The sequence below is a fragment of the Erigeron canadensis genome, chromosome 8 (assembly GCF_010389155.1).
Source record: "Erigeron canadensis isolate Cc75 chromosome 8, C_canadensis_v1, whole genome shotgun sequence".
Taxonomy (NCBI): Eukaryota; Viridiplantae; Streptophyta; class Magnoliopsida; order Asterales; family Asteraceae; genus Erigeron; species Erigeron canadensis.
In genome coordinates, this window is record NC_057768.1 from 46,430,054 (window position 1) to 46,501,631 (window position 71,578).

At 33.4% G+C, this 71,578-nt stretch overlaps 8 protein-coding genes and 1 long non-coding RNA gene across 13 annotated transcripts in view; 8 read left to right on the forward strand and 1 right to left on the reverse strand.

Annotated features, from left to right (window-relative positions):
• Window positions 1-3,656: 3,656 nt before the first annotated feature.
• Window positions 3,657-7,239, forward strand: LOC122578976 (protein AE7-like). Its single transcript, XM_043751049.1, has 6 exons — window positions 3,657-3,738; window positions 3,878-4,086; window positions 4,211-4,316; window positions 4,387-4,486; window positions 5,630-5,675; window positions 6,369-7,239. Exons 2-6 carry the CDS (start codon window positions 3,957-3,959, stop codon window positions 6,467-6,469), a joined length of 483 nt encoding a protein of 160 aa, XP_043606984.1. The 5' UTR covers window positions 3,657-3,738; window positions 3,878-3,956; the 3' UTR covers window positions 6,470-7,239.
• Window positions 7,240-12,466: 5,227 nt separating this feature from the next.
• Window positions 12,467-18,408, forward strand: LOC122579514 (protein AE7-like). Its single transcript, XM_043751697.1, has 6 exons — window positions 12,467-12,632; window positions 12,772-12,923; window positions 13,069-13,174; window positions 13,268-13,367; window positions 14,482-14,527; window positions 18,007-18,408. Exons 2-6 carry the CDS (start codon window positions 12,794-12,796, stop codon window positions 18,105-18,107), a joined length of 483 nt encoding a protein of 160 aa, XP_043607632.1. The 5' UTR covers window positions 12,467-12,632; window positions 12,772-12,793; the 3' UTR covers window positions 18,108-18,408.
• A 2,577-nt stretch (window positions 18,409-20,985) lies between these two features.
• Window positions 20,986-26,327, forward strand: LOC122609944 (protein NLP6-like). The gene is made up of 5 exons (XM_043782906.1): window positions 20,986-22,027; window positions 23,815-24,320; window positions 24,497-24,544; window positions 24,658-25,396; window positions 25,470-26,327. Exons 1-5 carry the CDS (start codon window positions 21,844-21,846, stop codon window positions 26,189-26,191), a joined length of 2,199 nt encoding a protein of 732 aa, XP_043638841.1. The 5' UTR covers window positions 20,986-21,843; the 3' UTR covers window positions 26,192-26,327.
• A 2,757-nt stretch (window positions 26,328-29,084) lies between these two features.
• On the reverse strand, window positions 29,085-29,674 carry LOC122610991. The gene is made up of 2 exons (XM_043783943.1): window positions 29,585-29,674; window positions 29,085-29,474 (listed from the first exon to the last, which is right to left on the reverse strand). Exons 1-2 carry the CDS (start codon window positions 29,672-29,674, stop codon window positions 29,085-29,087), a joined length of 480 nt encoding a protein of 159 aa, XP_043639878.1.
• Window positions 29,675-30,862: 1,188 nt separating this feature from the next.
• LOC122609946 lies at window positions 30,863-35,441 on the forward strand. Its single transcript, XM_043782907.1, has 3 exons — window positions 30,863-31,013; window positions 31,795-32,362; window positions 34,940-35,441. The coding sequence occupies exons 2-3, from the start codon at window positions 31,799-31,801 to the stop codon at window positions 35,240-35,242; spliced, it is 867 nt and encodes a 288-aa protein (XP_043638842.1). The 5' UTR covers window positions 30,863-31,013; window positions 31,795-31,798; the 3' UTR covers window positions 35,243-35,441.
• Window positions 35,442-42,504: 7,063 nt separating this feature from the next.
• LOC122609943 (protein NLP7-like) lies at window positions 42,505-48,690 on the forward strand. 5 transcript variants are annotated; one of them, XM_043782905.1, is made up of 5 exons: window positions 42,505-42,840; window positions 43,754-44,226; window positions 44,357-44,404; window positions 44,474-45,443; window positions 47,895-48,690. In XM_043782905.1, exons 1-5 carry the CDS (start codon window positions 42,648-42,650, stop codon window positions 48,494-48,496), a joined length of 2,286 nt encoding a protein of 761 aa, XP_043638840.1. In that variant the 5' UTR covers window positions 42,505-42,647; the 3' UTR covers window positions 48,497-48,690. The 5 variants fall into 5 exon arrangements, with proteins under 5 accessions (XP_043638840.1, XP_043638835.1, XP_043638837.1 ...); XM_043782900.1 differs by having other exon boundaries at window positions 42,506-42,840; window positions 44,474-45,479; XM_043782902.1 differs by having other exon boundaries at window positions 42,506-42,840; window positions 44,480-45,479.
• Window positions 48,691-53,430: 4,740 nt separating this feature from the next.
• LOC122579064 lies at window positions 53,431-56,284 on the forward strand. Its single transcript, XR_006320587.1, has 3 exons — window positions 53,431-53,954; window positions 55,445-55,565; window positions 55,707-56,284. It is a non-coding gene; the product is annotated as an uncharacterized LOC122579064 (long non-coding RNA).
• Window positions 56,285-61,175: 4,891 nt separating this feature from the next.
• On the forward strand, window positions 61,176-65,256 carry LOC122610992 (protein NLP7-like). Its single transcript, XM_043783944.1, has 6 exons — window positions 61,176-61,432; window positions 62,397-62,665; window positions 62,803-62,818; window positions 62,865-63,396; window positions 63,693-63,737; window positions 63,870-65,256. The coding sequence occupies exons 2-6, from the start codon at window positions 62,449-62,451 to the stop codon at window positions 64,965-64,967; spliced, it is 1,908 nt and encodes a 635-aa protein (XP_043639879.1). The 5' UTR covers window positions 61,176-61,432; window positions 62,397-62,448; the 3' UTR covers window positions 64,968-65,256.
• A 3,594-nt stretch (window positions 65,257-68,850) lies between these two features.
• LOC122578078 (protein NLP7-like) overlaps window positions 68,851-71,578 on the forward strand; it is a 3,966-nt gene continuing 1,238 nt past the window's right edge. The window contains exons 1-4 of the mRNA XM_043749947.1: window positions 68,851-69,200; window positions 69,424-69,899; window positions 70,751-70,798; window positions 70,918-71,578. The exon at window positions 70,918-71,578 is cut by the window's right edge and continues 276 nt beyond it. Of these exons, the coding sequence (XP_043605882.1) occupies window positions 68,981-69,200; window positions 69,424-69,899; window positions 70,751-70,798; window positions 70,918-71,578 (1,405 nt within the window). The 5' untranslated portion in view covers window positions 68,851-68,980. The remainder of the gene's footprint in view (window positions 69,201-69,423; window positions 69,900-70,750; window positions 70,799-70,917) is intronic.

Consider the following 71,578-nt stretch of genomic DNA (forward strand, 5'->3'; position numbering starts at 1 on the left):
GATTGCAATTTCAATTACTGATAAGTACTAAATTTATAAATTTCTTTGGTAGTTTATTTTTTTATTGAATATAATATATTTGTAGCTTTTCAAGTTGTCAAAGAGTACATATAGCACTTAAGTATATGTATCATTCATATCACAACCAATATATAAGCAACAAGCGTCACAATTAATATTTAACTATGACATGTTCACCTGTTGTTATGCACCAGTATCATGTTAGTAATATCATAATGCACAAATAAAAATGCTAAGAAATTTTTTAGTTTTTTTTTTTCTCTTTAATTAGATATTTGATATTATTAAAAAGAAGTTTTGAAGTTATTGTTATGACTAATGGATGTGAAGAGATTGCTGGTGCTGGATGGTGCTCACGTGGCATTTATGTGACACACCATCTCGTGATATGATTCGTGTGCAACTTTAAGGAACCACACTAGTAAGAATTCAAAGGGAAAATACAACCACAAGTAAGTGGTTCAAGAAAATGATGTTTGCGCCAAATGAACAAACATACATGTGGGCTAGTGAGATGATAGTACCATGAATTCGGTCAAATTTCCATTCGTCAATTTTTGTTTGCCGTAAAATTCAACAAAAATCGGTTAAGTTCGTAACGTGATGGCCATTTTTTTTTAATAGGAAATGATTAATCCCTATAACAAAATAACCTAATAATCTTTCTAACTATGAGATGATGACATATGGAAAAATCAGATGTCAAGATTAGGAAAGAGAATTAGTGGATACCACATGTCACCTTCTTAATGTATTAGGAGGATTATTAGGCTATTTGGTTAGGAGAATTTATCATTTCCTTTTTTAATTTATGAAAAATGATAAATCCTCCTAAAGATTAGCCTAAAAATCTCCCTAAAACTTTAAGAAGGTGACATGTGTTATCTACTAATTCTCTTTCTTAATCTAGCCTCCTAATTTTTCTACATGTCATCATCTAATAGTTAAAAGATTTTTAAGCTATTTTTTTTAAAAAGATTAATCATTTCTCTAAATGTATACAAGTGATCACCACTTAAAAAAAGTAACACCTACTCGAAATATACAATATCAATATCTTAAACTTGAACGAGGATAAAGGCTAGAAGCCTAGAATCTCCATCACCAAAGGTTGCTAATGATTAAGGGGTCACGCAACTACTGGAAAATTTAAACGTGCTACATTATTTTGCCATAAACAAAATGAAATAAGAGTAGCCAGACATATAGAAGATAAAAGATAAGGTGGGCATACATTAATATTTATGGTAAATGAAAAGGGCACGTCCAATTCTCCAAAGACAAACAAGTGGGTGCTCCAAATCGACGAGTATCATGACTATCCTGACCTATATAATAGACCAAGTTTTCCATATCATAGGTTTTTAAGCAAATGAGTGTTTTGTTTTTTTTTGTTTTTTTTTGTGCTCGGAGATGCACATGAGTACGCCAACGTTATCATGATCATTTTAAACTTTTTTTTGACAACCTCCAAGATTAGAATCGAAACCTCTTACAATAAAGGTTCTAAGATTGTATCATCCTGGCCTATGTATGTTATATATAACCCTTCATATAAACTTGTTATATCATATATTCATATCAGATATGAATAACTTTATATTGGTTTATTCTAAATATATCGAAGAGCAAATTTTTGTTTTGTAGGTGGCACAGTTTACATTGGCTAAATTATTGTCAAATTAAGAAAATACAGTTAGTTATTATTGGTTTTGAGGACAATTTACAAAAATTGCTATGCTACAAAGTAAATTTATTCAACTAACTAAATTAGCCTAAAGGTAACATTAACATTATTTTATCACTACCACATTATAAAACATATTATAAAGCATTTAAGGATTGCTTCAATATTGAAATTTAAGAATTACGTTATTATTGTTCTATTTTACTAGCTAATACATATAACTATGGTCAATTATTTTCATCTTTACATATTGAAGTAATAAATAAAAAACACAATTTAAATATCAGAATTATGTTATTATTGTTCTATTTTACTAGCTAACTAGAAAATTTTGGACCCGCATTGCAGGGTCTCAATTCCTTTGTTGAAACGGTTCGTTATTTTAGTATATATGCTGTGAATTTTCGACAGCTTAATTAGAAATAATTTTGTCATTAATATGTTTGTTTAAAAGTATGCAAGAAACCAAAACGTAACCCGTAGTAGAAACCTGAACGGGATGTGATATGACAAAAATATTAATAAATTAATTCAGATATCAAGTGGATGCGATATAGCAAAATGCAAGTAGTGGTACGGGGTGTATCACAATAAGGTTGAAAGACAAATAAAAAGTGTGAAAAAAACAAAAGAAGTAACCCGTAATAAAAAATCCGAAAAGGAAAAACAAAACTAAAAAAGGAAAAAGACGTGACAAAATCCGAACAGGATGCAATATGGCAAAATCCAAACTATAAGAAACGTGCGATGTGTCACTTTATAACCGATGCGACGTGTCAAGTTTTAATAAGCATGGTTACTATTGATAAACATGCAAAAAAAAAACGAAAGAAAAAACTCAAAATGGGATCCGTAATGTCAGAATCTAAATAGTGATGCGGGGTATATGATGAACCAATAAAAGAGATCATATAATCAAAAAAAAATATCAAAAAACCAAGAAAAAAGTAACCTTAACGAAAATAGAAATAACAAAGGAAAATTAAAATATTGTGTAAAAGTTTCCAATATATTAATTCAGAATACAAAAGCCAAAAAACTATGATGAACACCAAGAAAAAATCCCAAACGAAATCCAAAATGGCAAAATCTAAATATTGATGGGGGGTATACGATGTACCAATAGAAAGAAAACACAAAAGCAAAAAAACTATGTAATAAACCAACAAAAACCGAAAGAAAAATAACCTTAACGGGATCCGATATAGCAAAATCCAAAAAAACGCAGGGTATAGGTGGACCAATAGAAAGAAAACACAAAAATAAAAAAAATTATGTAGGAAACCAAGAAAAACCGAACAAAAAATAACTTTAACAGAATCCAATATGGTAAAATTTGAGAAAAAAACGCGTAATACAGGTGGACCAATAGAACAGCGCCACGTGGCACGTGACACTGTTCATTGGCCTTGTTTTTAATGAGATTATCACAATACAACACATATAACTATGGTCAATTATTTTTATTTCTACATATTGAAGTAATAAATAAAAAACACAATTTAAATATCAAAAAGTGATAATCGTACTATATCTTTTGATATATTTACCACACTGTATTTTTTTTTATAACCAACTATATTAGTATTTAATATATAACAGTGATAAAATTATTTATTTGTTATACGAATATGAGTTCCCTGTAAATATAATTTGTGTTGGAAAACTAAAACCAATAGTGAAGTTGGTTGCCGCCTGTAGTCATGTACTATAGAAGATTTTTATATATTGATTTTTTTTTTTTTTTAATTCACACCTTTCAAATACTTTAATTAATCTACTTTGGGCTGTTTTTTTTGGTGCTGTATTAGTTTAAGCTAATTGGGCTAATAAATCCAAAGAACCCAAACTAAGCTTGAAAAAGCAAAAAAGAAAAGAAAAATAGAAGCCGGGCCGATATGTTAAAATTAGACGCTCCTAAAAATCTAATTTCACTATTAATTAAAAAGAAAAAAGGAAAGGAGGAGCCGAGGAGGATTTTCAATTTAAAGTTTTACGAACACACGACATCAAATTTTTTATCCAATCAGGTTTCTCTCTATTAACCTAATTTTTATATCTTGATTTCGTTATTGTTGTTGTCGTTAATAAAACCCTAATTAAAAACATTTATTGCTTCCCTGTTGTTAAAACTTCTGATTTTGACTGTATCTATTCGATTATTTACAGATACAAGGATTTGTATAACCTTGCAGTTACGTATATATAATTATAATAATAATAATAATAGCAGTAAGCATATATAGGAATGGCACCAGCCTTAATCAATGCAAACCCGGTTGTATACCAAAAGAAAGAACGCCCGGCTCGAACTAAACCCGGTGATAGCGGTTTCGATGAATATGCAGCTGAACTCATTGACCAACTTGAAATATTTGATATCCTTTTAAATCATGTTTACATTTCTTCTTTCATCATATATTTATATATACACACCATACATGCAATGCTGTTTATCAGCTACGATACGATACAGAATGTGACTCCTTAGCGTATTGTCACATCATATTAGAGATATAAAAGATCCAGAACATCCTTATTCTTTAGAGGAGTTGAAAGTTATTACAAAGGATGCTATTGAAGTAGATGATAAGCGTAACTATGTTCGGTAATTTTTAATTTTTTTTACCTGCTGATTTTGCTTTACGGAATTTTTAAAGTAAGTTACTTCTGTTCAGGGTCACGTTTACACCGACGCTTGAGCATTGCAGTTTGGCAATTGTTATTGGGCTTTGTTTGTGGGCTAAACTTATGCGCAGCCTGCCTTCTCGTTTTAAGGTATTGCTTCATGCAGTAATGATATCTGATTCTTAGCTCAGGAACTTTGCAAGTTGACTTACTTAGATGACTCTAGTTACAGTTTCTCGTTAAGTAACAAGTTTTTGGTTTGTAAAGTTTTTGAGACTGCATTTACTTGATTTGTAATTGTTTTGATAAATATACAAGGTACTGCTGAATACTTTGGGTTTGATATTTGGATTTGACTTGATGCAGTAGTAGAATTCTAATCTTATGTAAACCTCTTTACTAAGCATATAGAGTTTGAAAGTTATAATGTATATTAATATGTAAGCAAACGTAGAACCAACAAGGGTTAGTGGATGTAAATAGTAAGAAGAGGTGTCAATGATTGGATTTAAGAAAGTTAAATGTAGGTAAATGGGTTTGTTTATTTTCTTTGTGCAAATTTTGACATAAGCGAGATAAAGTAAAAATGAAATTGAGTGAGTTCTCTTGCAAGAGATGCATTGTGTATTGTTGCTATTATACGTTCAAGTGTGGTCATCGTTCAAGAGGGTATGTTTAACTATCAACCAAATATCTTAAGGAGGTAAGACCCTTTAGAATTGACAAATGAGAACATTGTGGTCTGAATTCGGTAACTTGGTATTATCATTTTGCTCAAAACAATGGCAATTTATTCGTGGGCAAGCTATTTGGATCGAATTGATAAAAGACAAAACATTATAGAGGATATGCCAAATAAGAATTGTTGCCGTTCACAATGAACATGAATAGACAGGAAATATAAGTCAGACCATATTTTCCTGATGTTTAAATGTTTCATGTAGTTTAACCTCACCCTCAAGCCCTGGAAAAAAAAGGTTTATGGGAGTTGAGCTACATAAAAAGTTGAAACGTGGACCTGAACCTGAACCTATTAATCATATTTATAACTTTGTTAAAAGTTTGGTGGAACTGAGTTACTGTATATATAAAAGTATTTAGGTTGTACCTTCCCTGAACCTATTATTCGTCTTTTGGAGACTTAATTTACTTTTGTAATTTCTTCTATTAAGCTTTCATTGTTTCTTATATTCCAAGCCAGATTTGTTGATGATTTTCTTATTGAACTTTTAGTCTTTCTATATATGCATGTGATGCTAAATACTAACGTTAAGAAAATATCCTTTTCTTTAGGTTGACATCAAGGTGGCTCCCGGGTCTCATGCAACTGAAGATGCAGGTCTCTTTATCCCCCCCCCCCCCCCCCCCCCCCTTCTCTGTCTCTCTCTCTCACACATACTCCACACACACGACACACAAAGGCTCTTCCATTCAAATATGTAAATAGGAAAGGGTGGTGAAATATAGTGTTCTACTTAATTTTCGATAAAAATGTTTCTACAACTAATAAACATGGTTTCAAGTTAGTAAAATGTAATAAGATAGACAATTATATAAGCATTTGAAAATTTGAATATACTTCTGGTATCATCCGGCCATTTGAATTATAGCAAATTTAAAGCATTTTCCAATTTTTGACCCAATTTCACTGATGTTTCACGTGAACTGACTTGTTTCCATGCGATTTGATTATATTAAGTTTTAGAAGTAACTTACTAGTGCGAAGCTTTTGATGCCTTAGAGACTAGAGTGGACTTTAGACCCAGCTGCTTATAGCAGAAAAAATGTTTCTTCTAGATGACTTTTGAAGCTACTGTATTTTAAAATCTTCTCCGAAAATTATGACCATTGAAACTGAATTTCTTAATACTTCTTCCAGAATAAGTTGAAAGCCTATATGCGTAAAATTTTTACCTTTCATATTTTATTTATTTATTTTTTTTTTTTTTGCGTTTGAGGTCTTAAGTTGCATCACTATGTATTGTTTTTTGGTTATATTATATGTTTATTCTAACTCCCTTTTGGTATACAGTGAACAAGCGATTGAATGATAAGGAACGGGTTGCTGCGGCTCTGGAAAATCCTAATCTCGTCGATGTTGTTGATAAATGCTTGTCTCCATCTTTTGAATAAATGTCACACCCAATACATAGCCAATCACCTTAGACATGCCGAGGGCGTATAACCATGGTGAATGCTATCAGGACACATTTTAAGTACCTAGGATAGAAAAAGTGAGTGAGCTTATTAGTTTTTATAGAATGAGTAGTTGCCAAATATCCCTTACAGGATCTCATGAGGATGAAATAGGAGGATATAGTACTATTGTTTCATAACTATACACCTTCAGTTTATAGGGTTAGTAAATTATGATCATTTGAAAAATAAAATTTGTGTGAAAACCATAAAATTGGCCAAATAAAATGTTGTGATTTTAAACTTAACACAATGTGTTTATTATTGCTGGAAATTGTGATACGGTATGATCGAAGTCCTTAATACAACAGCTGCGTCGTTCAGGGGGCTTAGCCCTTCTCGGTCACCGACCTCGAGACATTTATAATGGGGTTGGAAGTTGGACACACATGAATATGGTGTGGATTTGATTGACGACGATCCATAAATAGTGTGGTGGTTTGATACGGTACTGGCGCTGCCCTTACTGTCATGGCGTTGCCGAAGGAACAGAGAGGAGAGAGATCAACTGTGTCTGGAGATGATGGAGGTGGTGGTGGTCGGCAGCTTTAAACACATTGTGTTAAATTTCAAATCATTACGGTGTGTTTGGTTAGTTTTTTGGTTCACACAAATTTTTATATTCTGGAAACCGTTGATGTGGATCTTTATAATTTTTTTTTTTATATTGCTGATTACTTAGGTGATGTACAACATATTTTGAGCTTTTTTTTTTTCTCGTTTGAAAGTTTTAGCTATTTTGCTTCTTTTTTTTTGTTTGTTGTTGATCTTCGCATATGAGATTTAAGTACTGGTATTTGTTTGTCCCAAAGACCCAAACCAGTCTCTTCAATTCACATATTAATGATTAATCAACAAGTATTTTCATGAAGGTTTGGATTTAAGGAAATTTAGATTAGGTAAATATGTTGTTGTGTATTTGGGCGGACTATTATAGAGTTTTTCTCCCATTAGATTTTAGGTGAGAGGCTTTTAAGCATAAACTCGATTAAAACAACATGATCTAGGCTATCTATTATGATATTCGGTATGCACTTTCAAAAATAAAAATAAAAATGACACATATTAACCTTATTTCATCACTCTTGTATTGAAAACATTTAAACACCTATTTTAATTTAGAAAAGTTTGAATACCAAATTTCTCGGATCGTCCCTGTGGTTTACCCTAAACACCATGTTTCATCCTTTAGTTTTTAAAATGACATTGGTAATCCTTTATAGGTGGATAAGGTTCTGATCTAGTCCTTTAGGTTAACATCCGTTTACTAGGCTCCGTTTTCTCCCTCACGTGCATCCCACATGAGGGTATTTACGTCTTTTTAACTGAAAAGGACTAAGCTTGAAGAGTTAAATAAATAAATAAATATCTGAAAAAGCTAATAGATTCAATTAGTCCAAGAGTCAACCAAACTCCAAAACCAAACACCACCACCACTTTGATGTTACACGTAAACACAAAAATGTGCATCCATCCAACATCCATCATCTTCTTGTTCTTTATTTTCTTTTTTTGGAAAACTTTCACCCACCAATAACAAATTTCATCTTTTTATATACATACACAAATCTATACATATGTGTTGATCGAACCTAATAACACAACATTTTTTGACTATGTATCATCATCATGACAAAGCTTAGCCACCACGACTTCCGACCAGATTCCGGCCAATACGATTGTTGGATCATTCTCAAATTCCGGGCAGTTGTTTGTCGGAAAAACCATTGTGGCAGCCCCCTCCCCCATCACCGGAAAAGCACAAATAGCGGCGCCCCACCATCACAGTGCTTCCACCTCTCTCTTATCATGCATTCTCAAAACGCGAAACATATCACTTTTACTTCACTAATTTCGGATCTAAACAAAACCCACCAACAAGAAACTTTCATTTTAGATCTATGCTTTTCAACATATATAAAATTTAGATATAGATTAGATATGGTTTTACGGCTGGTGGCAGTTGTGATTGTGACCCGAATTCACCTCCAACGTGACTGTTGGAATTTGCTTCTGCCGCTACAGCCGCCGGAGTCTGCTACTGTTACTGCTGCCGTCAGAGTCTGCTGCCTTAATTCGTTGCTGCTTCTGTTACTACTGCTGCCGCCAGAGTTTTTCTATTGTTATCAGATATTGTCGAAGATTTGATTTTGTTTTCTCTTGGAGTTGAGTTTGGATTTTTAAGGTGAATATGTCGAAGATCTGCTTCTCTGTGGTCTTTTGTTTGTTTCTATCCTCCTAATATATCTGCTTTTTATTATTGATGGAAAATGACAAGGGATTTTTGATTTTTTTATTTTATTTTACTGTGTGTTTGTATTACTTATACAAGAAGGTGGAAAGAAAAGGAAGAAAAAATTTCATAAAATTATCAAGTTTAGTCCTTTAAGGGTGTAAATGACGAAAATACCCTCACTTGGGATGCATGCAATGGAGAAAACGGACGTTAACTTAAAGGACTAGATCAGAACCTTATCCACCTATAAAAGGATTACCAGTGTAATTTTAAAAACTAAAGGACGAAACGTGATGTTTAGGGTAAACCACAGGGACGATCCAAGAAATTTTCTCTATATTCAAATAACAAATGAAAGACACAATTTAAATACGAGTAATACTCGTTATATATTTTGTGTTTGAAAAGTGACAGTCATCGAAGTATAACGTAACTCTTCAAAAGTTTTGTTTTATTTTTCTGGGTCGTTGTACTACTCAATTAATTTTGAAGTAGCAATTTCGTTCTAAAATCATTAATTAAATTTTAATAATCGTAATCGTTAATCATAGGTATTATTATTATTATAATATATATATTAAAAACAAAGTCTCGAAAAACGTGTGAAGAATAATATATTTTTTATTTTTTTTAATTTTTTTTTATTTTCACCACATAAGTTTCAATCTTTACACTTTTAGCACTAAGCTAAAATACTTTTTAGTAAATATTTTGTTCTATTTATTTTCACCACAAAACTTTCAATCTTTACACTTTTAGCACTAAACTATAATATTTTTTAGTAATAGTATACTTTTTTTTCTTTTTACTTTCACCACAGAATTTTCAATCTTTACACTTTTAGCACTAAACTATAATACTTTTTATTCTTTTTATTTTCAACACAAAACTTTCAATCTTTACACTTTTAACACTAAACTATAATATTTTTTAGTAAACTTTGTATTCTTTTTATTTTCACCAAAATATTTTAACTCTTTACACTTTTAGCACTAAACTTTCATAGTTTTTAATTTTCTTTTATTTTAAGGTACGAGAAAGCGTGTATAGAATAATATACTTTTTATTTTATTTTTTATTTTCACCACAATAATTTTACTCTTTACACTTTTAGAACAAAACTTTTATAATTTTTAGTAAACTTTTTAATGTTTTTATTTTCACCACAATATCTTAAGTCCTTACACTTTTAATACTAAATTTTTCTACTTTTTGATAATCTTTTATTTTAACTACAACATTTTAACTTTTTACACTTTAGCAACAAACTTTTTAACACATATATTAAAAAGAAATGTACATGAAAACTTGTAAAGAATAAAAACTTTCTATTCATTTTATTTTCACCACAACATTTTAACCTCTTATACTTTTAGCACTAAATTTTTAAATTTTTTGATTTTCTTTCATTTTCACCACAACATTTAAGTCTCTTACACTTTTAGCACTAAACTTTTACGCGAACGACTTTCACTTTCATACAAAACTTTTACAGTTCATTTTTTAATTGACAAATGTCAGTTTTTAATAATTTGAATAATACACGTTTTCTTCAAAAAGTTTATGGCACATTATCTCTTGAATAATACGTGTATTTTTTATTAAATCCTTAACAAATGTAATGTCTCCCCGGGGAATGCTCGGGTGACATATCTCGTTTTAGATTAAAAAATAATGACTTATTTATAAGAAACATTTTTAAAATTTTTTAATCATATTCTCAACGATGTTTTGGCTAGATTATGATTTAGGCTTATGCTTTGTAAAAGACTTTTTAACATGGACCTAGTTAAAATAACTCTTACAAACATTTTACCGGCGTAATACGACTGCAATGATGGTAGCGGCGTGTGGTATTGGCGGCGGTGGTTGGTAGTGGTGGTGGCGGTGTGGGTTATTATTGTAAAAATAATTAATGTAAAAGGGTAGTGTAGTTATATTGGAGTTGATGGGTCTATGTTGTAAATTATTTTATTATTGGTATTATAGGTATTTTAGGTTGAGATGTTTAAATTAATCAATACTAGCATTTTACCCGTACAATGCGGCAGTGATGGTAGTAGTGGTGGTGTGGTGTTGGCGACGGTGTGGTGACGGGGGATATGTTTAAATTAAGGGAAATGATATTCGTACCACTAATTTTAATATATTTATCACACTGTACAACATTCTGAACATACTGTATAAATTACTAAAGTATATATGTGGTAGATTAATCAAAACCCGTGGTATGAATATCACTCCCCTTAAATTAATGGATAAAAGAGAGAAAATTAATTCATTAAGGGTAAATTGGTCATTTTACATGGGAACATTTTTATGATAATTTTTATAAAGTAGTAAAAAAAGTGAGAGAATTAATTACTTCTTTTTAGGGATATTTTTATAAGAAAGAGTATTGAAAAATGCAAAAAGAGAAAGTGTGATCTATAATAATATAACTAGAAGAGGGGATTGAGGGTACACTTGGTACCCCTAATCTCTCTCTTTGAGCCTAATCCTCTATCCTTATTAATCCTCTACTTTTTTAATATTTATTTAATAAATAAACAAATGGTCAACCTTGTATTATTATTATCTTTATTTATCAATATACATACAACCTAAAAATACCCTCACATATTCCAAACCCAAACAAAAGCCAACGGCCATTAGAAAAAACCTACGACGAAAAGGTTTTTTATCATTATTATATCATGATTAGCTAACGAATTCTTATGTTATTGTTTTGTAATCCATTATAGGTTTCACCATGGCTTCTTCTTCAACAACAAAAAATAAGACCACATTAGTTCATCTTGAAAATCTTAAGCCAACACATGTAACCATCATCTACCAACCCAAAGAAAATCAAAACCTTCGATATGGTCTTTGTTGATAAATTTGATATGTATTTTTCAAATTATATATTTTTCTTTAGTTTTCATAATTATATTTTAAAATTTTTGTTTGTGTTTGTCGTAAGTTTAGATATAACAAACTAAATACTTTTTTTTTAACTAAAGTTGAAAAAAAAGGTTAACTAGATTCAATATTTATATGGAGTTAATTTTCATATGGTTCTTTTTTTTATTTTATCTTATTTTTAAAAAAAAAAACTAAAGTTGAAAAAAAGGGGTTAATTAGATTCAATATTTATATAAAGTTAATTTTCAAATGTTTTCTTCTTTAGTTTTCGTAATTACAGTCTAAAAGTGTTGTTTGTGTTTGTTTTAAGTTTAGATATAACAAAATTTGTGATGAAGATGGACACCCAACCAATTGTACTTAGTTTACAAAGAAGTCCTTTAAAACCTGTGACAATTTGAACATGTTTTCAAATAGTTATATTTTCGTTCTAATTATAAATATACTTCTTCAACTTTTTGCCTTATTTGATTCATTTTCTGTTTTATTTTAAGAAATTTTTATTTTTTATTCTCTATCTATTTAATATACTTGAATTCCAATTTTTTAACTTTGATTAATATATTTTGAGATTACTCATTCATTGGACGAACATGAACACTAATACTAGTAAAGATATGTGCCAAGAATTCACTAGTTAAAGATATGAATCTTCAAATCAAATACGGAGTAAGTTTTAAATAAAAAGAACAAAAAGATAATAAACCAATTAAGCTAATGGTTTTTTTTTTCTTTTCTTTATACTCTAATAATTAAGCTATTTGGGCTTATAATGGCTTTCGGAAGCAGACAAATATCTTCCTTTTAAAACAAAAAAAGAAACGAAGAACAGAAGGTGGGCCGATGTGTTAAAATTCGACGCTCATATCGCCGCCTTTCAATAAAAGAGAAAAAGAAAAAGGAGTTTCAAGAGCACACGAAGTCAAATTCATATTACGGTTTCTTGTATTCAACCAGGTTTTTCTCTATTAACCTAATTTTTATATCTTGATTTGATTTTGTATTTCTGCTGTTGTTGATAAAACCCTAATTAAAAACATTTATTGCTTTTCCGTTGATAAAACATCTAATTCTGAGTTTATTTATTCGATAACAGATATAAGGATTAATATATAGGAATGGCACCAGCCTTAATCAATGCAAACCCGGTTGTATACCAAAAGAAAGAACGCCCGGCTCGAACTAAACCCGGTGACAGCGGTTTTGATGAATATGCAGCTGAACTCATTGACCAACTTGAAATATTTGATATCCTTTTAAATCATGTTTACATTTCTTCTTTCATTATATATACACATATACTATATAATATATGTGCAATGGAATTTATCTATGTATTTATTAGCTACGATATAGAATACCGTCTTTATGCGACTTCTTAACGTATTGTTACATCATATTAGAGATATAAAAGATCCTGAACATCCTTATTCTTTAGAGGAGTTGAAAGTCATTACAGAGGATGCTATTGAAGTAGATGATAAGCGTAACTATGTTCGGTAACTGCAATTATATATATTTTTTTTTGCCTTTTTATACCTTCTGATTTTGCTTTACGGAATTTGTAACGAAGCTAAGTTACTTTTGTTCAGGGTCACATTTACACCGACGGTTGAGCATTGCAGTATGGCAACTGTTATTGGGCTTTGTTTGCGGGTTAAACTTATGCGCAGCCTACCTTCTCGTTTTAAGGTATTGCTTAATGTAGTAATGATATCTTATTCTTAGCTTAGGAACTTTGCAACTTGACTTACTTGATGAATCTAGTTACCGGTTTCTTGTCCGGTAACAAGTTTTCGTTTGTAAAGTTTTCGAGACTGCATTTACTTGATTTGCTATTGTTTTGATTAATATACAAGGTGCTGCTGAATACTTTGGGTTTGATTTTTGGATTTGACTTGATGCAGTAGAATCTTAATCCTTTGTTAACCTCTTTATAAAGCATATAGAGTTCGAAAGTTATAATTTGTAAGCAAACGTAGAACCAACAGAGGTTAGTGGATGTAATTAGTGGAAGAAGAGGTGTCATTTATTGGATTTAAGAAAGTTAAGCTTTGGTAATTGCGTATGTTTATTTTCTTTGTAAAAGTTGTGACATAAGCCAGATAAAGTAAAATGAAATAGAGGGAGTTCTCTTGCAAGAGAAGCATTTTGTTTTGTTGCTATTATACATTCGAGTGTGGCCATAGTTCAAGAGGCATGTTTAACTATCAACCAAACATCTTAAGGAGTTAAGACCCCTTAGAAATGGCAAATGAGAACATTTTTGTCTGAATTCGGTAACTTGGTATAATCATTTTGTTCATAACAATGACAATTTGTTCATGGGCAAAAATTTGGATCGAATTGATAAAAGGCAAAACATTATAGAAGATATGCCAAATAAGAATAGTTGCCATTCTTGATGAGTATGAATAGAAAGGTAATATAAATCAGAGCATATTCTCCTGATGTTTAAATGTTTCATGTAGTTTGACCTCACCCTCAAGCCCTGAAAAAAAGAAGGTTTCCGGGAGTTGAGTTACATAAAAAGTTGAAACGTGGACCTGTATATACTTTTATCACTTTGTTAAAGGTTTGGTGGGAATAAGTTACAGAATTTATAAAAGTATTTAGGTTGTACCTTCCCTGAACCTATTATTTGTGCATAGGGTCTTAAGTTGCTTTGTATTTCATCTATTAAGTTTTCATTTTAACTTATATTCCATGCCGGATTTGTTTTTGATGATTTTCTTATTGAACTTTTTGTCTTTATAGACGCTTGTGATGCTAAATACTAATGTTAAGGAATTATCCGTTTCTTTAGGTTGACATCAAGGTGGCTCCCGGGACTCATGCAACTGAAGATGCAGGTAAGGCTCTTCCATTAATATGTAAATGAGAAAGGGTGGTGGACTATAGTGCTCTACTTAATTTCGATAAAAATGTTTATACAACTAACAAACATGGTTTTAAGTTAGTAAAATGTAACAAGATAATACACTTCTGGTATCATCTGGCCATTTCAATCATAGCAAATTTAAATCATTTTCCCTGTTTGACCCAATTTAACTGATGTTTCACCTGAACTGACTTGTTTCCATGCGAATTGATTATAATCACCTCTAGTTATAACTTAGTGGTGCGAACCTTTTGATGCCTTAGAGACTAGAGTTGATATCAACCTTTGACCAAGTTGTATATAGCAGAAAAAATGTTGCTTCCAGATGACTTTTGAAACTGTTAGGAACAGCCTTAGCTTTAGCACAGCGGAAGCAATTAAACAAGAAGATAAATCAAGAAAATAGATAAACGACACATGAGATTTAACGTGGTTCGGCTCCACTGGGGGTCTAGTCCACCGGCTGCAACTAGGTTATTTATTAAGCTCTGAACCATTTAAATTACAATTACATATGAGGGGTATATATAGGAGGACAACTAGGGTTTCTTGCTTGTTGAACAAGGAAACCAATTTGGGCTTCCTAATCAATAAACACAACCGGCAGGCCCGTAGGTCTTCAGAAACCCAACAATCTCCCACTCGAAGGCCTTGCGATAAATTTCAGCTTGCCATTCAAGTAAACAATATCCCGATCAAACAATAACTTCAATAATCTTTAGATAATAAAAATCCTCCAAGCCTCCAGTGCCAAGAACAAACTAAAACTTTAACAATAAAACTTACTTAAGTCTTCTGTTCTCCATGAACAAGCTAAGATTTCAATAAAAACAGATAGGAACAAAAGTCCTCACAAGTCAGCTCCCAAGAACAAACCAAACTTCAATCCATGCATCCTAAGTGTACCTAGTTGCAGTGTCCCTTTTCATCAGTCACTTAAAAGACCCAATACAGTCAGACACAACTAACCCAGTCATGGCAAAGATCACCAATGACTCAACTTCAATTTCAATCGGCTCCTACTGATCTGAAATACCGGCTCCAGAGACTCCAGAGGAACAACACTCTCCACTAGCGGCATCACAGGAGAGATTTCATTCGGACCCTAGTCTTCATAACTCATCGTCGATTTCAACATATGTCAACACACTCCTCGTGCTCCCACTGTTACAAAATCCGGTCGAAGTTCAAACCTATGAATACGCTCAAACAGATTACTGAAAGTCCCGGAGTCCTCTACCGCGCACCAGACTCGTATAACTCTCGAATCCGCGAGCCAAGACTTTTTTCCGAAAGTTGGTTCGATTCTTCCGGTAGTGCAGTAATCTACTCCAAAAGTCTAAACAACAGACGAGTGCTTCACTACAGTAGGTAACTTAAAATGAAGCAAACCAGAATATGTAACAAGAGTCTTCACTGCCTTCCAATGAGCCCCAATGCATCAATCCAGACACATTCTCATAAGCAGTATTTTATCAACCTCGAGCGACTCTAAAACCCTGAGTACCTCCCACAAGTCAACTAAGCACAACTCCTACTGTTATTCTAATCCATGCTAAAGCAGAATTCATGAGACAAACCTCCACTCGTATTCAACCAACGAAAACCTTCACCCAATACGAGTACAAAATCCACTCAAAAGTTAAAACCACCGATTAAAACTAAACAAGGAATAGCACCCATAGTTCTATACCAGTTAACAACAAACGATCAATAACAACAATAGAGAAAACAAACGTTAAAACAAACGTTAGTTCCATGACTTGACTAACTTTTTTCACCCGTGACGATACTAGCAACCCCGGAACAGGAAGACTTAAAAAACTCAAAGCACTCCAAACCTACTAGTTCTTTTTTCTTCAGTAACGGTACCACATCCAACAGAAATGCAATCCACTCCAAAACACTTGTATATATCCGGTTGAACAAAGGCTTAACCCTAATCAACCTAATACCTTGTTTCAATGGACTAACTTCAAATGATGGTACTTATCTTTTTCTTTTTTTTTTTTAAATCGATCAAGGTACTAACACAACAACAAACTTAGTAACAACCACCCGCAATAACCACACCCTAATCTTGAATCAGAATAATAACCCGAGATACAACTCAAACAATAAATTGAAAGAGACAATAACTCAACCTCTAATCAATGACGAACAAGAATGTCACGGTGGTAACCAAGAACAATAAAACCAAAAACAGTGCTCTTATCTTCCAATAGATCAATCAACACCAAAACCTCCAAAGTTCAGAAACCCAAAACACAAACCCTAACGAAAAATCAATCAAAACAATCGAACTGAATACGTCAAAACCGATTATTTGAACAATTTTTTTCAGATCAGGACAAGGTTTCACTTGTTGGTGACGGCTGGCAGCAGCAGCGACGACAAGCGGCTAATGGTGGTGTCAGCGGTGGAACAGCAAAAAAACCAGCTGCAAACCAGGCCTCAAAACAGATCAAACAGGAAGAAAACAAAACAGCAGCAGCAATTTCAGCAGCAAATAAGGGCTCTAAGAAGACCAGCGAACAAGGGAAGCACAAAACCCACCCCCAAATCCCTAAGTATAGCAGCTGTAGGTGTCGGCAGCAGAACAGCCCCTTAAATGCAAAACACAGATCTGATCAGTAGCAGACAACAGCGAACAGCAGCAGCAGTGGAACAGCAGCTGTTGGTGGCGGATGCTCTGATGGTTGGCTGCAAACGACGAACAAGGGAAGAACCCTAATCGCAACAGCTAGCTAATACAGACCCGAAACCGAGAACCTTAGCTCTGATACCACTTGTTAGGAGCCGCCTTAGCTTTAGCACAGCGGAAGCAATTAAACAAGATAAATCAAGAAAATAGATAAACAACACACGATTTAACGTGGTTCGGCCCTAGTGGGGGCCAAGTCCACCGGCTGCAACTAGGTTATTATATTTAAGCTTACATGCGAGGGGTATATATAGGACAACTAGGGTTTCTTGCTTGTTGAACAAGGAAACCAATTTGGGCTTCCTAATCAATAAACACAACCAGCAGGCCCGTAAGGCCTTCACAAACCCAACAGAAACCCCTGTCTATCTAAATCTCCTCCAAAAATTCATGACTATTGAAACCGAAATTCCTAATACTTCTTCCAGAATAAGATAAAAGCATATATGCCTAAAATTTTTACTATTCATTTTTTGTGTTTTTTTGAGTTTGAGGTCTTAAGTCTCATCCCTATGTCTTATATGGATTTTGGGTTCACAAATTTTCCCGGATATTTGCTTGCCCCTTTTTTTGAGACTCTGTGTAATGCAACATGAAATACACCATGTTGCCATTTCTATGTCCCGATAAGTTAGCTGACAGCTTTAACATGAAGAGAGAATGTGATATAAGATCTAATTCTGTAAATTGGATAGAATGTAGATTTTTATATTATATGTTTATTCTAACTCCCTTGTGATATACAGTGAATAAGCAATTGAATGATAAGGAACGGGTTGCTGCTGCCCTGGAAAATCCTAATCTTGTCGACATGGTTGATGAATGCCTGTCTCCATCTTTTGAATAAAAGTTGCACCCAATACAGAGCCAGTCACCAACATGCTGAGGGTCTCTTTTGAGCCTATAACCATGGTAAATGCTATCAGGACATTTTAATTACCTATGAGAGTGAAAGTGAGTGAGCTTTTTAGTTTTTATATAATGTGTGGATAGTTGCCAAATATCCCGAGGAGGCCACGAGGATCAAATAGGAGGATATAGCATTGTTTCATAACTATACACCTTCAGTTTATTTTCTAGAGACCGTTTATGTGAATCTTTGTAATGATATTCTTTTATTGCTGATTACTTCAAGCGATGTACAAGCATATTTTGCCCCCCTTTTTTTTTTTTTCCGTATTTGTTTGAAGAATTTAGCTGGATCGTGCTGCTTCTTTTTGTTTATCTATGCATATGAGATTCAAGTACGAGTATTTGATTGTCCCAAAAGCCCAAACCAGTCTCCTCAATTCACTAGCCGCCACTCACCATTCACCTTAATTAAAAGAATGAAATATTAATGATCAGCAGTTAGACACTTCATTCAGCATAAAAAGTAGATAATAATGATTCATTCGTTACTTACGGTGTGCTACTTCCACATCCATGACGATTAATGAAAAACAAGACCCTTTCATATGGATCTTCAATATACAGTTTTTTATTTTTGCTTTATGAATTGGTAAATGAAAAATAAAAGGAAAGCAAAAACCAGGTTTACGTATTGAAGAGATTACATATTATTATGAACTACAAGTGTGTTTCTGGCTTCATTCAATGCACTACAGGTCTACAGCCGAATGTGTTTCAAGTTGTGGCTTCGTGCAATGCACTATAGCCGAATGTGTTTAGTTGTTTAACAATGTCACACATTATATATGGGGAAATATTAAATACTGTTAATAGCATTAATTCTCCTTTCACAAATATCTCATGTTTGTCACATGTTAAATCAATAATCATGCCATCTAAATGTGAGGGCAACAAAAACTGTCTAATTGCTGTTAACAGCATATTAAACATCCCCATATACTATATATATCATCATTATTATTGCATTAAAATATATATAGTAAACCTCTATAAACTAATAGTGCTGAGATCGAGATTATTTATTAATTTAATGTTTTATTAATTTATCAAATGCTAATTTATAATACTCTAAAGTTGGGACTTGACAAATTATTAATTTTATCTAATTTATCGAATATTAATTTTTAAAGATTTCACTGTAAATTTGTTATAAATGATTAAACATTATTATTATTATTATTATTATTATTCACTGTTTAAATAAAATAGTTTAATTAGGTGTTTGGCCCGTGTATATTTTTGTGTGGATAAGAATGAATCGAAGGATTCGGATGAGTATGAACCGTAAAACTGAAGATAGGTTAAAGTCTAACATGTGGTGCGCGTGCATGCTTCTTGACGACTCTTCTATGTGAACCCTCCCTGGTAATGTGTCTTTTAAGCAAACTGAAAGGTCATCTGTCATTTAAGAATTTGGAAGGTCATCGGCCAACTTTTCATATAACAGCGCCAGATATCACCTCCCTTCGATAAAGCCTCGGGGTCTACTTTACATTTAATTCAATTAGTATCAAATATACTGGAAACATATGCTTTTTAAAAGAATATATGGTAACAAATGGGGTCTGATACTCTGATAAATAATGGCGCTTCAATGTTTTCCAATTAAGGAGGTTCCATAAAATTTTAACATGAGTTTCATTTTTTTTGGTCGGTCCATTCACCCATTGACCCCTTCGAATTATATATATTTAGCACTGAACTTGGAACATTGTTGGTTGTTTAGCCTTAAGAATCAATCTACCAAATAATATAGCAAGAAAGGAATATATGTATGTTTGTAACAATGAAAGTGTAGAACACCTTGGAAAGTGGCCATGATATATTGATAAGTTAAGATCGATTTATTTAAAACTTAATAATGTACCATTTTTTTGTTTTTTCTTTTTACTGCTCATTTATTCCTCTCTAACCCCATGAAATTCTTAGAATACACCAATGGTATGCCTCTTTATTCTTCCTCAAATATTTTATAAAAATATTAAATTAGATACACAATTAAAATTTTATTCCTTTTAATCAAATTGTGTCAATTACATCAATGTTAAACTTACTTAATTTTCTACACTACAAGATTAATGACTTTTAGTGATCGAAAAGAACAGTCATAAAAAGTAAAAAAACAGTCCCTAAATCCTATTAGACTTTCTCCTTCTCAAATAAAAAGAGTCACTACTGCCACCATCACTAAAGGTCTTTTCAGACTAAAATTTTCAGTCACAAAAAGTTTGGAAGATATAGTGACCGATATATCAGACATTATAGACTGTCCTAAAAAAGTAAAGAAAGTTGACTAATGAATAAAAGTTCAGTCAGTAAAGTCCCAACAATTAAATTTTAATTGGTATTTTATTTGGACTGCAATAACAATTATATACATACACAAATAAGACATACAAAAAGAAGTGTAATTATATTTAATTCCAGATAGCAAAAAAAGTTACAATATCCATTCATTTATAAGCCAACTATTTAACAAACAAAATTTCTTCTACTCGAACCTAAACATAAATGTATCCATATGCGTCAAATGCAATTGTATTTAAAAGTAGCCTCCAAACATGATCGCAGTTTGAACGGCTAACTTGCTCCTTCCGAATGCAATTTAAATGGTCGAAGAACCTTACACATGACAAACATGAACCATGAAAACAATATTCAAACAAGATAGAGATAAAGGGGTCTGATCATCCTCTTGTAAAACTACCAGCCAAAATGGGCGGGTCAGCCCAACCCCCTACATATCTAGCTACTTTCTTAAGTTATAAATAACTATTGTTTAATATTATGTGATAAACAAGCTATATAAAAATGCAAGTGATACAAGAGCCTTTCCAAGTAATTCTCATCTTCCAACCCTTTGACCCATTTGGTTCCCTTTTTTGCTAAATAATTTTATTTCAACCACTTGATCTGGGTAACTTTGATCAGGTAGTTCCGGTTGTTGTTTTGACCCGGCTGCATTTCTTCCCAATACCCAACCAACCCATTTTCCCACCTCTCATTATCACTGTTATAATATATAGGTTTTACCTTGAATGCATATTCATTAGCTTCTGCCTCTGGACTACTAGCTAGTAAGGTTCTAAATTAATATGTTGGATTAAAACATTGCGAAGGGAGTTTTATCTGTACTACTTATATACTATTTAATGCTTATATCATTAAACAATATTTATAATATTTAATGTCCCATATCATTTGATGTTTTTAAATTTTTTGTATTATTAATATTAATGTATTAATTTTAAAATTGCTGTTAAAAAAAAAGAGAAGAAAACAAAGGTTGGTTAGTTGGACTTGCTTGTTGATTTGGTTTTAATGCATTTAACTACTTTTAATGATCAGTCTCTTACAAGTTACAACTCTACCAAAAGTCCAAAACCTGGCCAATTTAAAATATAAAAAAAAGGAAAAAAAAAAAGGAAAGGAAAAGGAAGCTGCAACTAAAGTTAAAGGTAGGTTCATACGAAGTGGAAGGAATTTTCTGGGAAGTTATTCAAAAGAAAAATCGATGGAACGGTAAAAGGTTCAAGGTGATATATATGAAGACGTTGGTCCATTGTTATCTATATACACATAATAAAACACGATTCGGGTCTTGTTAAAAAGTGTACGCACTCAGTCACATTTCGGGAGCGCGCCTACAACTTTTGCCAGATTTCATATATATGGAGTTAAAAACTGGTCCTGGTTCAAATCTCGAACAATCAAAAAACCATTCCAGTCTAGAATATCCAAGCGGTTCCTCAATCGGGAAAGAGAAGTTCTTCATCAGTACACCTTCGCTGGTTTCAAGAAACCTCCAAAATGAACTGCCGGCGGAACCTAACGAGTCTGACACCATGATTAATGGTAAGCTTTAATTTCGTTTCTAAGCTTAGTTGTATTCATGTTCAGCCCTAAATTAGAGACTATTCGTCATCACTTACTGCAAAGTCTGGGCTGTTTATGTTTAAGTTTCCGGTCGAGATGAATCCCCAGCTGATTTATCATGCGCATATATATATATATATATATATAGCTACAAAACATATATCCAACTCCGTTAATTATTTAATTTTAAGCATTATATATATATATATATACACTCTCGTATATCTATATAGGGTGGGTTATTTTGAGTACAAGGGAAAAAAAGTACAAAAAGTACAACCTTCTTCCTTCCTCTCCGGCCACCTTCTTTTCCGCCGAACGCCACACCTCCTCCTTCTTCCTTCTTCTCCGGCGAACAACCACCGCCACCACCTCCGACGACTTTCTTGCGAGAATCAGGTTCGTTTTTGGGTGGATACGGTACGGGCCAGTGGCCCTCATCCGTTCTAAACTGGTTGTCAAGAGACGCATATGGGAATCATATGGATTTGATGGGCGGCGATCCAAGAGATGGTGACGGTTTGCTACGGTACGGGCGAAGCCCTTGCTGCCGGCGCCATGGTTGGGGTGGTCGGAGATGACGGTGGTTGTCTCGTCGGAGAAGGACGTGGTGGCTGGCGGCGGCAGTCTCGCCGGAGAAGGAGCGGGCTGCTGAGAAGGAGGAAGAAGGAGAAAAAAGGCTTGATCTGATCCGTTCAAAACTTTGATCCAACGTCTGTAGAGTGTACTTTTGTACTTTTTTTCCATGTGTACTCAAATATATATGTATCAATAAAAGTATTCAATTTTCCTAAAATAGCATTAGATAATTTGAGAATCAAGTTTGTGTACGGGTTATTTAATTGATAAGAGGGAAATGTAACAGAAAATATAAACAATGGGAAATGGATAGAGTATTTGGAAGAATAACAAATTTTGTTGTTTGAAACAGATACAGAATGAATATAAGTAAAATACAAAGTTTTAATTAATAATTAAAAGTAATACATATAACATCATTAAGACAAATCATTTTTTATCTACATTCTCAACCATTCTTTACAATTTATAAAAAGATGAAATCATTCTCACTTCTATGTTCTCATTCTCATTATCTGGTACAACCAAACAATGAAAGTCATTCTCATTCCCTTTCTCCTTTTTCAAAGGCCATGGATTTTGGTTAGGATTCGAGATAACGAAGAGGACCAAAGAGTCTTTTTGCGAGTCTCTTTTAGTGTGCATATCATCAGGTATTCAAGACTCACCAACGGAGTCAGGAGACCCCAGCCCATTCCGCCCCCAAGTCGCCTGCTACACCGCCCCGCTAGACAACTTCAAGCAAGGGAATCCAAATCTCGTCGGGCGACTGACGCTTCCTTTTTCACTTTCCCTAAGTAACTAGCCATTTCTAACCAATTCCCCTTTTCACTTTTCAAGCAACTAGCCGGCGACCCTTAGATTTTTGAGGGGCTTCTTGCTTGGTGATGTGGCGCCACATTGTGAAATCCCCCCATAAGGGAGTTGACTCGCTCCCACTAGTATAATGATGGCGAGATGTGCTCCATTATTATATCTATTCCATTGATAGTAAGTATAGTAAGGGCATAAGGAGTACCGAGAGAAACATTTATACTAGTAAACCCTTTTATATATAGTGATTTTATGGAGGTGGATTATGCTTGGTTCATCGATCATTTCTTTTTATTGAAAATTTTTTCACTTCAAGTGATCGATTAGGTTTCGAGTTAAAGGTCAAGTCAACTAATGTTACTCGACTAAAACAGGATCCAAGACGAGAGTAGAAAACATTGTGGTATGTCATGAAGAGGTGAATGATAAGATGCAAAAAGCATTGAAGTCCTTAAATTTCCGTTATGAGTGCAATCTTATCCAGTTTTGGGCACCTTGTAGCGATGGAAAGTACGTGTTACTAAAAACTGTAGATCAACCTTTTCACCTTGGAAAACCCGATGATGGACTCTGTAGTTACAGGAGGGAATCAGAGCGTAACTGGTTTCTAGTGGATGAGAAGTGTGATGAAAAAGAGCTTAATCCCGTGGCACGAGTATTTAGGAGACAATTGCCAGAGGGGACTTCTGATGTGATGAATCACCATTTGAAAAAATATCCACTACACGATTGTGCCATTCGTTTCAATCTTCATGGATATCTGGTTTTGCCAGTGTTTGATTCTGATACTATGTTATGTGTTGGAGTGCTTGAATTCATCACATATCTGAAACATCTCGACTGTGCTTATGAGGTTCAAGAAGTTCATCGAACCCTCAAGGTTTTCATCTAATCTCTCATTTTGTATCATAATTGGTTACTCTTTATATGTGATTTTCTTGTTTCTAGTTTTGTGCCGTAATGTGTTTGTTGTTGGAAAAATAAACTTGAGCTGTCATATTAGAACAATTGCACTTATACGTGTATCTGAACTATTAGATTGTTGTTGTCCTGCAGGCAGTGAACCTGACATCGCCACAAGCATTTGATTGCCCTACATCTTATGTGAGTTTGGAGTGTTGATTATAATAGTTAAAAGAATTTATCTTCTTTTTCTTTAGTAGTTCAACTAATTGCTACTTAACTTCTAATGCTGATATTGGTAAATGCTTACACAGTTTAACTACAAAAACCGACAGCATGAGCTAGATGATTGCATCAGTTCTCAACTTTACCACAAGAACTTCATTAGCATAACTAACTCACAGAAAACGTCTGCGAATGATGTTAGTAGCAAGAAAATTGATATGTCTGCGGAAGAAGAAATGTTTACTTCTGGAAGGAGAAAACGTAAAACTGATTCTGTTGGTTCAGTGCACATCCAAAACGATATTGAGAAGTCGATAAGTGAAGCTTCATCTGGATCCGTGTCAAGAGATATACTGAATTTTACAGATTCCGTGACTGTACATGAATTTAATGCTGAAAGTACTGATTTTTGCAACAGCGTCCCCAAGAACTGGACATCCGTTATGACTAAGAGTGAGAAAATATTTGTGGATGATGCTACAAGCAAGAAAATTGATTTTGTCTCTGGAGAAGAAGCCTTAACGAAACATAAATTAAAACCTAAATTGGATAATATTATTGCAGAGGCAGAGCATAAACAGAAATATTCCGGAAAGCCAATAGATGAGGTTTCCAGGAGCAGTGCTATTATTAACACACATGAAATGGCTGTGGCCGATGTCATAGCCGAGAAAACTGATGTAGCTACTGTAGGAAATAGGTATGATTCTGAAAGAAAAGGAGTGCTTACTAAACGTAGGAGAAAGCGCAAAATGGATTCTGTTTCACCACAGATGATTCAGCAATATTTTGGACAACCAATAGGGGAAGCGTCCACGAGACTTGGCGGTAAGTCCTTTGTATATTTACGGTATTTTTGGAATAATGTGCATTTACTTACTTCAAATTTCATGTTTTATAGTTAGTCGATCTACACTGAAGCGTGTTTGCCGTGAGCTAAATATACCACGTTGGCCATTCCCGCAGCGCAACAACTGTTTCCATCTTAGTCTATCTGTTGTTATTCGCCTGCTGATTAGAGTTAAGAGGTGGAGCTGTTCAATTAGTAATCACGGCTTTTCTGCCAAGTGGTGGATTTGTGGAAAGCATAATGCTTTTGCTTTTAAATCAAATCAATCGTATGATTCTCAAAAAGGAGAGACGATTTGTGACAGCATAGACACTGTGATTCCGTTTTCCAAGCCTCGTCAAGCATGCTTCGGTATATATGAAGCAGCGTGCTTGTTGTTGGGCTTAAAGCACTGGAGAAAGAGGACTATAGGAAAGCGTCCAAGACTGTGCAGTGACGGCGGGATTTCAGAAATTAGTATTTTAAATGCATTTCCAAACAAGAATGTTGTTAACGTCTCAGATACAACTAAGGTGACAGTGAAGGCAACATATAAAGACGATATGGTAAAGTTTGATTTCTATCTTTCATCGGGGCTTTGGGAATTAAAAAAACAAGTGGCTCAAAGGATTAAGCTTCAAGAAACAAGATTTCATCTAAAATACAAGGATGAAGACGATGATCTAATACTCATTGCTTGTGATGATGACCTCTGCAGCCTTGTGCCATTTTCGGCTACTTCAGCTAGTAATAAGAATACTATGAAACTAATAGTCGAGATGGCTAATGGTTAGTTTAAATGAGGGGGCGCAGACTTCAAATGTTCATTCTATTTTGTTAGTGTCAACATGCTATAGAGATATGTAATTATGGTATATGCTTAGAGGTGACAGGTTGTAATTAGTAGATTGTTAGATGTAGTTAGTTTTATTATATACCTGTGTATTTAAGCCATCTTTGCCACATTAGTGAAAACGTGTTTCACAAATTCTACCTATTTATGATGGTATGAAAACCATGATAATTTTCACTCATTCACTTCAATTTCAATTACGTTTTTCTCATCATCTCCAACAAAATATTCTATCTTACTCTATTTTTTACAAAAGTTTGTCGAGGTGGACTGAACCTTCCTTAATACGGAGTAGTATTATTCTTAAGATACGATTTATGGAAACATTCCTTAGTTACCGTAATTAGATTCTTGACTGGTGTTTTCGAGCTAATACGGTATATGGGACTATGGGTTTCCATCAATCTACCTTTTTTGATAAATAAATTCAAGTTGATCGAAGAATCTTATACACATAGACTAATGAGTAATGACTAAACTTGTTGACCATCTGTACATGTTTTAATTTTTAAACTTTTATTTGGGTCCAGTTATAAGTCAAGGCCCAAATTAGAATTTGCATAGACTCAAAAAGATATTACTTGCATAGACTTTGATAGTTCGGCCCACTAAAGGGTTTTCATTGTGTACAAAATAAGTTAGCCATTGCCATTAGGTATTGATGTGCCGCAGCTACTTTTAGTCTTTTACAACAAAAGTTTTAAGGTAACCTGATCTGTTTCTTCCATAAAGATTGTTTGATTTTTAGATTTTTTTGAACAATGTATCTTGAATTTAATGTTGCCACCATCACCATTCCAGTGGCGGAACCAGACACAAAAGTGACTGGTAGCACAATTTTTTTCCCACTAGTTTTGTATCGGCATAAAGTAACGATAATAATGGCAACGACTAAATTGTTACGACTTTTAGCCTTTTTTGTATGATTTTTGGCTATTTATAATGGATTTTTAAAAATATTTTGGCATTTTTAGTAGTTTTTGGTTATCATTTAGTTGTACAGATACATTTTTATAAGTTTTATTGAAAGAAAAATGTTTCAAAAGTTTAAAGTTGGTCACATTGACCGGTATCCCATATTTATTTGACCCATAGCACCAATAAAAAATACATCATTTTTCGAAAAATTTGTACTACATGAATTTAGCGGACCCGTAGCCCCGGCTACCCCTAACTTCAATGTGGTTCCGCCCCTGCACCATTCGCCGCCATCACACCATCACATCATTGTCGCATTGCGAGTGTATATTTTTATCTTCTAAAGTTTTTCCACCACCACCTTTACAACAGTTACATTTACATCAACCTACAACACTCGACACTGCCACTATCACGAATAGTCGTCAACACCACCGGTTGCTGACAGCACCAAATTGCTGTCACGCCTACCGATACCGCATTACACAGGTACCGTGTTAGTTAAATTGAATAAGTAAGCGTAGCATGATGAAATAGTATGTGATATGCGATATGTGTACCAAGACGGTACATGAAACCAATAGATTTTCACACATTAACCCTTTAAATTAGAGTAATGATGTATCCTCCTAAATTTTCTTTTATTATAAAATTATGACATGTTTACAAGATATAAGATTTAGAAAGAGGATAAATTAATGATTTTACTTTAATATAAAAGATTGTAGCTATGCATTTTAGAGCATTTAAAACCAATGTTTTTAAATACCGGTATCTACCGGCCGGTATTACCGGTATTTGAGGGTACTCCGGTATTTTAATCCCGGTATTTTTCCGGTATTTTAACTATTTCATACCGCCCGGTATTTCCGGTATTACCATTCCGCTATTTCCGGTATTTTAATTTATTTTTTTTTGAAATTTTTTAAAATATTTTTTATGATACTTTAATGTTAGTTTTTGTAATATGTGAACTTTAAACCTTATGTTTTGTTATGAAATATCTATTTGGTATTATTTTTGAGTGAGTTATAACTATTTTTTAACTATTTTTGTTAAATTGTAATAAATTTTATAGAATAATAATAAAATAAGCTAAAATCACTGTATCGGCCGGTATTTCCGGTAAATCCGATAATACCGGAAATTTTTCCACACCGGTATGATTAAAATACCGGTTTTTAAAACATTGTTTAAAACACACACAAACGCCTAAAAGTTATATAGTCTTTTGCAAATTTCTCACAACTATAAATAACGTACCTTCCGAAGTCATAACGGAGTCTTGACTCTCTTTCTGCCGGAGGAAATTAGAAAAAAAAATATATTTGAATATCAATGAAGATGTATTGTCAATGTGAAAAATGGGACACAGATTCTCTATAATGACAATGTAGAATATACACTAATTGAAAGGGATGTGATGCAGTTTTTAATGAAAATGTGAATTATATTAAAATTCAAATATGTACACATTTACAAATAAATGCATTCTCGGACAGCCCCAAGAATCATCAAACAAATTCGACAGCTACATTCTAATCTATACAAAGAAACAAACAGGAAAATACAAACTAAAATCCCATCAGTGATTCAAGACTAAAACCACATTGACCAATTCACAAAACAAACAACATCCTATATACAAGAAACAACATCTCCCTCTTTTGCTCCAACAATAACTATCCTGCAAAGCAGACCCCGTATTTATGCACAATATATCCAGTCAATTTTAAAAAACAGATCAGCACCAACTCAAACAATTCAAAAACCCAATTCACCCAGAAAGACTCAACCAGATTAGTGTTAGAAAGGGACCAAGAAGTGTCATCTTTCACCACTCTCTATTCCCAATCGCACACACTAATCCAGCTAATATACACTTCACAAAACCACAATACAGAATGACCATACCACTAGATGGCAAACAAACTATTCTTTTTCCAGCAAAGGTCCCATTTATCAACCATAATCATCATATTTATGGATTTCTTTACTTTTAAAGCCAGCATCTTTAACCTAACATTATACTTAATGCTCTTGCATAGTTCATCTCCATACCTTTCTCTCTTCTTGAGCAATCTATAATTCCTTTCTTGCCAAATATAGTAAACAGATGCAACAAGAACCAGCTTACACACAACCATTCCTATATTATTCTGCACTTTCTTTTCTGCAATTTCCTGAACAGAATTATCCATTCTATAACTCACATTTTGCAGATTAGTCATTTTCCTCATGCAATCCCAAATTTCCATAGTGTAAGGACACTGAAAAAATAGATGCTCATGACTATCAGGACCTGCCTAACAAAAAATGCAAAAAGAGTACCATTAGACTGTCATTTTTCCATTCTATCTTGTGTCATCAATCTACCCTGCATAGCTAACCATAAAATGAAAGCATGCCTAGGCACCATCTGGTTAAACCACACCACTTTACACCATCCAACACTTGGATTATCAATCCTGAGATCCTCCCAGGCCTGCTTTGTACTAAAATCCATTAATAGATTCTTATTTGTAAACCATTGGACTTTATCCTTTTTATCATCCTGCCAACTTGGTATATCAATCTTGCCAATATTAGGGAAATTAATCATCCACTCACTTGGCCAGTTTCACTTTCCTTCATTAAACATATCAGCCACTTTCATATTATCCTCCAATCTAGCATCATAAATTGTCCTTCTAGTTATATACTCACAAAGAGGACCCTGCTCACACCATTTGTCATACCATATAGAGATATGTTTCCCATTTCCAATCACATATCTAACATGGTTCTTAATCATATCTCTGACTTCAATCATGATCTTCCAACCCCAACTATCACCCTTATCAACATCAACACTCCATATACTTTTACCTTTTAATCTCACAGTATTCACCCAATTAGCCCATAAAGAATCCTTATTCTCCAAAATTTTCCAAAACTGCCTAATTAGCAATACCTCATTCTATTTCTTCAAAATGGAATGCAGTTCAATAATACTTTGTTTTGGGTCAAAAATGTCACAAGTTTAATTTTGTTATCCCTACATATTCTTTTTATCTAAATGGATCAATTCTGACATATATCAATTCCAAAAGGCTATATGCATGTTTAGGTATTGGGGGTAAAAAAATAAAAAACCTCCCACACGTAAACCAGTTGAGGGTTATGTTTTGCAAGAGTTTTTCAAGAGCTTTTGAGGAGCTTTAAAATTTTATTTTTGAATAAAAACTTTGTTAGGATGCAATTAGCTTTAACTTTTATTTGAAAGAAAAAGCTCCAAAATAATACGCTTCTTAAAGTAGCGTTTCAGGAGCTTTAGCTTTTCGTCATTAAAAATACACAAATTCCTCTTAAAGTTACGGTTACAGCTACCATACCAAGCAATTATAAAAAAATAAAAGCTCTAGGTAACAACTTTGTTTAAAAGATACAACTTACAACTCTAACTTAAAGTTACAACTACTTTTTCCAAACATACCCGAAGAATAGAAACAATTTAAGTAAGTTCTCAGTCTCATGTTTGAAAAGCAAGTAATAATAGGGTTAATGAACAAATTAAGTGAAAGTACTTTGAGTGTTGCGCGTTTCGATCGCGCGACTAACATCAGTACACCACGAGAAGTTGATTTTTGTCATTTACTGTAATACTTTCCACCGATTAAATTATTTCCCTTTTTCAATAACCGAAAATATCATGTCTATATGTACAAACGGGTACAAGTACCCTACTGATGTGACACTGACTGTATTTATCATCACGACGGCGGTTCCTTTGACACAGCTCCGACGTCGATTTTTCTCGCCGGCGATCTTACCTACTCATCACACATTAAGAAGCTCGGAGTTACGTAAGTGAATATGCTTTATAATATTATTAATCACTTATTAAATGCTCGTCTTATGACTGTAAAGGGCCATTAATATTGTATTTTGGGTAACATTAATTTTGGATAGTAAAAGGAGTTACTTTGAAACAAATAAAGGGTACCACCCTGGACCGCCGTAAAAGAACATAAATTCCCCCCTTTTTAGGCAATTGTTTTTTTTAATCCTTTTCTTTCTTGTCTGTTAATTTTGGGATTTATGGCAGGATATATGAGCCTGAAATTATATATCAATGTGACAGATGTATAAATTGTATATGCTTAATTAGGCGTTCATCTGTTAATCATGATTCTTTTCGGTCTTTTTAAGTAATCACAACTTTCTAACTAACGGTAATTAATAGTTTCCAAGTAGATTATGATGTTTGATAGTTGTTATAAACAAAATAAATTACCACCGAATATATAAAACTATTCTATCGCCATCTGTTGACACATTTTTGCTACATGTGTAAAGATCACAATTCGAAGCGTATAAACATGGTATAAAAAACACGGGACATGCGTTTTTTCATGCGAGAATACAATTGTGCAAACTTCCAATGTGTGAAGATGTTAAGAGTTGGTTGATTCGTTGTGCTGTATGCCTGTATGTTTGTGGATTGGTTTTTGTTTAAAGCATTTGTATTACTTTATTGAATGTGAATATGTGATATTAGAATGGCAATGTATTTCTGGTTAATGTATCACAATCAGATTCTTTTGTGATCTAGGATTAACACAATAGTTGCGTTTTTTAATGCAGTACAATGGAACCTATATCTGCTCTGGGCATTTCACATATTCTTGCAAGGCAATTGTTTTTTAGCGTATGCTTCATACTGTTTCGATATCAATCAGTCGAGGACATAATTTCTGAAGTGTTTGAGGAATTTAATTTCCTCCGAGAATCAGGTTTACTTCAGTTTTGGAAATGTATCGGATATCTTGATTCAGAGGATATTGGGTGCAATCTTGTATTATTAGATAAGCCTTTTAGATTAACTGATCAAAACCATGAAGAACTCAAGAATTACAGGAGGAAATCTCATGATAATGTTATTAGATTTGTTGGCGCACAAAAAAAGGTCACTGGAAACTGGTTTGCTGGGCGTGCAGCTCAAACAGGGATTGCAGATCATAGGACAAAAGATCTTGTACATAGTCATCATTATCAACAATATGCTGAAGCAGCAGGCATGGGGCAGTGCGTTCTGCCTGTGTTTTATGTTGTCGGTGATAGGAAGAAACTCGCCGGAGTCATCGAGCTAGTCACAAGTGTACCAAAAGAAAGTTATGTTGAGGATTTCAATCAGTTGGTGCACTTACTGGGGGTTAGTTTTTTTCCTTTCATGAATTTAGTCGCAACTTTATTATGTTAACTGATCTCAGTCCCAAGATATGTTTGACATTTGAATTAGATACAAAGTCTTACCCTATCTGCAGAGTATATCAGGGTACCCAAAACCAATACTTTAGAGTAGTAGCTGACTAGCTGGTCTTATTTTCATTAAATTATTTAGAGATCTTTTGTTTGACTATTATTACATCTTAAGAAAAAAACAATTTTTTGTTATTTAGTTTGCACTTACAGTAGTAGACTATCAGTATATATATCAATTTGGAGGCTCCTACTCCTTGTAACTTGAAACATTGGAAAATTTGAGATGGTTGTGGCTATTTCCAATTGTTTAAAATGTCAGTATTATTACATGACCCGAAGAATATTTCTGTTCTTTATTACATTTTTATTAATCTTATCTGCACCTTTATAAAGTCAGAGACTTGGGTGTGTGTAATTTCAATGATCCTGCTTCTATCCAATTTGAAGGTCCTTAATTTTTTGATCCTTGTATTGAGAAATTTCAATCTATTTTTCAAAGTTCAGGATTGTTGATTACAGTTATGCAGGGAACAGCTTGCCATAGTTGCTTTTGACTCATGTGTTGAAGTTATAAATGGCAAAATGGGGCCTGGTTAGTTAGATAACATGTCAAAATCAGTAGTTCTTTGTGCATTTTAAAACAGGCATAGGTTGGTTAACATCCAAATTTTTTTTGTGTTTATTATAGCAGTTTTTAATTGATGCCTGTTTAAAGTATCCTTACAACGACTATATTACTACTATATTATGACCAACATTTTAATATATTGATCAGATGTAACAGCTCTTTGTCATGAAACAAAAAGCGACTTAAATTACTTTTGAAGTGTGATAGTATTACCGCAATATAGTATAGAAAATATTGCAAGCCAAACTGCAAAAGGAATCACTGTATCACAAGACAACCAAATTATACAACACATGAACACCAAAAAAAGTTGATGCATCTGTGTCTAGAAAAACTAGGGGTGACAATAAATACCTAACCCGACGGGGAAACTTAAAACCCGATACAACTGAGCAGGGGATTGGGCCAGTTATTCGATTTTGAGAGCTGATTTGGGATTATTAACAAAAAAAATTGTGGTTTTGGTCCGGGTTCAGTATTTTGTAAAACCTATCCAATTATCCGATTACAACTCCGGACCATATTTCCCAAACCACATTTGTTATATAATATATGTATGCATATACATATAATACATATATCATATCATATCATCATATATATAATATATAGCATATGTGTGTGAGTGGATAAATATGTATATAATGTTGTTTTTGGTAAATGAGAACCCTGGGTTTGGCAATCCGTCTAATTAATCGGGTTCTCGGGTCTGGGACTACCTAATCTTGTCCCAAACCTGGCCCATTGCTAATCCTCAGAAAAACCTAGTATGTGGATTGTGGAGCTACTCCTATAACCGTTTTACTTTATTAGCCACGTTAGAATTTGACTTTTTATAAAGATGCCTAACCTTTCCTCTTTGATTGATCGTCAACAATCTCCCCTCATGGTTGAGTGTGAGCAAACCTCGCTTCGCTGATGTCAAAATACTTTTGCTATAGTATTGCTTTGAAATTATCCTGAACTACATATTTCTGTGAGATTTTTGTCACATCTGATGCTACTAGCAAATTATCTGCCGACTTGTAACTTATCATATCTCAATACTTGTTGCTGAAATGAATTCGTATTTATAGGTGTATTTGGGAGGAATCCACAGATGCTTCTATTTGCTACCACCATATAACACAGCAAAAAAAGTAATATAATGAAACTTTCCTCGAGTTAACTAGCTTCTACTAATATCAATTGAGTGGCTGAAGAAGGTTTCTTTGATGATGTTTAACAAGATGATGAGTTTCACTAGGCGTTGATGCTCAGATCGAATTGTTAATTCTTGTAGTTTATGTTTGATTTATAGGTAGCCCGTTTTGGCATCTATACTTCTAGTTTCAGACATACTATTACATTTGTCTCTATTCCACTCATTTACCCAAGTTTGACCCGTTGACCTATGTTGTAGTCCGACTAGGGCTAACTTGAATCGCCATCCCCAAGTTGCGAATCGTGGCCGAGTAATCGGCCGATTTGTCCGATTTTAGAACCTTGTTCTGTAGTCCTTCAAATATAATTTGTTTTGTTGGTGTTCCAATTTTGTTTCCTTAGGACTTAAATTAGATATTGGAGTAGTGTTTACTAGTTTTACACTTTTACTTATTGCTACCTAGATTTAAGTTTTTTAAGAGGTTCACTTTTTTTATTGGCTATTGCGGGTCTGTGTTTAATGGTTATGTGGAATTAAGATGTCTGTAATTACGAAGGGGTTCATATTCTACTTTCTTTTAGCCTCAAGTTTAAATGCATTTATTTTGAACTCATTTATAAAGCTTTTGAAAGGTTTATGCATAGGAAACACTAGTTTATCATAGTGGATGCTCTTGTACTCATGAAAGTGTTCAATTTATATTACCTAAAATTGTTTCCAGCAAAACATAAATGAAGGTTTGTTTTACTCTGCAGGGTAGAGGCTTAGAATCCAGTTACATGGGGAAGACGATAAAAGTTCAATATGATGATATGATCAAGTTTAACCTACCCATTTCAGCCAAGTTCACAGACCTGCTGAAGGAAGTGACAAACAGGTTCCAGGAATTAAAGTACAAACATGTCTGTATCAAGTACAAAAGCAACCACCGGATTTCAAATGATGAAGACCTCCAGAAGTGCATGAAGGAATCCAATTCAAAGGGGGAAGCATTCATCAGAATGTTTATTGAACACGTTGGTGGTACTTGTGATTGCACTTCGGGGGAGATAATCTGATCATGACATCTTACTAATTAACCCAATTATTGGGACAATAGCATTTGACCAACAATCTACACAACTTCTTATATCTATTTTTGACATCATCATCATTGTTTTTACTTTTCTGATCGAAGGTGTAAATTTTAGGATGATTGTAGCTACAGGGTTCCCCATGTGTTTTATTTCATTAAATATAGTAATTATCTTTATTTTAGATAGCTAACAGTGTGTTCACATGAAAGAAGTTGACATATATTCCCGTTCTCTTGTTTCATCCGTTGTTCCATTTCATGCACTTTTTTGGTGTTTTTCTAGCCTATTTTCTACCGACCTATCAAAGTCGAGTCTTTTTTTCATTGATTTCATGTTCATTGCCTCTCATAAACCTCATTGCACAAAGTTCTTCAGCAAGTTCAGTAGAAGTCTCACCTTTTTCCATATTAAATTAACAATTAACAACTAGGTTTGTTATGAAAATAACTCTTTTTACAATATATTTTAAATAAAAGAGTTATTTATAAATATATTCACAAAAAGTTGCCACACAAATACAGAAAAAGAGCAAATAGGTATAGGTAGACTATCCGGAAGAAAAACATAAATAAAACTTTTTTTACCTTTTCAGTTTTACCCCTTACATATCTTAAAGTTGTGTAAAAGTAAGTAAAAGTAAGTAAGTAACTCCCAATTTCGCCTTTTACGGGTTTTGGGTCCCAATACCGTCTTCGACAATTGTGTTTGAGAGTCACTTACTCAATTTCATTTATTATTAATTTTAGAACGATAATTGTTAGATGTTAATAATTTGAACTCCAGTAGTGACATTTAAGGTGAGTAGGAAATTGGAACTTGCACTCTCTTGCAGAATAAGAGTGATAACACGTATGACCACATAATCAAGAGGTAAATTCCCGAAACCACGTAAAATCAAGATCCAATCCTGGTCTCCAAACCAATATCCTCTCCGAGTTCTTCAAAAAAGGACTCTGGCCACTTGATCTAAGACCAACTAGTTAATTTCATATATTATTATGTTACTATAACTTAAACTATATAATATTATATTATTATGAAAGACAACTTAAATTACATGATATTATGAAAGGCTCAATACTAAAAAAAGAAAAACTAGAAACTGAAAAATTAAAATGGAGAGTTGACTATAACAGCTCATTAAGTCAATGATCCATTGGGGTTACTGGAACCCACATCAACAGTCCCTGTTAAAGACTAAAAGCTCTTATCTTAGAAGATGGATTGAACCGATTCAAATGAAAATCTACAACCCTTTTCTCAACAAGTTCTTAAATGAACCGTGTCTTTTTTAGTTACAATCCATTTTTCATTTTAAATAATCTGTCTCTTTTATGTTAGCCATAGTACCGGTCGGGCTAAATCGATTAATCCATTAAAATATCCTTGGTTTCCATGTAGGAATCAAAATTGATTTCAATAAAATTTTTGCCTTGTTTTACGTGACCTCAAAATCTCCCATTCTCACATCAACAGTTGGTGATTGAAATCTATTGTATAATAAACAAGTATTCATTGAAAAAAAAACATTGAAAAAAAGCAAAACGCCGCTCTCAAATTCTAAACAATAAAAAAAACACTATACAAACCCTTTAAGAGCACCCCCAATGTACATAGTATTGGGTAGTATTGGATTTCAATACGGATGAATACCATTGAGAGTGTTATGTATTGGGTTAATATTGGAGAGTGTATTGGAAAATTGTGGTGGTGAATACGGAGGATTGCTTGTTTATTTTTTATTTTTTTTTCTCTCACATACTTTAATATATATTATTTAAAATGGTGGGTTCTAGATATATATTGGTATGTATTGGATGTATTGGGTATTGGGTGTGAATAGAGAAAAATATATTAGAAAAAAGTTTTTATGATGTGACATTATATTGGATAGTATTCACCCCACCCATTGGGGGTGCTCTAATCAATAAACATTGAAAAAAGCAACAAATAAAATACGTACACTAAAAAGAAAACACAATGCAAGCCCATGACCAATAAACATAGAAAGAAGCCACATTTAAATTACATATTGAATAGAGAAAAAACACAATACAAACCCTTAACCAATAAACATAGAGGGAAGCAAACGGAATATATATTTATTTATCACGCGTGCTGCTTATTCAATAAACATAATGTGTCTACGGAGAACTTGACTTGCCTATGCTTACAAATAATGTTGTCTACAAATATAATTGACTCGAAAAGTGGTCTATTTCAACCTTCCTGGACTGCATCCCTTTGTCGCAATATCCGATAAGCCTGTTACATAGGTTTGGTTGCCAAGTTTGCTTTCTACAAAGAAAATAACACAAGAAATATTAAACACGGGATAAGTATCCTGAAATGTAACAAACTTTGGACGAATGTCTATAGTAGTAAATAACTAAAGTTTTGTGTATTGTATGTAAACAACTTTAAAAAATGTTTATTGTATGTAAGAAAACATACGTAACAACCATATAGAGGTGCCACTTGTCTGATTTTAATTGGTTGGATACATTTTCTTACATACAATAAACATTATTTTCGAGTTGTTTACATACAATACACACAACTTTAGTTATTTCCTACTATAGACATTCGTTCAAAGTTTGTTACATTACAAGATACTTATCCCTATTAAACACGTACTGAGCAGTATATTGATTCCTTTTTTCTATATGAAGATTCAAAGGGTTCTTAATGTACATGGAGACGAGTTGTGTAATACGATATATATATAGATATATATGTATTCGCTCGTATACTTGTTTTGTTTATTCATCCTTTTATGTATATACATAGGTGCTGGTTGAAAAAAAGAAGCACACATATATATTTATAAGTTAATTGAAGAACCATTTTGTTCACCCGAGATAAAAGATTTTGGTTTGAGGAAAATTAGTTAAACAAAGGCTCCCACAATATAATTAAGGTATGAATACAGATGATGTACAAGTTTTCTTTTTTTGTATATATAAAAATAAGAATAACATATCTAACCTGAAGCAACCTGCAGATTCGCTTGAATTCCTTTGCATAACTTCGTTTTGGGATAACTGTGAGAAGCTCGATGACTCCAACAAAATTTGTATCATCATAGACGGGAACAATTAACTGTCCCATTATAACTTGATCATCCGTGTCGCTTGTCCGTTGATCAGCAACCCCCGTGTGAGCTGCTTGTCCAGCAAATGAGTATATGTCTTTATTTGGTTCTGGCCCATTCAAATAATAATTGTTTCGGAGACAGCCCTCCCTATAATTTATGAGCCCGTCATCATCGTGAGTTGATCGGAAAGGCTGACCTATGACGGTAAGATAGTCATAGCGGGCTGTTGTAAGGTCCCAGTATTGAAGTAGTGAGCCTGAACTTCCTTGGAAGTCGTAATTCTCGACAACACTTGTTATCTTGGACTGCATTTTTGAGAAGTGAAGGATTATTGTGAAGTGAGATTGGAAAGTTTAAATCTGATCCTTTCAGATGGATCGGGTCTTATAAAGCTCAGTTTAGAACCAGAAATTTATTTGGGGGTTCAAATAACAGGGTTGATTTTAAGAAAACCTTACTTGAGGGTCCAGTTAAAAGGGCATCAGAAAAGTTCAACTAGATATTTAATAAAACCTTTTTTGAGGTTCAATTAACAGGGTAATTATGTAATTCAAATAGATTTATAAACACCATCAAAATAATTTTATGATAACAAATTATTCACATATTATGCGGGGTTAATAAGCTAATTATATTTATTTGAAATATAAGGTATACTATTCTGAAGGTATGAGTATGGTCAAACTAATTTATAATTCTTAAACATCAATGTAATAAAACTTTTATTAATAAGTCCGGGTTGAACCCGGGTAATTTGTATACCACCGTTTGTTAGTCTTATGTCACCTAATGTATTTTAAGGTGTTATAATGTACTATGATGTGAAACATGTTTGATGATATACAACTCAAAAATGGTGGTGTACAAATCATCACTCATACTTAAAGCCACATAAGCAATGACACGTCAATTAAAAAGTTATGAGTATGATCATCTAGAATGGTAACCGCGTCATCATGGTCAATGAACCTTTTTTGAGGTTCAATTAACAGGGTAATTATATAATTCAAATAGATTTATAAACACCAATCTACTATATAAATAAAAGAAGATTTGCTTACATCATTATTTATAAAAAGAAACTTAGTTAGCATTTTTAAAAAGTTTCTTATAACTTTTTTCTTTTTCACTTAAATGATTTATGACATCATTTATTAGTTTAATTTTTGATTTTTATTTCTTCACTAATATACAAGAAATTGGATATAACTAATTAGTATATGCATTATTCACAAATGTTAATTATAGTATGTTTTCATCATGGAAAATGATAAATCCTTCTAACCAATCATCTTAAAAATCCTCCTAATATATCCACTTGTTAACACATGAAATCCACTAATTTTCTTTCCTAATCTCACCCCCTGATTTTTCACATGTCACAATCCTATTAATTAGGAGGATTTTTAGGCTAACAATTTAGGAGGATTAATTATTACCCTTTCATCATACATAATTTTCTTGTTAGATGTTCAAAATAAATAAATAAATTCATATTTACTAATTCAACATAATTAAAATTTGTTAAAAAATTTAAGAAATGGCCAAGCAATTTCACTTTTTAAAATATTTTAATGTTAATACTTATAAGATGTATATTATTTATTATGTGCATATTTAGAGTGATAAATTGATGAAAATTCTTTTCTCATTAAGAATATAAAAAGTTTATACATTTTAATTTCAATCTATGTTGTTATGCGTTTGTAAAATATGACATTTTAGTATTATAAACAAAGTTGTACAACTTTTTAAGTGTATGAGAACATATTCATGTATTAAGTGTGAAAAAAGTGATAAATTATCTTACATTTTTTTAAAAGTTTGAACAAATATTATTTTTGTTGTAGTGCTTCAATGTTTATTTTTTTATTTTAAATTAAAATTTGTGTATGATTGTAATTTCTTAGGTTAAGTTTCACCTTTTATTATGTCTTATCAGATTATTATATATATTAAACGATCTTACATCAAAATAGCAGGTAAGCGGGCAACAAGCTGCACCGTCATCTCTTTCTGAATTGCAAAACCTAATCTACTAAAAACAAACTCATGCCCCTGTGGAGTCGAGATGTTGTTATGCATAACTTGTTGAACTCTGGATTAGAAACAAATTGCTTCTGGTGCAAGAGAGCCAAAGGTATCAAAAGCCAGATGGGCAAAAACATGTTGATTCTCTTCACAAGCTTTGGCATGCTTTTCCACTTTCTTCGCTTCAGTCCTTCTCGATGCTAGTTCAACTACAAAACCATTTTCTCTCAAACCAGCTAGAGGGGATACCCCGCCAGGTCAACGCATGCATGTTTCCCCCTACCCAACCAAAGACGAGCAGATCTGCTGGTCGCAGAGTAGACCTCCCATCCGCGGGGTCCGTAAGGAAGTTCACAGGGGCCTCTTTTTTGGACGTGATCCCGGTGCGCCTTAAAATGTCCCATAGAACGTCTCGCACCCAATCGTGTTGGTATTTAAACCCGGGTATCTCCTTGCAATGAACAGCATATTTCCCATACTTATCCAGATAGGCCATGCGGCAGACAGGACATGTTTCGTCTCTAGGGTACATGGGAATCATCAAACGGTATTTGAGGATGGCCCTCTACTCTACTGCGGACATGCATTTGCCCAAACCGTCGATTGGGATAACTGTCAGAAAATCCTGGGCATGAGGACCTTGCAAGAATCCAAGAATCGCCTTCTGGTAGGGTGACAGACCAAAATATCTCCCAGACCCTTTGCAATTTTGCTAAAAAGGGCATTCGCCAAAGTTTTATGAGGCTTTAGGGGGAAAAATGTCTTATCTAAACTATCTTATAAATCATTTATTTCCTCCAATTTCTCATAAAAAAAACTTGATAAAATGAAACTATCCATCTCTTTTATTCATTCAATTAAGTGTCTATATCTAATATACCTATTATACCCTTAATAAAAATTACTTACAACATACATTCTTCAACTATGAAAATAACTATGTTCCCTCTTTTACATTAATTACTTTTAGATTAATAACCACACGGCCACTACCACGACTGGTACCACTGTCACCGTCACCGCTATCACCAACTGCCGCCGCCACACCTCCGCATCGTGCAGGCATTTGTCTAGTTCTAACTAATTGTATTCTCTTAAAAAGTATCAACGAAAGATATTTTTGTTGTATACTTCGTAAATGATTGTTATACTTTTGAACCAGTGTGCTTTTTTGACACCAACCATTGTCTATCTCACAAATAATAGCTATAGACAACTCTCATGGTACATGTTGGAGACATGACTTTCAAGATCCCCTGTTTTTAAAAATTCCTCTAATAGGTTCATGTATTTTACGGATGCAACTATGCTCAATTGATTCTCATAGTTCAAATTGCAAGAAATTTTGATGCATCGCACTTACAGAAATGATAGATATGGTCATAAGAATGTTGCATCACACATACGGTATCTCCAATGGTTAAGCATGTATAACTTTCTTAAAGTTTTTAATCTAATGGTAAATATTGAAAAACCAAGATAATCATAAAATTACAATTAAGTATATAGACTGAAGAGAGTTTTTATTTTAATAGATAGATTAAAGAACTTAAACTTATTCAATAGAAAAATCATCTTTCTTAATGGTAAAAGTTTTTAAAAGACTTTTAGTATTAATATTTTTTTTTAAGAATAACTTCCCATTGAAAAATGCTCTTGCGATAGGAGGTGAATCATATACGAGTATACGAATGAAGCAAATAATAAAAAAAGTAAGTTTCTTTGTTATTATTAAGAAATATTCTTATTAGCGAATTTGACTTTATCCCTTAGGATATGAGAAATTTATACTACGTAGTCATGGACCCACACAATTGACCTTTTGGGCTCTAATAGTAAACTAAAGTCTATGGACCGGTCGTTTCATTAAACCTTCCACGGAAAACCTCCCGACTTAGTATCTGGGATTATTACTTATGTAAAGCTGAATCTGTTAGCAAATATAAAAAACTAGGTATAAACCCGAGGGGCCAAAATTATTATGCCACAAACGATACAGATGACTGAAAATAACAGAAGTATATAGTTTAGTAATGATAGCGAACCACGAAAAATCAAATCAAATCAAACCAAACCAAACCAAACTTGCGTAAAGAATACACAACACGTCAAGATTGAGTAAAGTTTCCCTTTAAAATAGAAAAAGGACTAGTTCACGACCACCTAATCCATCGAAAATTAGGTCAATACAGTTTTGTATGAACCCTGCAAACAACTCCTCCCCTTACACAATAATATAATAATAATAAGAGCACACAAATGAGTGGCGGCGATCTGATAGCAGCAACAAGCAAAAGCAAATTAGGGGATGCCTTAAAATCGAAATATAAATGTTACGGTGAACCTGATTTTACAACAAGAACCAACTATTTGACTTCCCTTCAGGTATTTGGGAACCCAGATCTTGAAGAACAACAAAAAGAAGATGACGACGATGAACCTCAATCCACCAGTACGTTCTGTCCGCCTATTGTTTTTATTATTTTATTATATATATTACTTACTTTATATGGTTTGAAACGTCAACTTCCGGTCGGACCTTGACCACTCTTTTCAATTCAATTCAACTGTTTAAAATAAAAATATAAATTGACCCAATGATTATTTTATAAAGTGATCGATTGCTTTCATCTACTATCAAATTGACCAGAACCTAATCTTCAATATTTTTGATTTATATTTATTTGCAATCGATACAATAATAGCTTGAAATTTATCCAACTCTAATCACTTGTATAATTTGTATCTATCTATGTATTTACATTTCATGATATTGCTATTGTATGTATCCAGATCCATGTGGCCTATAAATAAGCTATATAAATCCTCACATATATACAATAAATAACAATTCAAATTTTGATAGATCCTATTGTTTTGATGATAGGAAAAAATAAAAAATAAAGCCGGGGAGAGTTGAGCCTTTGGCTCTACTGTTCTCGGCTTAATTTGTATTCCCATGGCCACTTTTGAACTCTAACTTGGGTATTCCTTACCAAGGGAGATTTTGAACTCGGATCTCTTCTTAGATCTCCGGGCCGTCTTACCACTAAGCCACCTTGGTGGTGGTCTATACTTTTTTAGACTTGGTCTTAGACTATAGTTAAATATATTTTGAAGCACTTATCCCTAAATAAAATGTAACGCAAGTTTGAATATAATTGCTCTAAACGTTAACTAGTGATTAAAGCTCAGTAAATTGGCTTGTATTTAAAAAGATTTAACTTTTATTAAACGCTAATTATCAAGCTCGGTAAAAACACTGTTACATTGTTGAACAGTTCATTCGTTTGTTGTATTATAATCCAAAAGGGGTTGTTCTATCTGGCACTATTTGTCTTTACTGTGATTTGCATTTTCTATAGGTTTCCGCCGGCAGATTATTAAGAAGAAAATCACAAATGCACTTATGCTAATGAGTTTTCGTGAGCCACATGTGCTTGTTCAGTTTTGGTCGCCTATTCATGTCGGTAAGCGGTGCTTGCTGACAACTTTGGATCAACCTTTTGGTCTTGGTATTGTTGATGAAGGGCTTTACCAGTATAGGTCGAAGTCCGAGCAGCGTGTGTTGGTTGTGGACGAGGAACACAGGGATGAACTAGCTCCCCCTGGTCGTGTTTATTGCCAAAAGTTGCCAGAATGGAGTTTGGACGTACATAGTTTGTCTACCAGACAATGTGTACAAGATTATGCTGCTTGCTCCAATATCCATGGATATATTAGTTTACCTGTATTTGAACCTGCCAGTGGTTCCTGTGTAGGTGTACTCGAACTTATAACATCATCAAGCTACGTTGATTATGCTTATGAGGTTAGAGAAGTTTCGAGAGCATTAAAGGTTGCTGTACTCTTGCCACCATATCATCATTTTTGTTCATTTCATATGCACATGCATGCATATTGGCTCTCAGTGGTTTTGGTGTGGATGTGCGAGTCTAACAATATTTAATTCACTTGTAAAATGGCAGGAAGAGAATCTGAAGTCCCCAAACGTGTTTGAGGATACTAGATTATATGTAAGTTCATGCAGGCCAATTTATATACTTATATGTGTATTTTATGTGGCTTTATCTTTGAAGTTTTAGACACAGGTTGCAGATGAAAGAAGACAATATGAACTGTATGAAATTTTTATGGCTTTGAAGATGGTTTGTGAGGATCAGAAGTTACCTCTAGCTCAGACATGGGCTTTGGCTGGATACAGCAGTATTGTGGCCACTTCTGGAAATCTAGAGAAGGTCTGTAGTAGTTTCAATAAAAGATGCATAGGGAAAGCCTGCATGTCAACATCTGGTCTACCATTCTATGTTCGGGACTTGAGCATGTGGGGATTCCATGAAGCCTGCAAAGAGAGACACTTGGACAAAAGGCAAGGAGTTGTTGGGAGGTCATTGTCATCTCATGGTTTATGTTTCTGTGGAGATGTAACGAATCTCAGTGAAGACGAATATCCTCTGGGTCCGTATGCGCGTGTGAATGCGGTAGCTAGTAGTTTAGCTGTCTATATGAAAAGTCTTGAAACGGATGTTGAATATGTTATCGAGTTATTTTTGCCACCGCATAGCGAAAACGAGGCAGATTTAGAAAGTGTGGTAAAAAGATTGCTGAAAACAGTGAGGCAGCAGATTAAGAATGCCTCTAGGGTGCAATTAGGTAGTATGTCATCCCCACAAGTCATTGGGGGAATTCCTCTTCATTGGAACCCCGAATCTTTATCGGCTACCGAAAAAGGTAAGTCACCAACAAAGTCGGATGATGAACAGCCGTTGGTGGAGAATGAACATAATGATGTTGATGTTCCGATTTCAAAGAATCAGAGTGAAGTTGCTTATGTAGAGCATGTGGAAGAGGATAATCTAAAATTTAAGCCGTCTCATTCTGCTGCTGCAGTAACAAACAAGAGTGTTGTTCCTTGTTTGGAGGTAGGGACTGAAATTCTTGATGATAATGCATGGAAAGCAAGTAAAAAGTTTGATAATAATGCTGATAAACCAAGGAAAAAAAGGAAGAGATCAGAGAAGACAATTAGTCGCGAGGAAATCAGCAAACATTACGGTAAGACAATGGAGGACGCTGCAGTTAGCCTTCGTGGTGAGTTTTTAGTTTGTTGGCGATGTCAAGATGTGGCAATTTTAACCCCCTTTACCTTTGATGGGTTTATTCTGTTTCATCTCTGACTGGTCAAGCTGAAAATTTTAATTAAAAAGGAAACACGTCAAATGAATTGATCAAGTCAACTTTTTTAATGTCATTTGAATGCACTAACATTTTAAATTACTTTGTTGAAGAAAGTTAAATCTATTATCATTGATAATATGTATAAGTTATTTTTTCTACTCAAATTTAACAAATTTGTTAGTTTCAAAAGTCAAAAGATCAAATATATTTCTCTGTTGGCCCACCTGCACTAAAAGTCGAAAATACGTGTTGTGAATTTGTGATCCATTCTAATGTTACCTAACCTGCCTGACCAATCATTTTGCTACCTCCACACTCGAACGATGTGGCGCATCTGGCTTACAAGTAGGGTGGGCATTGGACTCACCCTCAACCTGGCCCAATAATGTAGAACTGACTTTTTGTTATATATAGCCCAACTTTTATCATATTATGGCCCCTCATAGTTTAAAAAACTTTGGCCCATAGGGTTTTATCGCTGGCATCTCCCTTCTCTCTTAACTGGCCTTGTTTTTAATTAAGAACTTAATCAATTAGTCAAATTTTATATTTCCTTTTTTTATATAATAAACAAAAATAACCATAAGTTACCTTTATATTCCTTTATATTTTAGAACTCTTATATTTTGTTGAAAGTATGAGAATTGTATAATTTTAACTTGATATTACAACACTGTTATGCGAAATTTGTCGTGACTATATTTTGATAATCTAATACGAGAATTATATAGTTTTAACTTGATACTCTTTATTAATAGAATTCATTTAGGCCAGACGTAGTGACTTTGTAAAGAGGTGAGTCACCATATATATGTAATAAAAAGAAATTGAAAGTCATCTTTTGTAGTGATTTACACTTCATTCTTGAGTTTTTATGGGACGAGATGGGTACCCGCGCAATGCGGCGGGCCGGCGGCGATGGCGGCAACGGGTGATGCTAGTGGCGGTGGTGGTAATGATGTGTTTATTAATCTAAAAGTAATTGACGTAAATGGTAGTGTAGTTATTTTATGGTTAAGAGATGTATCTTCTATAAATAACTTTATTAAAAATATTATAGAGATATTAGGTGGAAATATTTAAATTAATTAATAAAGGAGATAGATAGTTTGGATAAATATGGGTGTAAAATATTTTAGGGATATATTGGGTAGATTTAGTGAGTGAGTTAGGAATATGTTGGAAATTAAGGGTATTTTGGGTATTTTAAAGGTAGAGAGTTGAAAAAAGGGGATGATAGTTTGTTTATTAATATGGTATAGATAAGAAAGGAAAGGCAAAGAAAACTTCATTTTTTTCATTCTTGAGTTTTTCTCTTCAAAGAAAAGAATGGGAAAGAAAGGGAAACTCAAGGGCTTTTTATCCAAAAACTTTCGAGCCATATTTGGCCTGAATTGGATGGAAAGTCTTTTACTCATATATAATTACCAGTTTATCATTATCTAGGGCTTTTTATCCAAATACATAAACATAATAAAATCAAATATCATACTATCTAGTTTAAATAAAAAGAAAAACCTTGAGAAGTTATTCAGATATGAAAATTTGGTTTTGAAGGTATGCTTTCTTTTTGAGTAGTTCATAGGCGGGACGAGGTGGGAGGGGTGGTTGCAAGTGGTGGAAGGCGGTTTCAGGTGGTGGTTGCATTGAAGGGGTGGTTGCGTGGTGGACATGGTGGGTTTCATTCGTCTCTTATGAAGTTCTGCTTGTTTAGATTGTTTTTCCTTTAGTTTCCTTTCAAACTCGAGAATGTCTTTTTTTTTTAATGTAATCTTCTATCCTTTCCTCCCCTATCCAATCTTCTCCATTCTTTTCTTTTTATAAAAACTCGAGAATGCAGTGTTAGGGCGGCAACACAACCCACATGGCGACTTGAGTCATTGCCACATGTAAACTTGTGACTGGAAAAGAAACCCACATGGTGTTTTTCTTCACATTAATATATTATGAAAAGGTAATTTAGGCTTGGTTGTGAATGTGTTTAAAAGGTTGAGTTAGGTTGGATTATTTAGGTGGAAGAGAGAATTTATTTTTTTTATAAAAGATTGGGTTAATGTAGGTTGTGAATGTGGATGGCCTTATTGTTGTAAAAAAATGGTAAAGAAGGTCACTCTGTCCCGGAACCACATTGGATCCTCATCATGACCTCCCGTTAAGGTTTTTGTTGCTGTATAAACGCTATTTAAAAGTTATTTGTGCTGTTCTTTTGTAGTCGGTTTGTAAGGTTATTTTTTTGGTCCCACTGTTAAAAAATTGCTGGATCGGCCACTATATATGTGTTTTCTTTCTAAGATTATCATCTTTACTTTGTAAATTGTATATATGTAGTTAGCAGATCCACTTTAAAGCGCATTTGCAGGAGTCATGGTATACCAAGGTGGCCATATAAGAACGGCCCTGATAAGAATGATATTCTTCCAAAGCAGGACCAAACAGTTGTAGCCATCCATGCATCCGAAGAAGCACAAATCCCGCTAATTGGTGCTTTTGGTGAACCATTAGATAGAACGGATATAACTATTGAACATGGTAAGCATAGTTCCACACTTGTACCCCATCAACAGGAACAAACAGGTCTGCTTGATCATGCTGCATTGCCTGACACAACCATCAGAGAGAAATATATCGATAATATAGCAGTCAATGCAACGGAAAATGTGATGATTAAGGCAACATACAGAGAGAATACTTTGAAGTTTTCATTCAACCTTTCTGATGGATTGGTAAAGTTGGAGGAGTTGGTTGCAACAAGGTTTCAGCTAATAGTTGGAAGCTTTAGCCTCAAATATGTAGACGAAGATGGTGACATGATATTGATTGCTTGTGATAATGACTTAATGGCTTCACTGAGTGCTTTTAAACAACCAAACATACAAACTCTGATCAGACTATTGGTTTGGCCGGTCGTCAATCAGAACCCTGAAGCCTAGTCCTCATTTTATGAAACTTACAAGGTATTATTTTGTCATTTTCATAACATGAGTTCGTACATGTTTAGTTGACTCTAGCATAGCAATAGTGTCATAGTAAAACTTGAAAAGGTGCCGGTTCTATTTTGTAAAAAGATCATGATCCGTATTGAAGTTAATTAGGCAGCTAGCTAGATAATGCAATGATTTTGGATTGTTTGTGTGTGGCCCAAATGCCCAATAGATCTTTGATCTTAATAGTCCTGTTTTATAAGCATAATAAAGGGTTCATAAATAAAATGACCCAAATATTTCCCCTTGTCTTGTTCTGGTAACTTCTGCCTAGCGGAAGCCGGAAGGAACCTTTTTAATTCCAACAATGCATGCCAAAATCAGAAGATTGTCTGAGCAATTCTCTTGCATGAAGATTAACTTCGTTTCCACTACATGAAGATATAACTTACGATTTCATTTCATAGATAAAACTTAAAATTGAGTACCAACCAATCATGTTGTTATAGAGAGGAATGCTGTTATAGGCTAAAAGTTAGTTTTTCTTTCAAAAACTTTATAAATACACCAACTGACCAACATGTCCCCAATCATGGTGTTTGTGGTCTTTGAGATCAAATTTATGTGTATCATTCGTCAACTTATTAACCATGCACCAGCATTGGAGGCACAAAAACAAGTAGAGCGTTCAGGTCAAAGACCACAAATCCAAGCATTATTATTATAATGTTGCCAACGAGATGGATCGGCGGTTTACCTTTTCCAAAAGTCCAAGTGTTAATCCTCTAATCACTTTAGGATTAACATCGGGATCATTGATAGCTGTGAAATCGATGTACGAGGTACTATTATGAAAAACTCCAAGTTGAGAAATCTTCTTCATACGTTTCTAGAATGTCCTTAGTAGATCATGAGAAGTGGACCATACAAACAGGAAACAAAAGATACAATGTTGTTGTCCATATTTTCTTTGGCGCAGAACCAAATAAATGAACGGTATGTTTGTTTGAATTGATAAAATGACTGAATTGATAAATAATGTCCGTATAGCATGGATTAAATCAAGACATTTATTTTTGTTTATTAAGTAAAAAAAGCAAACACCTTTGATGTCTAAATGAAATAAGCATTTTTGATTAAGTCACGACATTTTCATAAAGTCCTTAAACAAACATACTAATTAATAGGTGAAACAAGGGTCTCCGTAAACAATGTTGAATGTTCCTTAAAAACACGTCAATAAGTGTCGGGATAAAAGCGACCTGACTACATCAAACCAGTTTCGAGTTAAAAAAAATCTTCTGAAATTTTGTCAACACAACCCACTTATTTTCGTTTGTCACATAATGTGTTATAGAATACCACAAATCGAGTGATATTAGAGGAAATGGGTGGGCTAGATACCATTTACCTTCTTCAAGGATCCACACATGTAAATTTTCATCTCCCGATAGCCAGTGGCAGCAAGTGCCTTGTTCGGAATCCACGAAAGGCACCTCATATGAGATTGCTCCGAATTTACATCAAATGTGATTATGAAACTACCTCCAACAACTGACTCCCTAACAGTGAAATGCATAATACCACCACACAAAGTACCAGATGACCAAACGAGTGGTTAGGTAATCCGATAGTAGTATAAGAGGTAAGTTTCTCTAGGATTCTTCACTCCTAGAGTACACATTGACACCAAGTACATACACCAACCTTACGCCTTACGTACAAGCCTTTAAAATCATCATGAGTATCGGTCTACAGACCAACACCATCAAAAATATCTTCATATTTACCATTAGAATAGGGGTAGCAACCATCGGAAAGCGGTAGTGACTGGGTACCAAAGAAACAACTCAAATGTATATATGCTTCAGGTAAACACACACTAATCCATTCAAATGCATGTGAAAGAATAGAGACGTCATTGAATATGTTATTAATTATGTGACCGATGATTGAAAGAAATGGTCATGATGGTGGTTGGCTCATAATCATGGGTTTCAAAGTTTATTGGATGGATAGAGGAGGTTTGATCTTTAATTAGAAGAACTTTCTGATTAGATGAAACTAATGAGCAAGAATAATAGTGTTCCCTTACAAATATAAAGACGTCTCCTTAAAGTAAGGCATACCATGCCTTACATACACTCTTGGAATGATTAACAACCTTTGGTGGCACCGTTGTCGATATCTCGAACACGATCATTTCAAAAGAAAGTTCAGCCATAGTGTGTTTTTATGTGTTAAATAGGGTGTAAAGAGGCTATGGTGTGTTGTTATGTGAAATGTTTAAAATTTGTATGTATGTATTTATAAGGGAATGGAAAGTAATTGAAAAAGAAGATAAAATAAAATAAAACGGCTAGGTTTCCAAATTCTCACGTTCTAAAGAGGACGGTTCTGAGAATGTGAAGCGGGAATGCGACAATGTCAATAACGTTTTAAGAAAGGCTCCCAGAACGCACGAAAATGTGGTCGAACATTTGGTGGTGATGTTAAGAATTTCAGAACGCAAAAATTGGCTCCAGAATTTGCTTCTTGACATAGGCTTCATTGCCTATAATTCTATAAATATCAAAGTCAGAATTGAAGAAGAGCAACGACATTCCTAGGAAACTTCTCTCATGACATTCGTTACCTACAAGGGTGTTCAACTCGGTCTTTGTTTTGTTTCTAAATATCTCTTAGACTAATATGTAGTTAACGATTATTAAAGGAGATTTTATTTTTATTCAACAAGTTGGATTACAAGTTATTAGGATCTTTTATCACTCATCTAGTTTGTAGTTTATTTCTATTTTTTTAGTGACAAATCTATTTTACTCGTAAAGGACAACTGGACAAGTTAGTAGTGTCAACTTGCCAAATATAGACAAGTTTTGACCAGCTTTGAAGCCAATGAGGAGTTGTCACGTGTCCATCTGTTTTTTTTTTAAATAGTAGTGTGTACGTGTCAAAATATGCCAAATTGTTTTTACACTTTTAGAGCATGAATGAATATCTTTCAAAATACTTAGATTTTTAGTCCTTGAAACTAGGGATGTGTAAAGGGCCTGATCCGTAACAACCCGCGACCCATAAGTGCATGAAAATCGGAACTGTGACCGGGCCTGTTAAGGTTCGGTTCGGGTTTGGGCGGGGCGCAAGTTTCCTTAACCTTTTTTCGGTTTTTGCCTTCACCTGACCCAGCTCGACTCGCCCAACCCGTAACCCAAAAATGCACCAAAAGCTTTACCCGTAATCTGACCCCTTAGCCCTTCGGGTGGGTCGGTCTGGGTCGGGTACGGGTCAACAGTTTTTTTCTCATCCCTACTTGAAACGACTAATAATCCAAAATAATTACACTTAGTCCCTGAAATGGTCAGATCAAAAAAAAAAAAACACTTTTAGTCCCTAAACAACTAAAACTTGATTTCACTCTATAAATACAATGCATTTCATCATAAATTTCACTACAATTTCACAAACATCTTCAGTTTTTATTCGGTTCAACATTTTACTTCTTTTTTCACTTTCAAATGACTTCTTCGCTAAACAAAGTTCATTACCGCTACCGCCATACGCCACCACCACCCATCACTACTACCAACGTCGTCGCCATTACACCATTGTGTCGCATAGATACTATCCTAGTCTATATAAAACTAACAATTCAAATACAATATCAAGTATTTAAATGAGTTCTTTTGGTTGACCGATACTTCATATTATTTCATTCATATAATGTTGGTTATTGTAAAATAAATATTTATTAAAGTAAAATTTATAATATATAAATTATTATACTAAAAAATTCACAGAAAATCAATATATACTAATGCACAAGGAATATACTTAAATAAAATATTATACTATTTGTTTTATTATAATATTTGTATGCATCATTTTGGACCTAGAGCAATTGTTTTAGTAGCCTTAAACATAAGACCTGTCTAGCTAGTATATGACCTGTCTAACATATAAGACCATCAAAGGTATATATATAAACTATCAATGACTCAATGAGTATGTACTAATTAATATAATGGATTTTGTGTTGGTAGCCAAGGTAATGAATAACATGTAATAAAATATAATACTTAAAATTAACCACTTACTAAAAACTATATTTAAAGTCACTATCATTTTAAAGCTACTAAAACGTCTTATCTATTACCCAAAAGCTTTTTTTTAAAAATATAATACTTAATTCCCTAAAGTCACTGCTGCTTGATTAGTATGTACTCAATTCTTTAATTTCGCAGTTTCAGATGTAATAAAATATAATACTTAAAAATAACCAATTGTTTCAGATATATACAATATTTTAAAACGTCTTATCTATTACCCAAAAGCTTTTTTTTTTTGAACATTATTACCCAAAAGCTTTAAAATAGCAAACGTAATTTTTAATTAATACTTATATAGAACATCATTAATTTACAATATAAACGTTATAAGTTTAAATGTTTTGGGCATTGTATTACGTCTATTAATACTTCATTAAAACTGGGTATCATTCAATCTTAATTTAAATTATTACTACAGTAGTAATTGGACACGTGGCCCCTTAAAGTCCATGCGTTGATTTAAAAATTGTGATTGGTTGATTATGTAGTTGGTGGTCTTTTTTGTTTCCGACCCCTCAAATAAGGATGGATTTTTTATTGACCCGGTTTATAAATAGTTTTGAACTCAGGTCACTCAGTTTTGATCTTTCAAATATATCTGAAACTATCATTTTAAAGTCACTGCTGCTTGATTAATATGGCCTATCATTCTATAATGATTCGGGGAACCAACCAAACAACAAGTGGTGTCATCAGAGAGTATGATGAGGATGCACCAGGCAACTACTTCCAAGCAGGTTCTAGCTCAAAATTATAATTATATATTTTTAATTATTAATTGATGCTTATATAGTCCTTTAGCCTAGGTTTATTATTTGTATATTGATTGAAGTGTGAAATAAAAATTTTGTATTACTGCTACCCTCACTCTCTCTCTCTCAAAAAAAAGTCAACTTCAGTTTCTAGCTTCATTTCCTTCGGCTTTTGCAATCATTGCCGGATCCGGTGGTGGAGCGGCTTCTGCTATTCGATCTAGGCTGAGATGATAGACGGGATAAGAGAAGATTGAAAAGTATTGATGGATTAGAAATCTGATATATATATATAAAAAAAAAGTGATATTAAAACTTCTTCTCTTTCCCTAGTTAATTCTTATGATTATCAATACAATCTAGAGAGTTTCAGTTGTTTTTTGAGCTTGATTTGGTTGAGAAAAAGTTAGATATGTGATGATTATTCAATTAGGATCATATCGATCTGCTTTTTGCCTAACAAGTTTAACCAGTCAACCAAATCATGTAATTTTGTTCACTGGAGAATAGTTTTCCTTAATACCTATACCATTTTGCAATTTTAATATTGTAGCTGCTACTGAAGCTAATGGCGATGAACTTGGTGAACTTCTCAAGCTACTTGATGAGGTATGTCTTATTTCACAACCATGTGTTATATATATATATGAATTATATGCACCGGCCGGATCGATAGATCAAGTGTATCACACTTTGTCCCTCACATTTGTTACACAAAAAGCCATATATATATATATGCTAGAAGTAGTTTCAGGCCGGATATGCATATATATTTTTAGTTATGCTCATACATGTAGGTGTTCTATATATTAGATTTGTGTAAATAATTAAGTTCTTAATTTTATGTTCTTTGAGTTAGAAGATAAATATATATACCGATGACAGGATGATCAATTAAGACATACATATAGATTGAGTAGTAATTTCTGAAATTGACTAGGTTATCTGCAGAAAGTTTCTAAATATAGAAACGTAGATTCACTAGATCCAGTGCATGTATATCTGTATTAATTCGGAGAATATTTTGCTACTAAAAGACTTTTATTAGTTGCAAAAGTTAGGGTGACATCAAGTGGTTTTAAATATAGATCTCCAAGCTGAAAGTACTTTTACTGATGAGATTGTAATCTTACAATTGGATTTCCAATCGAAGCAAAGTTTGTAGCTAGATTTACATTTTGGAATATTGATTATGAATCCATATGCATCTTTGTTAAACTTTGTGGTTGTAACATTTTTTTTTTCTAGCTACGTAGGTACATATATAGATTGCTGCTAGTATTTAATAAAATATACTAGTATTATGTTATCTTAAATTAAAAACACAGATAAACTTGATAAAAATTTTACAAGAATTTTGATGGAATTGATACTATAAGGAGGCATATATGTTAATTAACGTACTCTTATATTAATAAAAAAGAATTGTTTCTAGAACTTTTTTCTTTATGTGGCATGTTAACATTTTTTGTTAAGCTATTTTCTAAAAATTTATGATGTCATAATTATTTTTTTTATTTTCTACAAATTCTTTTTCTTAAGTTTTTTAATTTTAATTTTATATCTACCATTGATTTATGTTAGTTACTTTTTATTTTTTCATCACCCTAATCAGTTTATATATTAATTTTTATCTTTATAAGTATATTGTTATCTTTATATCAAACAATATACTCGTAATATAGACAACAAATTACATACAACAACAACAACGATACCCAATCCGACAAAAGCCGAGTTTAGGGGAGGTAGAATGTAGACAAGCTTACCCCTACATAAAGGTACAGAGGTTGCTTCCAAAAGGATTTCTGGCCAAAAAGAGGCAAAAGATAGGGTTCAACCGGACAATAGGGTTCAACCGGACAAATAGGGTTCAAAGAAGCAAATAGGGTTCAACCGGACATACATAAAACTCTCCTAAATTACATACATAAGTCTATATATTTGTTCGTTTTAACTTTTTAATTAAGCGGTCCGGGTTAAACCCGGGTTTATTAGCTAGTGATATATTAAATGAACCTATTTCAATTTTGAGCCAGTTTCATCATCATATATTACCATAATAAATTAGAGTAAAATTCAACTTGCTTTACTTTCAGATCAACGCCGATGGGTCACAAAAGAAGAGGCGCAACACTAAGTCAAAGCGCATAACACTTCCTGATCTTGAACCTTTTTTTTGGAAATTTCCTCTTTATCATGTTTGTAAAAAGTTTGGAGGTAAACTTCTATATTTACTAGCTAGGCTCTATCCGATCATTTAAAGACGTCATACGTATAGCAAGAATTATATATATTACAGTATTATTGTATTATTGTCATTATTATTATTTTCTTACACTCAATTCTTTAATTTCGCAGTTGGTGAAACCACCTTTAGGACTATTTGTAGGAAGCTTGGCATCCCTAAGTGGCCATATGACCAGAAAAGAAAAACTAACACCAAACGCAAACAAAGAAACGCTAACACCACACGCGATCAAGGAAACGTCATGAACACCGTACGCTATCAAGGAAACATTAAGACTGTCAGGGTTCAAGGAAACGGCAACGTTGCCGTTAACACTACCGTATGCGATCATGGAAACGGTAACATCATAAGCGATGAGCCACCTATAGCGGAAATCTTTTACTTGGATGACAATCCCTGTCCGGATATGAGGACGATCATGCATGCAGGAGATTATTAGAGCTAATTTGATCCGAAATTAAATTAGTTAAATACGAGTGTGTTATTAAATTTTGTGTCCTTTTATGTAGTGATACTCTATCTATATTGGTTTTGGCGCATGTACCTAGCTAGTAATAATTTGTGACATAAAGTACCGGCCGCTGGTGGTACGTGGTGTGAGATTATATATTCGATCTGGAATTATCTGTTGGAATTGATTATATTATATATATATGACTGGCCGGCCATTTAATTGTGGTTGGATATATATATAATGTACACAATATTACATGAATTATGCATGAAGAGAATTTTAAGTTGTTTTTGGTGGATGTGAAATAATTTAGATTACTTTTGTATATGTAGATGCAATTTAATCGTCTATATAGAGATCGAGTTCACGGGTGAAGATAGAATTTAAAGCATTGCCTAGGAGAAAAATATTTTTTTAATATAGCGAGTTCCTGATATAAAAAGTACAATTTTTTTTTATCCATGTTAACAATTACCCTGTAGTTAATATTTTTTCTCATTGATATTCAGTTAATTATAGAAATATACTATCGAATATTTCTACTTGACATAATAAATTAAATACTTTTACAAATTTTATTAACTTCATTAAATCTCAAAAAAAAGAAAAAAAGGTTTGTAAAGTGGTAAAATACTCCGGTTGTGAATTAACTTGGTCACGTTTAACTATATATAAATGTTTGAGTTCAACTTTATTACTTCCAGAAGATCGAAAAATAAAGACAACCATTTGTCCATTTATAATCAATCAACCATGCGATAAAAGCGAAAACATTCTACCAAGTCGTACAACATGCTCACCCACTACTTGGCCACTTGTAATTAAATTAAAGAACAAAAAAAAAAACACATGTTTAAACACCAAACCAAAACCCAAACCCACTTGGCTAATTGACAACCTACCGTACTTCAATTCCTCCCTCCACCTCCAACTCTCCAAACCCGTATATACAAGATACATAATATCTATACGAATATATGATATACGGTAGTTATATAGATTATATCATAAAAATATTCGAATATGTCTTATACATGATTCGTGAGTATGAACTAAATTATGGCTAAGGTAAACCAATGATCGAAACTAAATTATAATAAACAGTAATGTTTAGTTAGATTTTTGTATTTATCTTAAATTTTTAGAATCACATCAAAATCGGAACATGTAAGCATAATGGATGATGGAAAATAGCTTGTGATTTCGGATCGTAAACTCAAAATTTTGAAATCTTCATATTAATAGCTTATTATAGGTGATAGGAGTTGAAGAATTGAGAAAAGAAAAAGAGACAACTTATTAATGAAAAAACGATCAATCAAATAAAGTTATAATATCTTTTGTATTAATAAGCCAAGAGTTAGAGTTTAATTTTAAGTCTAATAGAAAAATTGAATCTATATACAATTAAAAAAACTGACTTAAAAAAATAAATAAATTAAAAGGACCCGTGTCGATCAAGGATTACACCACCTGTCATTTAAAGAACATCTTAATCCTGTTTTAGTTTATTCGTAGATATATTTTAAGGAAAATGATAAATATCATAACCAATTCTCCTAAAAATCCTCCTAATATATCCACTTGTTAACCCATGCATGGAATCCACTAATTCTCATTCCTAATCCCATCCTTTGATTTTCCACATGTCACAATCTTATTAATTAGGAGAATTTTTAGGTTAATAGTTTTTTAGGATTGATCATTACCCATATTTTAAATATATAAATTTTATTGTTAAAAAATAAGATTGGTGATGAAAATCTATATTTATGGTATTAATGAATAAAAATATTATATTTATTATAAAAGTCATAGTTATATTAAGAATCTATATCTATATTTATATCTATACTATATTATAAAGTAGATTTTCTCTAGATTTTCAACATTGAACTTAAAATTTTAATATTGATTTTAAGTACATCCTAAAATGCCCCTCCTATTTATTCTATATTTACTTAAAATAATTATAATACCTTTTTTCTCTCCTCAAATCTCAACCAATCATTTTTTTCTGCTCCATAAATCATTTTATTATTCTAATTCATTCAAAATCTTTTATCTCAAAAACTATACATCGATAAATTATAAAAATTATATGGGTGTTTTTAAAATTCCATGCTCTTTCATTAAAGTGGTCATTCGATATACATTTGACAAATTTTTAAATTCGAGGACGGAGCCCATTAGGTAGATCACCCCATCACCAACACTGCCGCCGACACCATTACATCACCACCCCGCCATCACCCCATCACCGCCGCAACGCGCAGGTACCGTTCTCGTATCAATTAAATAATTAAAAGTTTTAATTGTATATGGTATCTAAATAAATTTAAAAAATAGACAAATATAGATATAAACTGACACGTATCCCTTAAGAAACACGTCACATATTGATCAAAAGAATCATCAATCCTGTTTTAGTTTATTGGTAGATAACGTACTATTAGGATATATATATATACTATTATTCAATTCAATTGGATATGTATATATATAAGTTATTAATTTTTTAATTTATTATATTGAAGTTATTAGTTAAAAAGTGTGATTAGAAAGTGTAAATTATTGGTGAAAAAAAAATTTTATTAACTAAAATTAAATTGAAATTAAAAGTCAACTAAAAATATTGAAAGTTTTGATTTACTAATTATAATAACTGGGTTTAACTTTTATTTCTTACATCTACCTATAAAATATTTGCATCAAAGTTAATGTTGTCAAAAGAAACAAATTTTTACATATTCGAATGGATACATGATCAAACCCGTTCATTAAATGGGTATAGATGAACTAAAAAAAGTTAAATCTCTAATCTCTAATATAAATAAAAGATAATTGTCTTTCAAAAGTATTTTTAAAAAAATGTGATGTGACAAGTCTACAATTTTATTTAAAAAGTCTTTATTTTAATTATGATGTCATAAATAATTTACACTATTTTTAATTAAAAATAAGTCACTAAATGCTTATTTAAAGTTATTAATCTTTACTACAAACAAAGAAAATTATTTTATATAGTATATAATATTCTTTTATGTTTTGTTAATGCAATAGGTATTTTATCAATATATAAATATTGTGTTATTTAATTCACTATCTCCAAAAATTATATCCATATTTTTAATTTTATAATTTTAACTAAACTGTCCCGGTTGAACCCAGGTAAATTCGCTAGTTAGTGATTAAATTATAATTAGATACAAACGACACAGAATATGGATGTTATTGATAATGCAATTTTTATCATCTGAAAATATACACTAGTTATATACTCGCCGTATAATTGGTTCTTTTTTTTTTCGTTATGATTTTCCTTATTCATAATCACATCACTATCTATCGACGTGGCCCTTTAAGCACATGGACTTGCCGACTTAAAGTTAATTTATCATTTTGTTTTTAATCCCCTCAAATAAGAATTGTTGACTTTTTTCTGGACCGGTCTGATGTGATATGATCCCCTATCTCACGTACAAATAATATCTGACGTATCAAAATCCAAGTCAGAGCTGCTGGCCGGCCTATTCATTTTATTACAGATCGATATGGCGTATGAGAATTGATCATCCGGCCACAAACTCCAAGTGGTTCTCGAAGAGTCGAAGTTATAACTGTGATCGAGTTTTATTTACTAGCCCATATTCGTATCAGGCTATATTAATTAACAAATTAATTATATATAGAGAAAATATATATGAATTAAAAAAATTATAAAACAACAAAAAAATATCGATCTACTCGACACCATCGCCACAACAAATAGTCGCTGCCATCGCCATCGATCGTCATCACCACTAGACCGCCGTTGCATTATGCGAGTATGATGCTAGTATTATAAAGTGAATTAAACATTGACTAGATAAATTAAGCGCGGGGTTAAAGGATAAACAATGTCATCATCAATCAAGTCAAAAACTAGTTTTGCAAACGAGGTTACCATATTCCATATATCTTTGTACGATTTGGCTAAAAACAAACATTTATTTGACTTAACAAATAAAGAGTAATGAAATATCTTCTTAATTGATTAACTAAATAATTCGTCTATTTATAGTTAATTTCAAGCCTCACAAAAAAAAATCTAAAGGAAGTAATGAAAGAAGATAATATATAAATTATAGATGTTAAAATTTTATAGGATTAGGAGGACTATTAGGTTAAATTTAAAAAAATTAATCATATTTCATAAATTATATATATTCTTCTTCGTTAAATTCTAAACAAAGAGACACGCTCGAGAACTTGGTGACCAAAGTTTGAAACATTAGACCATCCCCATCGGCATTGAATTTATTCTGGTTGGTCGGCTCAATTGGGCAATTTTGAGTTGGGCGTACATTATATCCAACTGACTCGTTGGATTCACTGAACATAAGTCGTTCGCTAAATATTAGTCAACGTCGTTTGAGTGATTAAATTTAATGCCATGGATACTCGAGGCTAAAATATGCCACGTAGATATTATGCTATATATTCATCTTTCTGCTCAATTTTTTATATGTATAATTCATTGTTATATGCATATTTTTTCTTCAATTAATAATTTTACTTCATATATAGTTGAATATATACTATTTTATGTTAAGATTGTACAGTGATATAGTTGCTTTATCTAGTATGTTTGTTAAATATGAATATTTTTTTAATCTAAGTAAGTTTTCTTTTTTTTTTTTTTATCTATGATCTTATATAACTTAGTGTTTTAAAATAAAAAAATATTTCTAATTTCTTAAAATTAATTTTAATAAACAAATGTAAACTATAGAATATTATTATTATATATTAAAATAATAGTTTGATTGAGTTGTGAAGAGAGTATAAAAGTTGAGTTTATTGGGTTGGATAGAAATAAAAAAGAAAAATTAATTTTTTAATGAATAGCATCTTTGAATTGGATTGTGAATAGGAATGACTGCATCGATTTACGTTAATCAACACTCTCGTGTGGTGAATTAAATTGGTCTTTGAATGAGTGGAAATTAATTATTTCAGAAGATCGACAGATACATGCAACCATTTATAATCAATCAATCATGAAGTAAAAGGAAAAACATTCTAATTAAGTCGTATATGACAGTAATGACAAGTATATGCTCACATCACACTATGTTTTATGTTTACAAACCAAAACACCAAAACCCAAACCCACTTGGCCACTTGCCAACCTACTACACTTCAATTCCTCCCTCCTCCGCCTTCTCATATATTTCTCAAAAAATTCAGACGATTAATATTAATTAATTTCATTAACATATATAGAATTAATCTCCCAAAACCAGGCAGTTGATATATATAGCATGCTCCACCACTGGTCGAATCGAATTGCCTGTCCGATCTAATAATAATAATATTTGTTTTGGGGTATTAATTAAGGTTTGTCTGATCATCTCCCACCTTTCTTTCTTTTTTTTTCTTTTACAGAACTGCTAATTGCTTAATGTCTCATTAAATCTATATATTTGTCTTACTTTTGGAATATATATATACACACGCGCGCGCACACACACATACATCTTGGGTCCATTTAGATATTTTGTCTTTTTACTTCATTTATTACTTGTATTTTTTGGATTCGATTATTTGGGGTTATATGTGTTTTTAGCATGCTTCTGGTTTGGTTAATTTGTCTACCAAACAGGCCGGTGGACGGAGGTTTATACATGTTGATGGACGGGGAAAAAAATAGAATGGACAGGGTACCCGAGTTAAGTCTTTATATTCCTTAATAATAATTAGAACGATAACCGTGAGATGTTGCGTGTAATTGTAGTAGTGGCGGTAATGGTTGTTGGTGGCATGCGTCGGTAGTGTGGTGGTGGCGATAGTGGCGGCGGCGGCATTGACGGTGGCGGCGAGTTGTACAAGTTATTGATAGAAATGTAGTTTTGATATATTGTTAAAAACTGAAAATACTAATTGCTTTATAATATAAAAAATAAACCAGTATAGATTTTTAATAATACTCGTAATAAATAATACAGTATCTCTATATATGATTAATAGTTTAACTGAATGTTAATTGTAACCACACGTTAGCATGATGACATAGGTAAATAAAAGATAAAACAGAAAAAAAAGAAAACATTATTGCTCAGATTACGAGGTAATTTGTATTAAAGTTCGTAAGCTTATCAATTTAACATTGTAATCATTGTAATTTACTTCATTATTATATAAGAATTGCATCTTGCAAATTTATAACTACTATTGTTTTTACTTTCTTGATATATGCATATACTGAAATAGATATATCTTCTTTGCATTGGTCTTTTATTTGTATGCTACTTATCAGTTACGGTTTTCCTAATCACTAATCAGGCTAACTCCACTGCTGCAGTACAGTGTATGTAGAAATCAGGAAGCTGATCCAAACATTCCCGTATATATATATGGACCTCCATGCAAAGACAGTTGATTCTGGTGATGTATACATATACACAGGTTTTGGCAAGATACCTTTAGAACCTCCCACCATTCCATTATCTGGTGACACAAGATACTTGACGCAACTTTGGGTTTCTGGAAAAGAAGTGCCACATGAGGAATTACATCAGTCTGATTCATCCCAATCCGAAAACACCGGTACATGTTTCTTAAACATTCCTTGCTGATTTGTGTAGCTATTAAAAGAAACTTAACAGGATTTGTATGGCTATACGAATCCTTAGAAATAAATATTGAACCAACAAGAAATAACCCTGACATAACCCTTGTTGTATGCCATATGTTACCTTGTTTGAAAGATTTCTATTACAACAGGCATAATGTAGTACTAATAAACTCTTCCATCCATGTAAAATTGAAGTTGTGACAGCATCTTCTTTACAGGTTTCAGGCCGGGAGCTGAAAGTATTGTCCCAAGTTATCAGAAGACTAGGGACAAGATCAAATCTGCTCTAAAACAATTATCCTTTCGGGAGCAATGTGTTCTTGTTCAGTTTTGGTCGCCTGATCCTGCTGGGAAGCACCAATTCCTTACAACCAGGGATCAACCTTTTGGTCTTGGGGTAATTGATGATCAAGGACTTTGTTCGTATAGGAAGTACTCCGAGCACAACCCCTTTTTCATCGATAAAGATCATCAAGAATACAACCTCAGTCCCCCTCTTCGAGTATATATGCAAGGATTGCCAGAGTGGTCTTCTGATCTAACCAATTACAGCCCCGAAGATTTTCCTCTACAAGATTTTGCTATTCGCTGCAATTTCCATGGGTATTTGGCTTTACCAGTGTTTGATTCTACTACAAGGTTTTGTGTTGGTGTCCTTGAACTCTTAATGTCTTCAAAGTATACGAGTTATGATTATGAGGTTCAACAAGTTCATAGCGTGCTCAAGGTTTTTATCTTTACTCTTTTAAATTGATAATCAGTGTCATTTATGATTCCGATGTGCTTATGTGTGAGTATGGTGACAAACTGATAATGGTTTGGGTAGATTCAATACTCCGTGTACTATCTTTCGACCTAAATGCAATTTAAAAGAGCTATCAGATTAGTGTATCCGCTTTTTTACATCATGTGCAGTGTTTGATTTGGCATTGCTTCTTTATATAGTGTAAAATGTGCTATGATGTGTTATAGTTTATGCTTCCTCTCATTACTGCTGATATCCAAATCATTGTCATCATGCAGAATGAAAATCTGACAAGCCCAGGAACATTTGGTCCTACTTCAATGGTGAGTTAGGTCTCTTTTGATTTATATCTAAATTAAAATTATATCTACTCGATCAGGTTTAATCACTTTGCAAAATATTTCTTTGAATCTTGTTCTTTGCATTGGAATTCTTATGTGGGAGATGTCTTTCAGGTTTCAGATGTATGCAGGAAAATTGAGATGGATAAAATATACCATGCTTTGAAAAATGTGTGTAGTATCCACCGTGTGCCTCTTGCTCAGACATGGGCTGCGTCACCATCCGCCAGTTTTGTTTCTCGTGAACAAGCTATATGGAAGAGCTGTGATAGCTTCCACACTAGATGCTTTGGGAAAGTCTGCCTGTCCACAGCAGATCTACCATTTTATGTACAAGACTTGGGTGTGTGGTCTTTCAGGGAAGCAAGTATAGAGTGCCACCTGGAAAGCTCCCGAGGAGTTGTTGGGAGGGCGTTCTCCACCAAGGATTCATATTATTGTGCAGATGTAACCAAACTCAGTCGAGAAGAGTATCCTTTAGTCCAAAATGCATGCATCAGTAAGTTAACCGGATGCTTCACAATATTTTTGCAGAATGTCGAAAGCAATAATCGCTATGTTTTAGAGTTTTTTCTACCGAGGCACGTTGAAGGTAGTAGATGCATGTTGAATGTGGTGCAAACATTAAAGGAGAATCTCAATGCTGGATTTAAATTGGGTGACAAGTCACTGATTCAAGCTGTTGGACCACAAACAGATCTGTCTGTACACATAAAACCTGATATTATCCAAACTTCCTCGAACTGGATGGCTGACAACTTCATCTTTCGTATGGATTCATCATGTTCAGAGCCAAGTGTGACATATATTGCTGGATCTGACTGTGCTAATGTCGCATCTTTCACACACACGAGTACGGAAAACTCATTTGCCGAATTTACTGATGTTGTAGAGCAGAAAGACCTTTTGAAAGATGGAATGCGTAAGAGAGACTCACGTGTAGTACTACCAGTTACTCGAAAGGTGAAAGTGAAGGTAACTTTTAGGAAGATTCGGAAGAAGTTCCAGTTTCGTATTTCATCTGGACTGTCAAACTTGAAAAACAAAGTGGCAAAAAGGTTCAAGCTAACAGGTAACATGATTAATCTAAAATACAGGGACAATGAAAATGATCTTATACTCATTTATGATGATGCGGATGTGGTGGCTGCTTTGCGTGCTTCAAGAAGTAATGACACGATCAATTTAACCTGTGTGAAGATCAAGGTATGATAGCTAACTAATTGGGACATATTGGGTAAGTGAACTTTTTGGAAAATTTCCCAGAACTTGTGTATTTTTATGGTTCTTAGGAATCCTTTTAAGGTTTCCACTTAAAAAGTGGTGCATATACATGCCAAGTGTACGATTCCTTCCGAAGTGAGGCATCATCGCTAGACGTATCTAGTCAAGACTTGAAAGATAGGAAGTGTTGTAAAAGTTATATGTTTCATAACCATTGTGTAAAATAGCTTTTGGTTCTTTTTGGCCTCTATATCAAAGCTCCTGGTCCCATTTTTAAGCTTAAAGCATATATATATATATATATATATGGAAATCTCTCAGCCCAAACAAAAGCCATCCATCTGCTGGTTGTATCTTCTGTAAAACTGTGCTCGTGTTGCATCTTTTAATATTCAGATTTAGTAAATTATTACATCAAAAGTTTCATTTTGGATTTACAAATGAATTTTATTTTGTTGACCAAAAATGCAGAGTATTGTATAGATTGTCTGGGTAAAAGAGACAGTGCCCTGATAAGCTTTTATTTTAAATAGACTAATACAGATTGTCACTGCATGACACATTAGAAGAAATTATTGATTCCTTTCTTGTCAACTTGCCAACCGTATTTCTAGTCTCTGACTCGGCACAATGAACTTGGAGCCGTATTTATAAAGAATTGCAACGAGAAAGGTGATATGAAGAGTTCATTCGGGGAAAAAAAACTGGTAAAGGAAGGGTTATTGTTCTGAATTTCGTGGTCAAACAAAATATTTCCAACCTCAAACAGACTGGGCAAATCTGAGGAATATGATCAATGACTACATAGACTACCAGAATCTATAATTATGACTGCCAGAATCTACATAGACTATCAAAGGAGAAAATATGTACACAACTTATGGCAATATTACACAACAATTGCATCCTTGATACATCAGCTTCTTATGATAGAAACCTCTACAAAAAAGTGTCGTTCCCATCCTCACAAAACTATGTTTTGACCAATACTCATCCTGATCAATTACTAATAGGTCTGAAGAGTACACATTTACAAGGAACCTGGCCGGTGTTTCTACCACTTGGTGGAGAAAGCACTAACCATGTGAGACCTGCAGCAATTTAAGACGATGCTAATGGAATGCTCAATTAATTATAGTAACACCAGTTTCAAATCAGCTCATTATATAATGGCTAAAATCATTCATTGAGCGTATGGGCTTGTACTAGAATGATGAAAAATGAGATGAATAATGCTTAGTTTGTATTGTTTTTTCACGTCCTAAGGGTGGCAACATGAGGGTGGGAGTAAGGAACCAGTAGGCCAACAAGTCAAGATGGATATTTGAGGTGCAGCTCAAAATATATTGGGTCGTTGACCCTAAAGCTTCTGTTCAAGCTTCTAATCTTCAGTAAATAACCAGTGTCTCTCATGTAACCACAAAGGTTTACCTAATTTCTATAAGATTCTAAACACTTAAACGAAAAACTTTTACGAGGTTTTATGCTATAATAAACACTTCATACAATGTTTGTTCCTTTTTGTTTTTTTTTTACTCGCTTGGTGTTAAAACATATATAATCAACCCATTCATGAGTAAATGATTTGAGATCGTCTTCTCTAGACTCTACTATGTCCCGTCCTAATAGTCACACTTTCTCCTTCTTAATTACCAACTAAAGGCTCATTTGGCTTGAACGAGATAGATATCAATTAATGTTCCAGCAATTTAAGAACAGACCATGAATAGAAGAATCATGAACTCGATAGATAATGCTAGGATCATCCATTGATCATGTAAGAAAAAGAAAACTATTCCAGCGACGACATATATTGCGCGCCCTTATAAAGTTATAGGGTTGGTCGTAATAATAATTTTCATGGTCTCAATAGAAAACCCGTTATCTAGTTGAGAGTTTTTTCTCTAAATCGAAGATTCTAATTGATTGTTTAATTAAATGAATAAAAGTTAGAATACATTGGTTAAGATATACCATCAAAAAGTCGATATAAACATCAAAATCGTGATGAACGAAAAACGCGTGTAGGAGGGTCCCGTTCATTTTTCTATACTCCAATTGTCAATTTGCATAATTTATGGCGGCCGGCCTGCCTGGTGACATCCATCCTAATCGTGATTAGAGGAAAGACGTAGACAAGGTGTCCCATCTTGATTATAAAAGAGTAAAGATATATTCAAATAAATGTTGATATTTTCCACATTGGCTCCATCATTACCAACTGTTAATGAAAAAAGTTTTTGTACGTTTTGAAAAGTAAATATAAATTTGTCAAAGGACAATTTTCTTCTGACGGGATTTAGAGTAACTTGAAAGGTAAAATTAGAAGATCATTGACCTTTAAATTAAATTTAATGATCAAAATTTAATTATCACTTTTATAGAACGTGGAGAGATCCACTTTCTTTCACCAAGCACGTGGGCCCTACCACCAACAAATTTATGAGGAAAGTGTTTTTCGTATCACACAATTTGATACACCTATTATAGGGCACACATTTTATATCATATTTTAGAAGTATGCAATGCAAAACAACAGTAGATTTATAATATTTGTGTGGTACATATATCACTGTCTAATTAAAATATATGCATTAAGACAATTTTAAAAGATTAGGTGAAGAGGCAGGGGTGACACCATAAAAAAAAATTTAAGAGGACAAAATTAAAAGTTAAGAAAAAAAAAAGAGGTCGAAGAGGGGTCAAAATTTATAAATCCATATGAAATTTTTTAAAAAATACATATCAAAATTAAAATTTTAAGATAGAGACCAAAGATGGCTATAATTAAAGGGAGACCAAAGAAGTGGATGAAAGTCATTTTATTTGATTGGATATTTAGTTATATTGTGGGGTATTAAATTCAATAATGAGTTCAAATAATAAATGAATGGTTAAAGCATGGAAAAGAAAGTAAATGAGATAGGAAGATGAAAGGACAGAAAAAAAAATAGTTTTACATAAAAAAAAAGGTGTAACTTTAAGTGAGGATTTATGAGAAGCTAGAATTTTCAATTAATTCTAAAGAGATATCTATGCAATGCAACAGTGACAATATTGTGGTGGTGGTGATGACGCCAATTGATGGTGCTGGTGGTGGTACCGTGTGGTGTATTTAAACGATTTAGAAGCAGTTGATGTAACACGGTATTGTAGATGTTACCTGGGACAAAAAAAAATACATGATGTAAAAGTGATTTGGAGGATGATATAGGCATTTTTCATATCCAAAATCCACAAGTATTATAAGCATAACTGTTAAACTCTTACGTGAGGGTCGACTCTTACGAGTCGAGTTGATTTACACCAAAAACGAGTCGACTAGCTAGGTGACTCGTTTTTGTCCGGACTCTTACGAGTCGCTATATGAATTTGAACCGAGTCATGAGTCGCAAATTTATAATTATTGTAATTTGATACTATGGTTATATATTATATTATTTTGCTACATTGTTTTGTGTGTTATTAATGTAGTTTTGATCTTTTTATTGCGAATCTGGAGATAAAGTCTAAGTTTATGATTGAAGACTATTGAATATGTAATATTTTTGTAAATTTATACAGACAATGAACTTATATATTGTTTCTAAAGACGTCACATATACATAATTATATTATAATATGTAATATTTAAAAATGTTTTGACTCTTACGAGTTGAGTCACGTTTCGAGTCACGAGACAAAAAATCATATTATCGGGAGGCGAAAGTTATGAGTCGCCAATTATGATTAAAAGTATAGTATGGATAAACTGTACAATTTACCTTTAAATTTTATAGTAAAAAGAAAAAGAAAAGAAAAATAAACAATAGCTTTCTTCTTACAAAGCCATCATACCAAATAGCTTTATAAGTTGGGTATGGAGCATATGAAGCCATCACCAAATGGTGTAGAGTTGGGTGAACCAACCACAACGGTCACTCGCTCACTAGTGAAAGTTGATACGGGCCCATAAGTTTTGACAGAGACCAAAATTCCAAACATCCATAATGCATTAGTTTATGGCAGAAATTTACTTTTATTTTATTGTTCCTATCATTGATCAGAAGGCAAAATCATCATCTTCTGGTTCTGATATGGCTCTAATAAAAGATCTTTTAGAGCCCTCAGCGCATCAGTTTGCCGGTGAGTCAAAATACCTAACGTCACTTCTTGTTTCTCGAAACCGAGAACCATCGGAACCACTTTCTCGGTCTGATTCATCTCAATCACCAATCCCCGGTACGTGAAACATTCTTTCATGCACGTGCAATATCTTTCGATTAAAAATGTTTCCAATATATCGTTTTTATGAATATGGGAAAAGGTTCATATACGTGAATGGTATATATGATCAAATTCGTTCTCATATGGACAGATCAAGTTATACTTAATATTACATACATTCATATGTGAATGGTTGTCACGTGTGCCTTACCCTAAACTATATGTAAATGATATATAGGTTTCGAGCCTAGGGACAAGATATACTCTGGATTGAAACTACCAACTTTCCGCGAGGAACATGTTCTTGTTCAGTTTTGGACGACTGATCACATATCCAGGAAATGCCAGACCATGCTCACAACCATGAATCAACCATTCGGTCTTGGTGTAGCTGATGAGAGACTTTGTCAGTATAGGAAGTACTCAGAGCGCAACCCTTTTACTATCAGTAAGGACCGTGAAGAACAGGACCCTAGTCCTATTGCTCGAGTATTTAGACGAGGAGAGCCAGAGTGGACTCCTGATGTAACTAATTACAACCCCAAAGATTTTCCATCACTAGATTGTGCTATTCGTTGCAATCTCCATGGTTATTTGGCTTTGCCCGTATTTGAGTCTACTACTGGGTTATGTATTGGAGTTCTTGAACTGTTGTTGTCTTCTAGGTATACGAGTTTTGCTTATGAGGTTCGACAAATTCACATGGCGTTGAAGGTTTTCATCATTTCTCTGATATCTGATGATGTAGTAATTCGCTCTCGTTTGTATGTGCTCTACACTCACATACACCCTTTTATCTGGGCCCAAACCATCGTGAACTTCATTTAAGTTGAGTCTGGAGAGAAAATTGACCCAAATCTTCATTCTTTTACTCTACAACCAAACCAAAACTCAGTAGCACCAACTCCTTTATACGTAACCCATGCCAAAATTTTCATTCGTTCTTAATTCCTAACATATTCTCCAAAACTTTTAAAGAAGCGGAAGTTTATTTCCTAATCATCTAACTAAGGATTAAAAAATATATATATATATATATCTAACCGTAATCCTTTCTCTTTCAAAATTCTGTTCTGTTCTTTTCTTCTCTTTATAAGAAAAACTCAAAGACCACCTCTTTAAAAATATACTCTTTTTTTCCTTTTACCTTTAAATAAGGGGACAAACAAATCAAGAACACACTGTTAATGTTACACTCTGCCCAGGAGGATTCACACAGATCGGGTCAAAAAGCTCAATATTTGTATAAAAATACTTTTCAAAAACCAAATTTCTTATATATGTAAAGACACATTCAATAAAAATATCTAATTTGAATATATGTTCTCGAGTTGGGCCTTATAAGTTAGAGTTCAACTCATATAAAAGGGAGCTTGTTATTTTTGCCCGAGCCAAATGGACTCAAGTTGTGTGATTAAAACTCCAGTAATCTTATTACTTCATCATATTAACTCTCCCAATGTACGTTCAGCAAAGAGGAAGCAAATTTAGTGTATAATTTTAAGAATCATATCTTATTGTATTTTTGTGGATGTTTCGCTCATTTCCAAAATGTTATCTTGCAGACGGTTGATTTGACAACCACACAAGCACTTGATCGTCCTACTACAAAAGTGAGTCAGGCCGAGGTCTTTTAAGCAATTCAAGTCTTCTACTATTTTTTTCTATTTTGATATATCCTCATCTAGCTACTTTAAAAATCTCATTCTGGGAGATGCATTCTGATATACAGGTTCAGAAAAAACATTGGAGAAATGATTTAGAAAAAATTTTGAGTATTCTGAAGGTTATGTGTGCTATTCACAAATTACCGCTTGCACAAACATGGACCGTGTCTCCATTTAGTAGTATGGCTTGCCAAAAACAAATTTTGAAGAAGATCTGTAACAGTTTCGACACTACATGCCTTGGAAGAAAAGTATGCATGTCAACATCTGCTCTACCATTTCATGTCCAGGATTTGGGCATGTGGCCTTTCTGGAAGGCATGTAGAGAACAACACCTAAACCAGTACGGCTTAATTGGCAGGACTTTGTTATCACGTGGCTCATGCTTTTGTCTAGATGTAACCAAACTCAGTGAAGAAGAGTACCCTTTGGTCCGCAACGCAAGCATGAGTAAGTTGACTAGCTGCTTTGCAATCTTCCTGCACGTTGTCGAAAGCAACAGTGACTATGTGTTGGAGTTTTTTCTACCATCGAACATAAAAGATGGAAAATATGTACTGAACTTGATGCAAACGTTGAAGCAGAACAGCGATGTAGCTTCTGGTTTTGAATGGGGTGACGAATTAAGTATAGAAGTTGGAGCATCTGCAGAAGTCAGTAGTGTATCTCTAAGTAAAGACCTTCAAAGTATCCAATTATCACCAATGGCAACCACAAAGGCCAAGA

Coding starts and splice junctions, on each gene's coding strand:
- LOC122578976 (XM_043751049.1), top strand. CDS start 3,957: ATGGCACCAGCCTTAATCAATGCAAACCCGGTTGTATACCAAAAGAAA. Junction 4,317..4,386: donor GATAAGCGTAACTATGTTCG/GTAATTTTTAAT, acceptor ACTTCTGTTCAG/GGTCACGTTTACACCGACGC. Junction 4,487..5,629: donor GCCTGCCTTCTCGTTTTAAG/GTATTGCTTCAT, acceptor CCTTTTCTTTAG/GTTGACATCAAGGTGGCTCC.
- LOC122579514 (XM_043751697.1), top strand. CDS start 12,794: ATGGCACCAGCCTTAATCAATGCAAACCCGGTTGTATACCAAAAGAAA. Junction 13,175..13,267: donor GATAAGCGTAACTATGTTCG/GTAACTGCAATT, acceptor ACTTTTGTTCAG/GGTCACATTTACACCGACGG. Junction 13,368..14,481: donor GCCTACCTTCTCGTTTTAAG/GTATTGCTTAAT, acceptor CCGTTTCTTTAG/GTTGACATCAAGGTGGCTCC.
- LOC122609944 (XM_043782906.1), top strand. CDS start 21,844: ATGGAGTTAAAAACTGGTCCTGGTTCAAATCTCGAACAATCAAAAAAC. Junction 24,321..24,496: donor AAGTTCATCGAACCCTCAAG/GTTTTCATCTAA, acceptor GTTGTCCTGCAG/GCAGTGAACCTGACATCGCC. Junction 24,545..24,657: donor TTGATTGCCCTACATCTTAT/GTGAGTTTGGAG, acceptor ATGCTTACACAG/TTTAACTACAAAAACCGACA.
- LOC122610991 (XM_043783943.1), bottom strand. CDS start 29,674: ATGGATTTTAGTACAAAGCAGGCCTGGGAGGATCTCAGGATTGATAAT. Junction 29,475..29,584: donor TGGTGTGGTTTAACCAGATG/GTGCCTAGGCAT, acceptor ATTTTTTGTTAG/GCAGGTCCTGATAGTCATGA.
- LOC122609946 (XM_043782907.1), top strand. CDS start 31,799: ATGGAACCTATATCTGCTCTGGGCATTTCACATATTCTTGCAAGGCAA. Junction 32,363..34,939: donor AGTTGGTGCACTTACTGGGG/GTTAGTTTTTTT, acceptor TTTACTCTGCAG/GGTAGAGGCTTAGAATCCAG.
- LOC122609943 (XM_043782900.1), top strand. CDS start 42,648: ATGAGTGGCGGCGATCTGATAGCAGCAACAAGCAAAAGCAAATTAGGG. Junction 44,227..44,356: donor AAGTTTCGAGAGCATTAAAG/GTTGCTGTACTC, acceptor GTAAAATGGCAG/GAAGAGAATCTGAAGTCCCC. Junction 45,480..47,894: donor CGCTGCAGTTAGCCTTCGTG/GTGAGTTTTTAG, acceptor GTATATATGTAG/TTAGCAGATCCACTTTAAAG.
- LOC122610992 (XM_043783944.1), top strand. CDS start 62,449: ATGGACCTCCATGCAAAGACAGTTGATTCTGGTGATGTATACATATAC. Junction 63,397..63,692: donor AAGTTCATAGCGTGCTCAAG/GTTTTTATCTTT, acceptor GTCATCATGCAG/AATGAAAATCTGACAAGCCC. Junction 63,738..63,869: donor CATTTGGTCCTACTTCAATG/GTGAGTTAGGTC, acceptor GATGTCTTTCAG/GTTTCAGATGTATGCAGGAA.